The 72,089-nt window shown below is 33.9% G+C and overlaps 1 protein-coding gene across 3 annotated transcripts; it reads right to left on the reverse strand.

Moving 5' to 3' along the window:
- Positions 1-4,464: 4,464 nt before the first annotated feature.
- Positions 4,465-43,473, reverse strand: LOC145277283 (uncharacterized). 3 transcript variants are annotated; one of them, XM_080128786.1, is made up of 7 exons: positions 42,858-43,473; positions 29,834-31,278; positions 21,049-21,418; positions 20,130-20,327; positions 18,167-18,258; positions 16,809-17,004; positions 4,465-4,607 (listed from the first exon to the last, which is right to left on the reverse strand). In XM_080128786.1, exons 2-7 carry the CDS (start codon positions 31,241-31,243, stop codon positions 4,489-4,491), a joined length of 2,385 nt encoding a protein of 794 aa, XP_079984912.1. In that variant the 5' UTR covers positions 31,244-31,278; positions 42,858-43,473; the 3' UTR covers positions 4,465-4,488. The 3 variants fall into 3 exon arrangements, with proteins under 3 accessions (XP_079984912.1, XP_079984911.1, XP_079984910.1); XM_080128785.1 differs by lacking the exon at positions 42,858-43,473 and adding an exon at positions 42,640-42,800; XM_080128784.1 differs by lacking the exon at positions 42,858-43,473 and adding an exon at positions 40,698-40,797.
- Positions 43,474-72,089: the final 28,616 nt, after the last annotated feature.

The following is a 72,089-nucleotide window of genomic DNA, read 5'->3' on the forward strand; positions in this document are numbered from 1 at the left end:
GCTTTGTCTAGTGAATGGTATATACGTTGGCTAACGACTGGACTAAGTTAAATTCAGAGACCTGATTTTCTCAGAACTTGCAACATCGCAAACAAATATTTACTGATTGAGAGGAAAATCATAAATTACTGAAAGAAAAACTTTGCAATTGAATTACTAAACACTGGAATCGGTATGTCAATGCCATACAAAAGACTAAATAAAAATTTGAAGAAGGAAGTGTGGCTTTTTTTCTTTTTTTTTTCTTTTTAATATAACTGCTTTTTCACTCTAAACAAGGCACAGTGCCATGTGGATGTAAAAGGCTACTATTTGAAAACAATTTGTAGGGAGTTGAGTAGCAAGATATGTTCAAATTAAACTTCAGCGTGTCAGAACAATCAGAAGCATGGATCTGGAAGGGAATTTCAATCTAACAGTTTAAGGGAAGAAACCATTTAAGTAGAAGGCTTACCGACATCTAAGGATATCTTTGGTGTAGAGGGTGGGATTTTGCTGCTTGTTGGAGATATTTACATCGAGGAGGTTCAATGGCTTGAAGTTCATCGGAGCACTTCCATTAAAAATATTTGTAAAATAGGCACAGGGATGCAATATTTCGTCAATGGGACAGAGTTTGGTTGACAGCGCAGGGACCTATTAGGTTGGCAACTCTTTTTTTTTAACCCTGTCTAGGAGTGAGATTAGTCTTGTACGCAATCCAATTTTCTTCCTTGTTGCTTTGAAACAAGCAGATGAAAAGACCTGCAGCATTAACCCTAGTACAGGTTGAATCAGCTTCCTTTAAAGGAAAAGTTTCGAGAGAAACTTAAATTCACCCAGTCACATGTATATCCCTGTTAAGGGAGATAACGTTAGATTTTTGCAGTTCTTGCAAGCAAATGTTCTACATACAGCGCCTAGTATGCCCAAATGGTCATCCATCTGTTACTGGCAAAGCTCAATGTTGCTTAACTTCGGTAATCTAACATGAACTATTGCGTCAAATGTGATCATACCAATTTTCCAAAGCAGAGAAAATTCAGAAGCTAAAAGCTAGTGACATCAAGTGTACAACAGGCGAGACATACCATGACAGGATAATTATAAAACCATCAAACCCAATCGTTCAACAGCCCAAACTTCAAGACAAATAAAACAAGCTTTTGTAAGATGAACCACTCATATACAAATACGGAGGAATTCAAGTTTTGTCATAGTCTGAGTGAAACTCTTTCGTTTTCCAACTGACTACAATATGGTCAGCTTTAAGTTCAACATAAACAAGTTCTTGATGAGCCGTTCCTTTAAATAATCCAATTTACTAAATTTCCTTTAACAATTACTATGATCTGACTGATTGACTATTGTACACTCAACCCTTATCCTCGAATGACCTCCGGGCCTTGATAAGTGATTACTCCTTTGTAGAAAAAGAAAAAAAAAAAAAAAAAAAAGACATTTCTTCTAAGCAATTGTAAATGTTGTAGTTATTTTGAGAAATGGCCAACCTGAAATAAGAGAAATGTTGCCTGACTCAACTTTTGAGAAACAGCTTCCAACAAAAGAAGCTAAAACAACAAAGAAATAACACCAATGATTGGACTGGTTATATTCTCTCCCGTGAAAAAGTTAATACTTTGAAAACAAGGCCGATAGCCATTAATCGCATGCTCTCATGTAATGAATGAATGTAGGAGTGACATGAAATTCTTAAAGATAAACTAAAATGACCGAAAAATGGGCTGAAATGACTTAAATAAATAAAAAGTAAATGACTTAGAATAACTTTAATGAACTTAAGGATGAATTGAATGACTTTAAGAATGACTTGAATGCTTAAAAAATAACTGGAATCCTTCAAAAACAACTTGAATGATCTGGAGAATAACTTGAATGGCTTTGAGACTGACTGGTTGTAAAGTGGGTGATCATTTTACATTAAATTAATACAGAAAAGTGATCCCCCACTTTATATCACAATAAGTACAGCATGTAGTAAGAAAAGATACACTTTGATCTTGGCTAAAAGGCCATGAAAAGCTTAAAAACCTAAAAACAGCATGTATTAAGAACAGACCTTTGATCTTAACCAAAAAGGCCAAGCACAAAAGTGTTATGGACAGACGGACCGACTTATAGAGCCACTTGCACGCGACTAAAAATGATAATCAGAATAACAGCATGTTTATTGTTTGTTCAAGGATTCATGAAGACTTCATTTTGAAGCTGTCAACAATGAGAGAGAGGATCAATAGTAAACGAATGATGCTCGTAAACATTAGAAACACGAAACAAAATATGCTGAAATTACTGGTGGGATGAAAAATGATAACCAATCTGTGTACAAAATAGTGATAAGACGAAAAAAAAAATTTTTTTTTAATTTTTTTTTTTTATTAATTTTTTTTTATTCAATTTTCACCCCAAACAAGGCACAGTGCCATTTTGAAGTAGGAGGCTACTATCGGGGACATAATTTGCAGGGGCATTATGAAGGGAGATGAGTAGCAAGATGTTTGTTCACATTACACTTGAATTTCTGCATATCAGTACAGTTGGGAAAGCAGAATCCTGGAAGGGAGTTCCAAAGACTTGGAGTTCTGGGACACCTAGGGATCTCTACTGTAAAGGGGTGGAACTTAGTTGCTTGTCGGGTTTATTGGGGGTAGTCATGTCGAGGAGGTACAAGTGCTTGCAGTTTGCCAGAGCATTCATCATTAAAGTATTTGTAGAACAGGCAGAGGGATGCAACACTTAGTCGATGGAATGGAGGCTGAAGTCTAGATGACGGTTCAGGACCTAATATTTTTTCCAGATTCCAATACAATTACTGATTTTGTTTTAAATTACTGATTCTGATTCTTTTAAAATATCTTAATATGTACCTATAGAGTTTTCCTTTTGTTTTGTTTATGTTATTTTCTTTTTAGGTTATCGTGAAATCCTTGTATTATCTTTATTATATAAAAATCACTGTGTGTGTGTTTTTTTTTGTTTTTTTTTGTTTTTTTTTGGGGGGGGTGCTTCCTCATAGTTTCTGAAATAGCTGAGCCTATCTTTTGCAAATTTCACACAAATGTAATTTATATGCCTGGTAGTGTTCTTAGATATGTTTTGTACAGAAATTCATCTGATAAGTGTCGAAAAATGGAAAAAATCCGATCTTAAAAATACCCTTCTCTTATAGATAAAAAAAAAAAAAAAAAAAAAAATTTACAAGAAAATATTTTACGTTACACCAGTGTACCCTTAGTCGGTGTAACATAATATTTCCCTGTAAAAAATTGTTTTCATCTATAAGAGAGAAAAATTATTTTTAAGATCGTCAAGCCCAAATATCAGCTGATGTGATATTGTAAACAAGCAGACGGAATTTGATGAAAGAGTTAGGATTGGATGGAATAAGTTCATGGTAAGAGAAGAGTCTACCAGGAATGTGTGATGATACATGAAAGTGAAACATGACCAGCAAGGGTTGAAGATATGCACTGCATGGCAAGTAATGATATTCGAATGAGACAACGGAGTCTTAAATTCTGGTTTAGATCTGATGACCTCAGAGGAAGATTAAATGTGAATGGTCTAAGGAAATGTATAGAACATAAAATTTTGATGGCATGGTCATATTGAAAGAATGGGCAAGACTTCTTAGATCAGTAGATGTAGAACAGTTGAGGTAGGAGATCTTGTTCACAGGGGAAGGCCAAGAGATGCATAGGAAGTATTCCAGCATCTAGAGACCTCAACAGCGAGGGGGTGGGATTTTGCTGCTTGTACTTTAAAATTGATAGTGATAGTTGAGGATATGCGCTGCACGGATATAAATAATACGAGAATGATACAATGGATGTGTAATGCGAGTCTTAAAGACTGGCTTAGTTCTGATGACGCCAGAGGAAGATTAAATCTGGACAGTATGGGGAAATGTGTACAAATCAGGAGACTTTGATGGTATGGCCATACTAAAAGAATGGATGAGAGTTTTTGGATCAGCAGATGTAGAAGAGTTGCAGTAGCAGGTTCAGTTTACAGGGTAAAGCCAAGAAAAACATAGGAAGAAATGATAAAAATGCATTTGAGGGAAAGAGGGATAAATAAAAACCTGCACAAAGATAGGTTACTTTGGAAGTAAATTTTCTTAAAGTCATCTAACGTATAAAACAAGTGTTAAATTGAATATGATAAGGACAAGTATGAAGGTAATTCCTACCCGCAGAAACTGAACTGCCACCAGCAGATATTTGACGAGTGATATCTCGTGTAAAAATTGAATGTTTTACAATTATGAAATTCATTTTATGCGAACATGTTTTTTGAGTTTAAGGTAAATCATTAAAAAAATTTTTAAAAGTAAAAAAATTTCTAAAAGTAAAAAAATTAAAGCTAGAAAAAAATTCATAAAATAAAGTTTCAGAAATTGACCAAAAACTTTTCTAATAATTAAGATGAAAAAATACAATTTTCATACAAAAATGAACCAAATTTTGTAAAAAATAATTTTTATTGTTAACTTGCTTCAAGTTTCTTTTTCAAACTTCGACAACGATAACTTGTGAGTTTTCGATTAATTGCCTGTCGAAGACTGCCACGGCTCCACATTGTTGACTGATTCATCAATACCCAAGCTGAAATAATAAAAAAGAGAGATTAATTTTCATAACATTCAACAATCGCCTTTCTTAACCATTTTTTTTTTTTTCTTTAACAGTTATGCATTTGCCGACATGAAACGGTTTAGGAAAATAAATAAATATATATTAAGTTATAAATAATCATATATATATATATATATATATATATATATATATATATATATATATATATATATAAACAAATGATTAATAAAACATGTTAAAAGACATCTTGAAAAAGAGTTAAAAACATATTTAATTTTAAAAAAGGAAGCACAAGATAAGTGGATAGTCCTTAATCCGCAGAGTTTCGAAGAAATACTCTCCTTCTCATCAGAGGGCAGGAATTAGCAAAATGCGGGAATTTACTTGATTCCTCCAGCCTTGACAGACGTGTTTTAAATATTCTCTCCAGTGCTTTTTCTTTTAATGATTTGGAATTCATTCCATTTGCGATTTTTTCCAAGGAACTCTGCCTTTTGGATCATTTTGGACCATTTGGAATTCACCCATTGGATTGGAAATTTTTAATTCGACCGTTTTGGATTTTACCATTCTTGGATTTTTTACCCTTCGCCCGACTATCCATTCATGTGAAAATCTTTTTATCATTTTTCTTTTACCTCCTATTCCCCTTACCTCACCCTTTTTTTTAACCAAGTAAGATCTGTGACTCACTTGTAGTTTCATTAAATACTTTTATATGCAAAATCCGATCCCGCATTTTGCTAATTCCTGCCCTCTGATGAGAAGGAGAGTATTTCTTCGAAACTCCGCGGATTAAGGACTATCCACTTATCTTGTGCTTCCTTTTTTAAAATTAAATGTTTTTAACTCTTTTTCAAGATGTCTTTTAACATGTTTTATTAATCATTTGTTCATATTATAAGCTCTATTTCCTTTTCGGTTTTATTGAGCTTTTACATCTGGTTGAGATTACTTTATTTGTAAATATTAACTCTTTAATATTTATAATATACTTTAAGTTTACCATTTTGATTACCTTGGTAAACTTATTGTAATTTTTATAATATATACATATATATATATATATGGCAATTAAGCTACACAGAATATTCCTCGTTTCATTCTCGTGAGAATTCGTCAGGCTTATGCTGAGATATATATATATATATATTATTTACAGAAAGTTTAGATAAGTCATCGGTACCATCGGTTTCAAATATATATAAAATAAAGCTAATAAAAAAATATCTTCAACAAAGCAAATTTATCAAGCTAGAAAAGCTCAAGGTAAGAGGAGAAATTCAATATTTTATTTATATATGCATACAGACACACACACACACACACACACACAATTCTTAAGTGAAGGATTGCACTTTTGGAAAAGCAACATAATCTGATGATGTCTAGTCATTTATAACTAGTTGACTGAAATATACTCATGACCGTGTAGCGATACCTAAATGTTTATTGTATTGAGTACTCTTGTATAAACCTTGTTAAATTCTTTAGATGTTTTACCTTTGAATATTCTTAACCTGGAATAATCTATAATATAAAGCTGAATGTCTGTGTGTATGTGTGTGTGTGCGTTTATTCACGAATAGGCTCCTATATGGTTGACTATTTAAAAAAAAACTGATTTCATATAATGATAGAAGATGTATCGAGACACAGGAATGGGTATGTTTGATCTGGCAGAACAGTGGTTCATTAAAATTGTGGGGTCTGCATACACGCCTGGTCCACAAAGTATGGAAATAAAAAATTTAAAAAAAATGTTTACAAGTGTTTTTGATATAGATATACATAAAACATACTTATCAAAGTATTCTTAACTTAAATAGGGATGGTATAATAAAATTGTAGGGTCTGCGTTCGCGCCTAGCCTCCATAGAATGGAAATAGGCACAAACTTTAAGACTTTTCATATCTATCTGTGTAAGTATACTTTGATAACTGTTTCTGCTTGAAGAAATATGGTATAATAAAATTATGGGGTGTTCGTTCGCATCTGACCTCCATAGAATGGAAATATGTCACAAAGTTTAACAAGGTTTTTTAATATAGATCTACAGAATATTGTGATAAGTGTTTCAGTGTGAACAGGTATGGTATAATAAATTATGGGGTTTATCTATTTTATTTTTACTTTCATCATATTTTGCTTTGGTTTTGATACCCCCAAATTCAACCTAAATTTACAACCCTTCCTTTTCATAACCTATCATACTTTCATAAATCAGAGTCCATTTTTTGTAGGCTGTTTTTGAACCCAGTCAACGACGGGTACTTTTGCTAGTATATATGAGTTTTGTGGTTAAATTTTAAATTCTGAAAAACATATAGAGACATATATTCGATTTAAGAATTTATTGTTTGACAAAAGGAATATATAGAAGGGGTTATGTTAATTTCCTTAATCCATGGATTTTCAATAATGGCTCATACCATCAGAGGAAATGAAATGCGGTTAGCAAAATGTTTAGCTGCGAATGGACGCTAATTTTGCTTTTCAGCACAATTATTGAAAATAGTTTTTGAGTGATTGTGGATAATTATATGGAAAGATTTTACGAAAAGAGAAGTTGATACAATATATATATATATATATATATATATATATATATATATATATACACACACACACAAAGTACCTTCGATAAGTTTCCAGACTTTCTTGTACAGGCATTTAAAATAGTTGGAGACTCTTGAAAATTTAGTATATTATTGCTATATATCTTATGGGATGACTGACCAATTTTTATGATTTCAGATTCAAACGAATAGCTATAGCAGAAATTGGAATACATCCTACTAAAGCCAGATTGTCACAGCTGCTGAATTTCAGAAATACAATCTGGACATGTGGACACTTTAAAAGAACGATATGCAATAAAATTCTGTTTTAAATTTAGAAAGAATATCACAGAAACGCATGGAATGCTTCAGACTGCTTTTGGACCATCTTGCATGAATCCAGCATTAGATTTTAAGTGGCATAAGAAATTTGATGAAGGTAGGGAGTCTGTGAGGGATGATGAGAGGTGTGGGAGGAGTAAAGAAGTCAGAACACCAGAATTGATTGGCCAAATAAAGAATTTCCTGGATAAGGATCGTTGTGTGTCTATAGAGACAATAAGTGCACAGTTTGATGTTAGTGTGGGAACTGTACACACAATTATTGTTATTGACTATTTGACCAAGATAGACATCAAGACAGTTCCTCACCCTCCCTAAAGTCCAGACCTTGCTCCCTGTGACTTGATTATTCCTAAGCTCAAGGAAAACCTTTAGAGGCTGTCTGAGCGGTTTATCAAACCAAACACGCATTATTTTTGGTTCGATAAGCCACTTGGAAAGCAAATAAGTAGCAATACACATGAAAAAATTGAAATAGCTTGAAATATTTCAATATTGGTATGCATAGAAAGAGCTTGATGAGCTAAGAAAGAATCTTTTTAAATTTTTTAAATCTGATTAAAATTAAGGAAGTTATGGCTATTTTTGTGCCTCACACGTTTGGATATTTTCCCCTCTTTAAGATCATATGCGTTTCGTCACATTTTTTACACTACTTTTTCAGTAAAAATGTCATATCTTTGTTAAAACACAAGACTAAAAAATGAAATTTACTGTATAAGTGTATTTTTGTACAAGGAATCAGAATATGCAACTGAAAATCTCCCAAAGTTTATGGTTTCCAAATAATCTGCAGTAAATGTGCATAAATATGCAGCAATTCCTTAAAAATGCCATGTATCCATAAACAGAAAAGAAGTTGGAGAACTCAAAGTTGAATTGTAATGTGCTTTATGTACAAAAAACTTAAATCTAAACATAAGACCATTTAAAAATGAATATATTGCAATATTTCTTTGGTATTATTGTAGATTAACACCTTCTGTTTAACCCCACTCAACTCCTTCTGACCACCCCTCCAAAATGTGATTCTACCTTTTTAGGAAATTATGTATAAAATGCCATGAAAAACTTTAATGAAAGATAAACAAATTATTTTAGAATTGAATGTAAAATAATTTCCTATTACAGATCATTCTAGCATTTTAGGGCAGTTAACTGTTTTTTTTTCTATGGGAAAATATGCATGCTTCTTTTTTTTTTTTTTTTTTAAAGATGATTATGTGTAGTTTTAAGAGGGTTTCTATGCAATGAGAATATGTGGAGGGTTGCCATTCGGACTTTGAATTAATTGTAGGGCTAAGGAAAATTATGTGTGAACATACTGAAAACTTGACAGAGACAAAGCTAACAAAAACAATATTAGAGGGGGGAGCGGTTAGTTTCACAAAAATTTAATGTAAAATAATTCACCATTTCCTGGCCATTCTAGCATTTTAGGACAGTTAACCAATTTATTTTTATGTGTATTTTCTTTAAGGAAGGATCTATTTTTTGTTTGTTTGTTTTAGATGCTTGTATGTGGCTTACAGAGGTATTTTGTTGGAGGGGGAGGGGGGGCTTGCCACTCGAACTTAGTGTTATTGTTAGGGTTAAAGAGTGTTTTAGGAGGAGACTTGCCACACATAATTTGGATTAGAGGTGAAGTTAAGAGAGCTTTTTTTCAAAGAGAGCGTTCATCACTCATATTTACTGTTAGCGGTTCATAATTATTGGCTTTATATTATATATTTAGTTTTAATTTAATAAGAAACTGCGTTGCGAAATTTCAAAGAAAATTCCATAAATTTGTTGATTTCTATTTTCGAGGTTGAAGGTGTTAATTCCATAGGACGTTTATACTACGCTGGAGCAGGTTGTAAAAATATCTTTCGCTTAATAAGTAGAAAAAAAAATTAACGAAATAAAAAGCTTCCTAATTGTAGTTTGATGTGTTTTCTAACTGCTTTTAAAATTTCAAGAATATTGATATAGATTTTGAGGGTTTGTATTACTATACACATAGATTCGAAAAAGTTGTCAAAAAAACAAATATATAACAAATAAATATTATCAAAAGCAAGTTACTTTTCTACCTAACTGGATAATTTTTTAGTGTTTTTATTTAATGTAACATGTTTATTCAGCTTGAAAACAGTGTTTACCGATGTTTTGGAAAATTTTAAATGGCGCCCGCCGCCCGACTCTCTTGAAACGGTAAGTTTGGGGAAAAGAGTTAAAAATAAAAAAGTAGACAAAATATTGCTAGAAACTCGCTCAATATATGTTACCATGACATAGGCTGACATATATTCGGTGAGTTTTTAACAGTATTTTGTATAGTTTTTTTTTTTTTAATTTTTAACTCCTTTTCTCAAACTTACCGTGTCAAAGAGAGTCGGGCCTGGCGCCATTTTTAATTTTCCAATACATCGGTAAACACTGTACGTTTTTCGAGCTGAATAAACATGTTACATTAAATAAAAACACTAGAAAATTATCCAGTTAGGTAGAAAAGTAACTTATCTTGCCTTTGATAACATTTATTTGTTATATATTTGTTTTTTGACAACTTTTTCGAATCTATGTATAAACGAGATTTTGATACTTATTTTGATTTTGAAAAAAAACATTTGTGGCTGTTCGCAGTAAAACATTGTTTTAATTCGCTGTTCAAAACTAATTTAAAGAATAAAAGTGCATGCAAGCTATATATCTACAAAAGTTTATTTTGTTTTTTTTAACCATGTTTTTAAATTTGACGAAAAATGTGAGCAATTGCAACAGATTCATAATGCCGAATTGGTTGGGATTGTTGTTATTATACATTCTGAAAACCGAATAGTTCTAAACTAATGTTATTCTGATAACAAAATAGCTCTAATTAAACATAAGAACATTTATATTCATATTTCATTATGTTTTCATTTTGTTTCATTTTGTTTTTCTTAATTATTTTCATTATGTTTCATTTTGTTTTTCTTAATTCGTTCTTGAATAAAAATTAAAGAACGCGTGTGTGTTTATACACTGTGCTATGGCTGATTCTACAGGCTGTAGCTGCTGCTGCTGCTTCTAGTAATATTAACTTCATTTGACCAAATTCTCGAAATAGAAACAATTTTTTTTTTTCGGGTAGGTCCTTTTAAATTATCAATTACCGCGGTCCTACTCAACATAAAATAATACTTTTAATTGATAAAGATAGGAAAAAGATTGATTGACTTACTACTGGGTGTCCGAAGAATTTTTTTTTCAAAATATTCGATACTCGGCATATTAAAGTCTTATTTTTAACACGACAAAAAAAGAAATGGTCAAAAATATTTTGGACACTTGACAGTATTAAGATTAACACCTCTTCTTATTGATTCCCAAATTTCATGACGAAATTCTTCATACAATCACGGTACGGACCTTTAGAAAACAGGGGGGGGGTCATTACAAAACCTTACCGAAAACGCCATTTTATGACGTTCACATTTTTATCACTTTATTTGCTCAAAACTCTTAAAATATATAATGTACATTCATATTTATTAATTCATTTGAAAGTATATTCATTTCCGAACAAAACAGTAGTAATTTGAAGACTTGAAGTGCTTTGGTTTAAAAAATATGGCTATTTTAGTAGAACTAGCATGAAATGTGTGATTATCCAAAGCGTTTTTTCGTCCGTGTGTATTAATAAAATAAGTATTTTTTTTTTGTTTTACTTTGGAGTGTTTCCTTTTTTTTTTTTTTTGTTTCTATACCTACACTCACATTTACACCAAGCAGTTACCCCACCCGCCAAATTTTTTGTGGCAAGAGTTGTGCCATCTCCAATCACACCTTGGCCCTGTCGGTGGGTAAAAGTCCCGCAATGGGGGTCCTGGATATGACCTTAAACTATATCCAATGGTGAGGCCCCAGCTTGTGGGCTTTGGAGAGTGTGGAGCCACCCTTTAATTGCCATTGCTCCCAGGTCCACTCTGACCCAGAGTGGTAGTACCTGTTAGGGTTCCAACTATGGGTTAAATAGAAACAGACTTGAAAACAACAAATATATTCTATTAAAAATTTTTTCTTCAAAATCTTTGGATTCGGCATTAAATAACCCGAAAAGGGTTGAATGCCGTAAAACAAAAACAACCAACCAATCACACCTCTTCTGAGTAGGCGCTAAATACCAGTGGCAGATAAAGGTTTAGGATGACTGGAAACAATGCAGAGATAAGCAGAAAGCATATACGACGCCTAAAATTCCCAAATGATCATGCATCTGGTACTAGCCAGGCTCAACGTTGCTTAATTTCAGTGATCTGACGAGAACCGGTACTCATATGTAGATTTCTAGATATCGGATTCACTCCTAAACTAATGAACCAATCATTATGAATTATGACATATACATTTTAGTCTACACAATAAGTAACATGAGCATATTTTTATTTTGGTAAACTTCACAATTTAAAAAGAAAATTAAAAGCTAACGTCATACATATTGCTTATATCCGTCCTGGGACAGGTATTTTGTTAGTACTCCCATAAATTATTTTTTTGTATTGATATTCATATTAAAAACCCTTTTTTCTATTTAAAAAGAAAATACAACTTTGTTATATATGAGTCATGGAATTGCATTTACCTGGAAAAGATCTAGTGAATTTGCATATTCTTCTAAACATTCATTTTAATTAATTCCCTATAGTATTTTCAGTTTTCTTATGGGATGATCATCTTTAGTTAACTATTGTGTAATTATATTCATGCAGATATTCTACATAATTTATATTTGCGTAAAAAGGTTATAGTAAACACAAACCTCTTTCTACATTTATGTATGTGTATATAATTTGTTTAAAAAGTTTTGCCTACCAAACTCTCGTCAGTTTTTGGTTTACAGACATGAAACTTAATAAATAGGGTATTCAAACCCATGTGAAATTTTATATTTGGGTTTTAGGGGCAGGGAAAATTGGTGCAAAAGTGAAAATTAAGAGGAACTTGCCAGGTGAAGGTCAAACAACAGCATTACGAATATGCATGCATAACGTAATAGCTATTGGTTCATGTTTTCATTTTTAGCCTTGCAGCAAACATATCTTCATAGTACAGTTATTAATGTTAAAGGAAAAAGTAAATCGTAAACGTTTTGGTTTCGATTCTCAGTTTTGCCGAACAAGTCATTTTTTTTTTTAAACTAAAATCATTACTATATATTGGGTCCAATATAATATAATAAATACGAAATCTGCATTAATCAAACTCTCATATTTAAGCATATCTTACAACCGGGCAATGTTGGGCAGCCTGCTATTTATATATATATATATATATATATATATATATGTCAGTTGCATTTCAATGACCAAAGAATATGCCCAGAATTATAATTTGTATATATTTTTAAAATCTCAGCCTATACTTTTTCTTTTACTGTTTTATGTATTTTTCACAATTATGATTGTGAACATATTCTTTCCTCTGGTCATTGAAATGCAATCAACCAGTATGCATGCTCTAAAGTTAGAAAGATAGCTTCATTGAGTTTATTATTTGAAACCATTTGGACGATATTATAAAGGATATATACCTTAAAAATATGCATTTTTATATACACACACACACACACACACACACACACACACACACACACACACACTACTTGAATGCCTACGGGGGAGAACTTGAATGCCTACTAGACACTGTCCTCGAGTGTCTAAGGTCTCTCTGTACAGGGGTTTGTCAAAACAATCTGGCATGAGGACACTTTTTCCATAGAAGTAAACCCTGACCAAATATTCCAAATCACATAGTATTCGCAGCCCAAATAAGATCTCCTCACTACGGCTACCCCACAGCTTTTCCGAGCAATGGTGCACCTTCTCCAAGTGATATTACCTCAAGTAATAGAACGAAGCTGGATACTCCACCAGACTAGATAAATTCTTGTCCTGGAATCCAGTAAGACCATGAGACCAACATGAAAGATATACTACAACGTATAAAAATGGTTAATTGGGGAGAGGAAAATTATGTTCTCAATTTCTTTACTAACTCAGTGCTTGAGAGATAAAGAACTTAAATGGAACATTCGAATATCTATGTATCTCATATAGACTTCAAGTGATAGCCCCAGGTTGTGGGTCCCTTGATTTCTGAGAACCTCGACTGAAGTAAAATAAAACAAAAAGCTAATATATGTCTCTTGTACAAACTATTTTGGTTAACACTGTTTATTTAGGTAATTTTCTTTTTCACCCCAAGTAAGGCATATTGCCACTTTGATGCAAGAGGCTACTAATTAGGATGATGTCTATAGGAAACTACGTGGAGAGTTACACTGTGAGATGTTTGTTTGCATTACATTTAAACTTCTGCATGTTAGTATAGTAAGGAAAGCAAAAAAAATAGCAACGGAATCCCAAAGTCTAACCATCTGAGTAAATAGAGTAGAAGGCTTTCCTGCATCTAGTGACCTCAATAGTGAAGGGGTGGGATTTTGCTGCTTGTCAAGTTAATTATGCGTATGTAAGTTGAGGAGGCATAAGTTCTAGGAGTTCATTAGAGTGCATACCATTAAAGTTCTTGCAAAAAAACAGGCACAGGTAATATAGTTAGAATTATTTATTCTCCTTAGCTAAGAACAGAAAATTTACAAAAAGAAAAAGGAGACCTGTACAGGATTTGAACCTGTACCTGCAAAGTGAGCGACATCAACTAAAAAAAAGATGGCTTCTTTGTGTAGGCACAAGCTCAAATCATAAGAGTTATTTTTCTATTTGTGAATTTGATTTATATATATATATATATATATATATATATATATATATATATATATATATGTTTTACAATCCACAGTGATTTGGAAAAAAAAAAAAAAAAAAAAAATGGTAAAAAAAAGAAGAAAAAAAAAAAAAAAAAAAAAAGACAAATGTTGCCATAGCCAATAAAAGTTACTTTCTAAACTAACTGCATCATTTTTTGGTGTTTTTAAGTAGTTTTAAATGCTTTTATTATATCTCAAATATTAACTCCTTACGCCTTTTAAATTTCCAACTAAGATGGCTGCCGTCTTGTCCATTTTTTTTCGGCGGCCTCATTTCAGATTATTACAAAGTGGGGAGGGGGGGTCGCCATTGTAGAGTACCATCAGCACAAGGAAAGTTTTTTTTTTCAAGAGTCATTTTTATTTATGGCAGCCGCCGCCACCCCCCTTCCCCCCAAAATGTAAATTATAAATGAAAGCAAAAATAGACGGATATTTGAATCTTCTCCCCTCCCCCAAAAAAGTGAGAAAAAAAAATTGTGATAATTGAAAACTAGGTCGGTCAAGCCGAAAAACTGGAGTTACGTCCCTTTAACACAAAACGACCCGAGATAAATTTGTGATAAAGGGGCGTAACTCTTGTATCCACAATATTTCTATGCAATTTCAAAACTTATTTCGATTTTCTTTTCAATATTTAAAAAATATTTTAATGGTATTTTTATTATTATGTAAAAATAATAGTATTATTTTCATTTTATTTTTTATATTTCAACACAAATTTTTACTGGACACAAACAATACAATTTTCAAGGCTTTCAAGATATTTTCCATATTTTCAAGGATTTTTCAAGGTAATAAATAATAGAAATAAGGCCTTTCAAGGTAAAAGTCAAAAGGCAAGAACTTTTCACGTCTGAAACTTCTACATATATATATATATATATATATATATATATATATATATATATATATATATATATATATATATATGCAGAAGTTTCAGACTTGAAAAGTTCTTGCCTTTTGACTTTTACCTTGAAAGGCCTTATTTCTATTATTATTATATATGGAAGGTGGCGGTGGTCAAATGGTTAATGATGCAGACTGATAACCTGGGTGTTCTAAGTTCAAATCCTGCTTGTTCCACAAAAATCACTTATCTATGATATTGGCAACCTTCACAAGATCTTTTCCATAAGGACCCGATATCTTTGTACAAAGAATTCTGATTAGGGAAATGAATGCCAACAATAGAATTTTTGGATTCATACAATATGATAAAGGATATATTAAGAGAATTATAGACAAGACAAAATCAGATATATATTGGCGTATATCGATTTATTTATCAGTTCAATATGGAAAACATCAATGGGAATATGGGTTATGAATGCTCATTTGTGAAACAGTTGGCAAAGACATAAAAAAAAAAATCCAATGACACCCCTCCATCCCCCTACCTGTACATAGTTTACAATTTTGATCTCTTAGCAGCCCTTTTTCCGGATGAAAACAGATTTAAAAGTTTTCCACATGTCTGAATACCCTATATACCAAATTTCAAGTCGGTAAATCAAAAATTCGCTGATTATATAGATTGAGAAGTGTCCTCACACATTCTCACTTTTATAGATATATCTCTATATAAATAAAATGAACTCATTTTTTCCTGTCGGATTTTGACGTTAATAGGATTAAAAATCAAGATATTTCATGCAAATATAATATGCACAAACGGCAGAACAATATCTGAGGTGTGTTATAGGCTTATTATTTCTCAAATTTCTCGATAATCTTGGATTTCTATACTTTTTCTGCTGAGAAGTCACGGCCAAAATCGGTTAAGATCAATGGAAGTGGTAAAATATTTTCTCTCTTATAAATTCCTCCTCCCCCTGCCACCACTTAACACCGTTTGGGGATCGTTCACAAGGAACAGTTGAGAAGAGAACACCGGTTTGGCTTCGTAGTTCTTTCATGTGAAGTTATTTAAAATCACTAAACTAAGCTGCAGTGCTCTCTGGCGTAGTGGTTAGCGTGCTGGACAATTAACATTATATTTTCACGTTCGCGCCGACCTACCGTAGTCGTTTTTTTTTTTTTTTTTTTTTTTTTTCCTAAACAACTGGAATGGACTTTTCTTGGTGGCCGAACTGTTAACGTTGCAGATGGTTTTTTTTTTTTTTTCACACTTTATTTTCCTACTTTTACTCATGACTCCGGGTTTGATCCTTCCTACTTACCTACCATAACATTTTTTAAAACTCCCCCCCCCCCCGTCCCGGAAACAAACACTCGGGCAACGCCGGGTACCCCCGCTAGTAGATTAATATTTCGTAAGGGTTTACGTTTTGCTTTATTTTACAGCAATGAATAAATGAAAAAGAAAGGCAAACAAAACATAGAATTGGTTACAAAAGACAAATGGCTAAGAACATTTAAATGAAAAATGAATATAAAGAAAAGAGAAGACTTTTCAAGAACTACTTTACAGAATAAATAAATTCACAAGTAAAACTGGTTGCTTTTTTTTTTTTTTTTTTTTTTAATTCCATTCTAAATTCTCTTACCCAACATGACATCCACTGTCCTTTGATCCAGCAATTTGCCTTTGCCTGTTGGTGACAAAGTTGCCCCTTGTTCAAGGTCTTCCTTTTTAAACACAATGTTCATCAGTTTGCGTACCATTTTTTGTCCATCTGCTTTGCTGAGTACAACAGCCAAATCATCAGGATGAACATACAAACCTTGGCCAATGTCAATCATCTAAAACACATTTTATAAAAAAGGAAATTGTTAGAGAAAAACTTTTGAATAAAAAAAAAAAAAAAATTAATGAGTATTTTAAAAGGCAGATATGTATTAAAAACAAAAAAAATAGTAGGTACCTCCAACATGCGCCACAGTTTTAACCTCCGCTGTATGTAACATGATGTAACTGTAATTTAATTTATCATCATCCTAACTTTTACCATTTAAAAGAAGCTTCGGTGCTCGTTTACAATTGGGCCTATAAAAATTCTTTTTTCAAGAAAAATCTTTAAAAATCTTTATGATGTATGTACCTGTCACCACATGAAGATGTCATATTCCAAACATCACGTAAATCGATCAGGTAGTTTTTTTGTTTTTTTTTTATAAGAAAATAAAATATTATGAGACATTTTATCGGAGAAAAACTTGACGCCATGTTTATTTTGAATGATACGCTGCTAGCGACACCTCTTGGGAATCATGGAAATGTAGGAACAACAAGGGCAGACAATCAACTTTTCACCCTCTAGAAAAAATCCTTTAAAATTAACACATAACTTTTTGGGGATGCTGAAAATGAAAATAACGTTTACGATTCCAGCAAACTAGTAGTTTCCAAGATATGAAGAAATGTTACTTTTAAAAAGTGGGGGATCACTTTTCTATAATAATTTAATGTATAATAAGCACCCATTTTATGGTCATATGTTTGTGTAAGAAAAAAAAGGGGAGGTGGTGGTTTACCTATTTTTTTTTTTTTTTATGTTTGAGTGTCTTGCCCTAACCCAAAAATGTAAACACAGACTTTTTTGTTAGAGGGGGGGGGGGGGTCAACGTGTGGATGCTCGTTTCACATAAAATTGTGTTCACTGTACGTTGCCTCCCCCTCCACCCCCAAACAGGTGAATTTCCATTAATTGCTTAAGAATGATTTTCTTTATAAAAATAAAACTACTTGATCAATTTATGTGGTTTTTGGAATACGATATTTTCACTTTGTCATGTACATCATATTGATCTTTCTTTATTTTTGCTTTCTCACATAGGGGGAATCCTGGACAAGAACTGTTAATTTCTAAAAGCTATTTTACATGCATGTGAAACAGATGTTAAACCGAACATGATGTGTATATATGAAGATTGTATTTCAAAAACACATAATAACAAGACTCACTTTGTATTTTTCAACAACATTCTTGCTAAGACCAAATCCTGCTCGGGGTCTTCCGAATTCATAAGTTATAGGAGAACCACAATGAGGAGGTTCTGTGAAAGAAAAAGAAAATCATTTAGCAGAAAAACTTGATAAAACATGAAGTCATCAGAAATAACAAATAACTTAATACAAGCAGGACCTGTGGAAATTCCACAGCGGACTCTTTCATATGTAATATGTTGATGTTAACATTCTGTGGATGTTCAGCGTAAATGGAGATGCCCTGATATTTATGTAGCTCTTTTGTTAAAACTGTAAAAGTATTTATCTAAGCTGGGAGGGATGCCCGGTGTAGCCCGGTCGTAAAATACACTTAAATATGATATTTTAATTTATGCATATTTTGTATATATTATTACAGAGTCAATTTTTATCGATTCTTATATATATTATAAAGCTGTGATTTCAAAAATCAAAAAAAATATATTCACATGACTTGGGTGCATCAGCTGGAATTGAAACCGAAACCAAAACTTATGAAGAAAAAAAAAAAGCAACTATATGTATAGATATATATATCTAACTTGAGTTCCTTCAGCTATAATTGAAACCGAAACCAAAACTTATAAAAAATCTTTGGTAAAATTATTTATAAAAAAAAAAAAAGATGACTCAAGTGCCATTAGCTATAATCAAAACTGAAGCCAAAAATCTTGGTAGAATTATTTATTAAAAGAAATAGAAGGTCATAACAATTAAATGACAATCATTTTGAAGAAAAAAGATGTAAAGGTGACACATAAAATAACACGGTATCACATTAATATATAGACAATAAATCAAATCTTCATTTGCTTTCAAAATTTTAAATATTCAACCATTTTAACCTCGGCTTGTTTGACAGGTAAGTGCTTCAGCAGAATAGTGGGAAACAAATGCATTTCAAGTAAAAACACTATTACATACTCATGTGTCATATTGAAATTAGTATAAACTCCAAAACATTACATAAAAATGTTCCGATAAATCAATTCTGAACAAGAAACATTATTGGTTCTAAATTGGGAAATACTCAAACAAACATAACAAAAAATAATATTAATTAATTAAACATTTTATTTTATTTTTTTCAGAGTTACAGTTTGATCTTTGTCTTTAGGTAAGAATCAAACTGTAGTAACTGTTTCAGTCAAACTCAGGAGGCCATCCTCTAAGGTTATGGAAAGGGAGAGAAAGGTTATGGTTGTCATGATCATCTTCACCAGAAAATACCAACAGGTCTGATTATAGTTAATTTTACGACCATTCAAAGTAGGGAGCCCCCCAACCCCGCAACAAACTGACCTTGTGTCTAACTTTGCTGCTGTAGGAAGTATGCAAACAAACTCCTCTATTAGTATTAGTGATAGGACGATTCCACAACCTCCGATCCCAATACAATTACTGATTCCAATTTAAAAAAAAACAAATTTTTTTTTTTTTTTTAAAATTAAAAAAAAAAAAAAAAAAAAAAAAAAAAAAAAAAAATCACTAAATATTGTTATAGACCTTTTTTTTCTTTAGGTAACCATAAGAATATGTGATAAAAGTCATATTTCACGAACATAAAAAATACACTTGTGCGGTTGATCTATCGATTTAGTTTCTGTTTGTAGATCAGAATCAATCAATATTTACCATTATATCTTTACTAGTAGTAATGGAATACTAAGTTTTAAACAAAAACAAACCAAATAATAAACAATTACAAGAATCGCTTTTGGTATTGGAAAGTAGGCACAATTTTTTTCTGATGCCTTAAAAAGTCTTGATCTTCTTGATTCATGATCCCGATTAATCATTCCAACACTAATTAGTATATAACTGAACATAGCCAATCCAATGAGATGTTTTGAACCCACATTGATTCCATTCAGCATGTAAATCTGGTATGGAATATATCAAAGAGTTGATACAAGATATAGATTTTTTTTTTTTTTACCTGATGACTGGGACGTGTTGATCTCAACTATGGTTTGCCTTTGTAACTGTTGTTGTGGCGGTGGAGGTGGAGGTTGAGGTATTTGCTGTTGCATGACTTGCAGAATCTGCTGTTCTAGTTGTTTGATCCGTTGTAAATATTGTTGGCAATCACCGGATCGGGAGTGAAGCGCTTCATTTAACGTTGAGATTTGAGTTGCTAAGAGAGAAGAAAAAAAAAAATACAAGAAGAAATTTTCAGTGATTTTTTATTTTATTTTTTTAGATCGCTTCAACATTTAAAGGTTTATTAAAAGATTTTTATTAAATAGAATGAACTTGTTCACATCTTTGAAAACTTGGTAAAGTTACTTTAAAAATATTAGAAAACCAAATAATGAGATTCATATACATATATATATATATATATATATATATATATATATATATATAGATATGAGAGAGAGAGAGAGAGAGAGAGAGAGAGAAAGAGTACTTTGTTATTAGATCAAAATTTGAAAATCAGAATATTGAATTTTAAGTAAAACTAATGATATTTACTTTGTCATGTCACAGTAATAAACCTATCAAAAACTTATAAAAACGATAAGGTAGAAAATTATAATTATGAATGAAAATAGTTTTCGAAGACAATTGGTCAAAATTGAGTTTTGCTTAAAAAAAAGAAGAAGGTAATTATTTCCTGCAATCTTAAGCCAATTTAGTAAAACTTAATTTTCATGAATGATTTCAAAAACAATTTTCATTAATAATTAATTTTCTACCTCATCATTTTTCATAATTTTTGGATACGTTCATTACTGTGACATGGAAATATTAAGTAGATACTATTTGTTTTACCAAACAATGCTGTATAAATACAATTTGTCAAAACAATTGCAATTTATAAATAACAATCGATGCAATTTTACGTTTCTTACCAGATTCCTTGAGTTGTTGTTCCAATTGTTGTATCCGGCTGCTGTGTATCTCGCAGTCGGCCTCTTTGGTTGCCAATTTACTCACTGTATCGGTGATCATTTTCTTCCAGATATCACACTCGTGACATCTTCTTGGGGATGTGACTGTCATTGGATTGTGATTTGTTCCTCGGTTGCTAAAACTGGTGTTTTTGGTTGAAAGCTGGAAATCTGAATTGGCTATTGCTGTCCTTTGCAGGGGAGAAAATCCAAGATTCCCCGTATTCGTACTAGTGGCAAGTTGGTAATCAGCAGTTGTAGGAACTCGTGTCATTTGGTAAGGAGCGTTTCTCAGCCGCCTTTCACTGTTGGCACTCAATCGAGATGCATTCTAAAATAATAATAAATAAAATTAAAGATTTTTAAGTGATAATCTCAAAGAAATTTCCACTTTTTTGTCTTATTTTTTTTTAAATACAAAATGGCAGTTTGGTTGTTTTGTTTTATGGCATATCAATCCTTTTTGGAGATAGCTTTTTGGTAAAAGTTTTTATGCTTCAAATTGTTTATATCTTCAAAGATTTATTCATGGTGCTTAGTTGGGTTGTTTTGTTTTATGGCATATCAATCTTTTTCATGTCATTTAATACCAAATCCAGTCATTTTTTAAAAAAGTTTTCACACTTCAAGTTCTTTACATCTTCAAATATTTATTCATGTTTAGTTTGGTTGTTTTGTAAAGAAAAATTGTTTTTGGCTTTAAATAACATGATTGCGTTTTGCAACAGGGAAGGAAAAAAAAAAACAAAAAAAAAAAACAATAGCATCAATGTATGGTGCATTTAAGTCAGGAAGCCAATATGGTCCTGGGTATATAACTTTAAAAGACATCCAGTAGTGTGGCCTCATTTGGAGACTGTGGTGATTATGGAGTTACTTAGTTACCATTGCTCCCAGGTGAATGTGGAGTTGCCCCTCAGTTACCTTTGCTCCACATTGGACTGGAGTGGTAATACCTGTTAGGATATCTAGTTATACCAGATCAGAGTGTCTGAAAATACTGGCTTCCTGACCAAAAATTCAAACATGACAGGCGACTGGGGACTGTCTGAATTTAATATTCTCTTGACATTCCTCCTTTAGAGGAAGCTGGTTCAACTCACCTAGGGTCAATGCTGTACAACAACAAGCAGGAAATTGATATCTTCAGACAGCTTGATCTGGTAGCACCATATACCATATTTTAAGCAAAATCTCAGAAAATAAAAAAACTGGCTAATCCATAGATTCAAGACATATGTACCTTCATTAAAGATTAAACATTTTTATGCGACAATATAGCGGGAGTGGGCTAAAGGTTTACATAGTTTTGTGACATGTTTGAGTTTAGGGGTATTAAACATGCAACATATTAAAATAAATAAATAAATAAAAAAAAAAATAAAATAAAACTCAGAGTTAAAAGAAAAAATAAGTATTTATTTAACATAAAAACAAAGAAAAATATTTACAAATGATCGAAGGGAGATAAGCAAGTTCTTAATTCAGTCTACATCTTTTACACCTCAAATTAAAAAAACTAAAGTTCAAATTAAAAAAACACAACTTCAAATTAAAAAACACAACTTCAAATTAAAAAAACTAAACTTCAAATTAAAATACACAACTTCAAATTAAAAAAATCCAAGTTCAAATTAAATTAAAATTTTATTACATGATAGATAAACCATTTATTCTCCAACAGGGAGGTCCTCTTCCCTGAGACATCTAGCGTGATGGCGTTGAACCCGATTACAGAATGCCTGAGACATGGCAGGAGTTACCACTTGGTAGGCTCGGTCGATGGCGGTCTCCACAAGACGAAGACGGTGCTCCACTTTTGTGATATCTTCCGGTTGTGGCACATGTATAACGCTCGGTAGATCCCTCTTGATGACGGCTTTGATGGCTGACCAGGCCATTTCGATGGGGTTGAGAGCCGGGCTGTATGGAGGCAAGCGAATAAACTCCACTTCTGCAAAAGCTGCCTGGTCGTGTAGTTGTTCCACTCGGGAATGGCACGGGGCGTTGTCAATTACCAAGGCTACCTGTCCGGCATCATATCCCATTGCGAAGACAGAATTGAGTAGTTCTGCAACCCATTGGTTGACATCCGGGTGCTTGTAGGCGCCACGCCTGCGGGTGAAGTTGATGAGTCCCTGTTGACTAATACCAGCAACCATGTGAATATTTGGACCTTTCGAGCCTGGAACATGTAGCACCACTCTCTGGCCCCTCGCGGATCGTCCAACGGTCCGAGTACAAAATAAGTTCACGTTTGACTCATCCAAATACACCACATGTTTACCAGCTCCCAATGCGGCCATAACCCTTTCTACATAGATACGACGTTTTACCTTATTCTCCGGAGTGTTGACATTCTCGGCTTGCTTGTGAACCCGTTTTACAGTGAAGAGTCTACCATCGAGATGGTTATTTATGGTAGTAACGCTGATTGGGGGGTTGATTCCATGCATCTCCGAAATCTTCAAGGCCAACTCCTTGAGAGTGATGGTAGGATCTTCTCCGATTATATCAAGCATGTTGTTGACCATGTCCGGATTCACTTTCCCATGTAGCCTTCCACCCCGCGGCTTATCCTCCACGTCTTGCCCCTTGGCCTGTTTATTCACCCAGGCGTACGCGGTGTTCCTATTTATCCCACAGTTCTCTGCGACAGTTGTCCAGTCCCTGCTATTTCGAGCGGCTTCCAGAATCCGACGCTTAGGAGAATTTCGATTGCGTTTGTACTGACCACGTACTGTGCCTCTCTTGACTCCTCTACTTGATCGCACAACTACCGGAGATCCATTGTTATTTTCCATATTTTAAATTATTGTAATGTTAATTGTTAGAAACTTTTCTTTTTTTATTGTTGCGAGCAACTACAAGTAATAGTGGGTAATTTGCATAAGTGATGTTATGCAAATTACCTTACAAAGTTTGAGTATGAATAATTCTAACATAATGTCACGTGCTTTTAAATTGAACTTGGGTTTATTTAATTTGATGTTGTCTTTTTTTAATTTGAAGTTATGTTTTTTAATTTGAAGTTTAGTTTTTTTATTTGAAGTTGTGCTTTTTTAATTTGAGGTGTAAAAGGTGTAGTTCATGTTTAGAAGAAAGACAGAGTTCTTGAGAATTAATAACAGTATTTCTTTGGTTAGAGAGAAGGTCAGAAAATCTTTATAACTAGCATGGGTGTCTGGAGGTGTGTGTTGAGCAAAAAAAAAAAAAAAAGTGGTAGTAAGAAGGCAGGCTCAAACCCGTACCGCGAAGGAGGAAAAGAACAAGAAAAAAAACGTAACATCTTTGCTGTTACGACCACTGCGAAACCGGAAGTGATGCAGCTTTAAATTAAGGCTAGACAATCAAAAAAAGGGGATGACTTTCGAAAATATCGGCAAAAAAAGCGACCCTCCCCCTGTAGAAAAGTGCCCAGTTGAGGGTGAAGAAATTAATGTTTTTAGCCAATTTTTCAGTATTTGTCGTCGGAAGGGCCGAGCTTCAAAACGATACTGATCTTGTGAAAATCCGTCACCTGTCGAAAATTTTAGGCAGACATGCAAACATACATACATACATTTATATCTTGGTAGCTCAAATTTTCAACCCCAAAAAACGATTAAAAAGCTTGCCCTATCTCTGAACACCCTTTATGTAAAATTTCAAATGTTTAAAACAGAAATTGTCTGAGTAATTTGGTAGAGACTGCAGAGGTCAAATTTTTTTATAACTTTGACCACTATTATGCCCCCTTAACATTTATTGTTTTGGGCTCAACTCAAGTTATTAAGTTAGATTCATGTCTAAGGAACCTTTATCTAAAATTTCAATTTTTTAGACCCAAAATTGGTGGAGGAGTTTGGTAGAGCTCTCAAAGGTCGAATCATTGAACTTTAACTCCTTAACAGCCAAATTTCTGGCCGAAAACGGATTACAAAGATTTTCCCAAATCTCCATACCCTGTATGTCAAATTTCGAGTGTGTATACTGAAAATTGACAGAGTTATTGTGTAGGGAAATGCACACAGACAGACACTTTCACTTTTATAGATATATAGATTACCAAATGTGTCCAGTTTTTCTTTGAGGGTGTTTGTAATGGAGTCTTTTTATAAGATTCCTTTCAATCGGATTTGGATCTGAAGAAATATTGATCCAAGTTAATCTAGTAAGAGTCTGACGACCTAGAGCGGCGTAATGATTCAAACTGACTAACTGAAGAGTTGACGCTATCAGCATTTTTTTTTATAGTTTTGGTGAATGGAAAGCTCCAGAAATGCTTCAAATGGAACACCACAACTTAGAACATTCCAGAAGCTCTTGAAAAAGAACCTTTTTATATACTAATTTTAATTAATTAATAGTAATAATTATACATTTTTAATATTATTATAAGAAATTGTAATATCTCAATACTTTTATGAGGAAAAAATCTGCCCATGATAGTCTTCTACTACAATTAAATTTGACTTGCCTGTTTCAGAAGGCATTTTAAATCAAATCACACTTTTTCTTTCCACTCATCTTCACCCCAAACAAAGTACATTGCCACTTGGATGTAAGGAGCTACTAATTGCGACCATGTCTATAAAAGATTAAGATGTTGGTTTACGTTGCATTGGAACTTCTGCATATCAGTACAGTTTGGGAAGCAGGTAGCAGGAAGGGAATTCCAATATCTAGCCGTTCTAGGGAAGAAGCTATTAGAGTAGAATACTTTCTGACATTTAGGGACCTTAAAAGTGAAGGGGTGTAATTTTGTTGCTAAGCGGGTTTGTCAGGAGTATGTAGTCGAGGGGGCACAAGTACAATGAGTTCAGAGCACATTCCATTGAAATACTTGTAAAACAGGCACAGGGATGCAATATTGCGGGAATGGGACAGGGGTTGGAGCTTAGTTGACAAAGTGGGACCTATTAGATTGCAGACCCTTTTCTGAACCCTATCCAAGAGGGAGAGACTGGTGGTAGATGCACCAGCCCAGATGTGGCAACAATACTCCATGCATGTTCGAATGGTGGCCTTGTAGAGGTACAGGATACTCTCAGGTGTGAGCAGTTTTCTAGCACAACAGAGGGAGCCCACCTTCCTTGCAGCAGCCTTCACAATGTCCTCAATGCTTTTGTTCCAGTTCATATTTCCCATGAACTTTTATTGTAATGGGAACAATGGCACTTAATGACTTTCTCAACATTACTTGCATTTAGTGAGGGGGGGGGGGGTGCTCAGTCATAAAATACACTTACACACATATATATTTTAATTCATGCAGATTCTGTATTATTACAGAGCCAATTCTCTGAAGCTTGTTAAAACATGGTGCTTCCAAGAAGAGAGCCATTCATTTCAATTGGGGTCAGAGCGGTAATGATGAAAAGAGAGAAGCTTAGTTTTAGATGCATTAAAATTAACCAGACCTCCCCCCGCCCTCCCAATTGCACCACTTGCTCAAGATCAGAAGAGAGAGAATCAGAGAGATCTTAGTCATTTCCAGCCTTTAAAGTGTTGCCATAGATGGTAGTGTTGTTTGCATAAGTGTCTACAAATGATCTAAGTGGAGACAGAATGGAGGATGAGCAGTTCTGGGCAAATTGTAAGAAAAAGGTTGAGGAGACTTGCAGACTGTCCAGTGTCGGGCACACGGGTAGATTTGTGAACAATCTATATTAGGTCATAAGCAATGGAGAAATCATAATATAGAGTACTTCAGATTGCTTTTGGATCATCTTGCATGAATCGAGCATCAGTTTTTGAGTGGCATAAGAGATTCAAGAAAGGCAGAGAGTCTGTGAGGGATGATGTGAGGTGTGGAAGGAGTAAAGAAATCAGAACATGATTGTTGATTGGCCAAATAAAGGATTTCATGTATAAGGACCATCGTGTGCCTATAGAGACAATGTGCACAGTTTGATGTCAGTGTGGGAACTGTACACACAATTATTCACAAGGAACTGAAGATGCAGAAGATTTGTGCAGAGTTTGTCTCAAGGGTGCTCAGAGAAGATCAGAAAAAAAGATATTGTCATGACAGCAGGGAGGAGATAATTGAGCTAATCAATTCAGATCCCACAGTTCTTGATGCTCTGGTGACCTGCGATGAATGCTGGATCTACTGTTATGACTTAGAGACCAAGAGACAGTTCCCAGTGGAAGCATGCTGGCTCTCCCAAACAAAGCAAATCCACCCAGAAACTTATGATGATCCTTTTTTTTGGACATCATGAGCATGACCTACATGCACTGGGTTCCCACTGGACAGACAGTCAACAAGGAATACTATGTTGAGGTTTTAAGGAAGTTCAGGAAGAGATTCTGTCAGAAAAGACCAGCACTCTTCAAATTGAGTCAGTGGCATTTCTACCATGACAATGCACCAGTCCATAACTCCATCCTTGTCACAGATTATTTGATCAAGATTGGCATCAAAACAAGTTCCTCACCCTCCCTAGAGCCCAGACCTTGCTCCCTGCGACTTTTAGTTATTCCCTAAGCTCAAGGAAAACCTTAGAGGTTGTCATTATGAGACAATTGAGGAAATGAAAGGGTCATTGACATGCTCACACAAGAGGACTTCCATGGGGGTTTCCAGAAGTTGTTGGAATGGTACAAGTGCATTGCAGCCAGAGGAGATTACTTTGAAAGAGACTAGAGTTTCACGTGTTTACTATCAATAAAAGTGCCCATATGAAAACGTCTGGAAACTTATTGAAGGCACCTCATAGTTTTTTTTTTATAATCTTATAAAATCCAAAAAATTGTGTTGTTGAATTTTGACTGCTAAAAATAACGAAATAATTAAAATAATATACAGCAAAAGTGCAAATTTTTTTTTTTAATCTAAAATCAGTTAATTGTTCAATTTTAATTAAATGTTTACTATTCATTTATAAATTATTTCTTCAATAACTTTTAAGAAATACTAATAAAAAATTTTCTTTTTAAATAAAAGCTGAGGAAAAATCCTTCCCAACACCTTGGAAAACCTCATTAGTTTGCTCAGTATTTAAAAATATTGGAGATTGGTCTTCTACATCTTAATACAAACCAATTAGTCTTTGGTGTGTCATGAGTAGGGTTATGACAACAGCATATTCTTTTCATTGTTTTGACTCACAAATGTGCATCTGTTAATATCTTATATGCTTTTAGATAGAGTGATGTGGTTCTCAGTTGATTAACTGTGTTGGATATAGACTCGAGAGTCAAAACAATGAAAAGAATATTCTGTTGTCATAATCCTAGTCATGAGTAAGTTACTTGAATCTGTGTTAAATAGAGAAATTATCAACCACCTCAGCAAAAACAACATACTTAGTGACAAGCAATATGGTTTTCAGCCAGTGAGATCTACAACTGATGTACTGACTGTAATTTCGTATAGAATCAATGAATCTATTGAGGGGGGGGGGTCCTCTCAAGAGCAATAGCTCTTAACATATCAAAGACATTTAATAGGGATTTGGCATAAAGGTCTACTTCACGAGATTTCCAGCTATGGAATATCTGGAAATGTCTTCTCAACCATCGAATCTTTTCTCTGATAGGTTTTTACAAGTAGCTACTGATGGGCATAAGTCCAAAACTCAAAGTATCAATGCTGGTGTGCTTCAAAGATCCATCCTGGGTCAAACTCTTATCTTCATGAATGATTTCCCAAATCACATTCTAAGTTCATTCGTCGACATATATGCAGACGATACTACAACCTATGGAAATACTTCAAAAGCCAACAATGACCAAGACCTCTCCAAGTCTCTTTCTTCAGACCTTGAGCACGTGGTGCAATGGGGTAAAAGGTGGCTGGTTAATTTTAATGCATCAAAAACCAAGCTTCTATCTTTTCACCATAAATGCTCTGATCCCCACTTGGCTCCAGTTGACATGAATGGCTCTCATCTCAAGTTTCCTGCTTTCCTGACCTAAAATAGAAGACTTACATCAAATCTGCTGCCAAGGTCGCTGGAAAAATGGTTGCATCATTCTACAGCTCCAAAAGATATCTCACTCCGAACAATCCCCTACTTGTATAAGAGTCAGATACATCATAAAATGGAATAATGATGCCACATCTGGGCAAGAGCTACTCAGAGCACCCTAACCTGCCTTGATAGAGTTCAAAACCAGATTTGAAACCTAGTAGATGATGCCCTTTTCTTTTCCCTGCAACCTCTTTCCCACAGAAGAGATGTTGCAAGCTTGTCTCTGCTCTATCATTATTTTCATGGAAAGTGCTTGTCTAAGCTTCAATGTACACACCCCCCTTGCCAAACCTTAAAAAAACTCATCTAGCTACAACCACTATCAACAATTTCCCCTACTCTATCTGTGCCTAAATCTAAATGCAAATTTCATACTGTCGTAGAACTGTCCGCATGTGGAATACTGTTCTGCTGACCTGCTTTCCAGCTGCATCTTATCATAAAGGTCTGTACAAAATTTCAGCCAGATCAGCCCAGTAGTTTGAGAAAAAGTGAAGTGGACAGATAGACTAAGTGGACTTCTGTATGAATCAGCAAATTAGGACTTGCTGACTTGCCAGATTTGGGCGGTAGCATTAGTTTCCCCTGTTACTCTTTAAAATCATTACTCTCAGTAAGGCCCATGAGAAAGTTGGCAATGTCTCCAAATGATGTAATCAATCAAACATGGTACGTCGAGCCGATGCCAGAACGCAGGTATCCACTGCACTACTGCCAAACTAGTGGGACAGAAACAGATTTCAAAATTTAGTACAAGAAATAAGTAAAGAAATTGGTTTTACCTTTATGGCAGGTCGTACACTGTTGAGGTCTGTTGGCATACTACCAGTACGGAAAGAGCAAGGTCCATCAGTCAGAATCATAGGACTAATTTCCGACTGGTCATTATTCAGTGTGGGTTGCACGCGGACACACAAAACAGGGAACGGTCGACCGTCCTCGTTAGTATCATTATGAGAAGAGTCTGTGTACATCACATTTGTTGATGACGAGGACGTATCGATAGTGTGGTTTAATCCAGTTGTATTTCTTTTGCTCCGGGACTTAGTTGTACTCATTTCTAATTCCTGGGTTGACTTTTTAGAAAAAGGATTCGATCGTATTTCATTTGCAAGCGATATTTGCGTTGAATTCATTTTATCAGCAGCAGCAGAACGGTTAAAGATATCTGAGTAGTGGTTGATGTCCATGTTGATATTACAAGCTTCGACTTCGTTTCCATGTGGCACCAAATCTGAAGCAAGGTTAACGCTAATAATTCCGTTATGTGCTTTTTCCGACGAAAAGTCTGGAGAAATCTCCATGCAAACGTTTTGGTTATTAGAATAATTCTCGAGATCTCGGTTCAGCTCAATTATATCTGGTTTTACATCCTCGGGTGAATTATTATTGTCATTTGACAAATGGTTTTTATATGAACTCTCCGACTTATTGTTCGTACCAGAATTCTGCGTTCTTGTATTCCCCATATTTTTTTTTCTTGCCTCTCCGATAATGTTTATACTACCCATGTTTTCTTGATGACCCAAAATATTAAGCGCCTGCGATAAGTTTTCTGTGTCGCTAGAATCCATCTGCTCCTGTTTATCATCTTTACGTATGTTTGCTTTGCGACACTGTGCACATCTGTAAGGATAACCCGGATGGATTATAGCTCTGTGCTGACAAAGTTCGATAACATCTGTGAACGTCTCCAGACACACTTCGCAAGTAAATGGCTTCATGCCGGGTTTCGCATTCACAAAGTTCTCTATGAGAAAATGGTCTTCACAAGACTCGCATTTCATAAGAGTGTCGGCCATTTTTTCATGGATTATCTTATGGCCCTTTAAATTATTTTCAAAGTCAAACGATTCTTCGCAATACGGACACTTGAAAGGTTTTGCGTCGGGATGAGTGTTGACATGCTCAGTGAATCCGGCCACATTATCAAATTTTTCCTCGCAATAGGGACAGTTAAACGGCTTGCTGTTTGAATGGACTTTGTGTATTGTGATGTGATTGATGTAGTGGTTAATTTTGAACAGCTTGACGTCGCATTCGTCACAATGGAACGGCTTTGTGTTTGGATGGTCTGCGACGTGCGGCTCTAAATTGCAGAACTGTTGCTGACAATAGAAACATTTACTGAACGGACTCTCCTCCAGGTTAACCGTTTCTGTGAGAATGCTCGTTGTATAAGAGTCTTGCATTGTGTATAAATTTTGAGACAGGATTAGTCAAAAACCTAGAAAAGATGTGAACAAAAACAATTAAAGAAAAGAGAAATCATTTTGTTTTTACATTATCTTGGTTCGTGTCCAGAATTACCTCTAAATAAACAAAGAAAAATATGTATGATGTACACACTTGTAATAAAACGAAAATATCATATTCCAAAAATCACATAAATTGATCAAGTAGTTTTATTTTTAAACAAGAAAATTAAGTTTTATGAGCATCTGAGGAATGTGATGCCCAATATTTTGAAAAAAAAAAAAAAAAAAAAAAAAAAAAAAAATGGTGCTTCTATATTATAATAATGAAAAAAATATTGAATTTCAAGTGAAACAAATGGTACCTACATAATTGTCATGTTGCGAATAGTAATATATCCAAAAATTACGAAAAATGATAAGGTAGAAAAATAATTATTAATGAAAAAAAAAAAAAATGTAAATGAAGCAAATCACTGTTACACTTACTAAATAAAGAAATAAGTTGACAGGGGAGATAACTAAGTTCTGTTGCTTACATCACGTAATAAACATAAAATGTCAGACAAATTTTATTCCTCATCTAAATTTTATCTAAAACCGTTTTTCATTAATAATTATTTTTCTACCTTATTGTTTTCCACGATTTTTGGATATGTTACTATTTTCAACATGACAATTACGTAGGTACCACTTGTTTTACTTGAAATTTAATATTTTTTCGTAATCATAATGTAGAAGCATCCAAAAAATCTTAAAAGGAAGGTAACTCAATAATTCAAACTAGATTTATGCTGTAATGCTTAGGAATTTCCATCAAGACCTTAAAAATGATTTTCTTTATGAAAAGAAGACTACTCGACCAATTTCCGCGATTTTTGGAAGATGATATTTTTATTTTGTGACGGGTATGTAGATTATGCAGATTTTTCTTTATTTTTGCTTTTTAATATAGGAGGAATTCTAGACAAGAACCCTTTTTCTTGTTTTACTATTTTTATTTAATCAAGTAATAGTTAATAACAACAAAAAAATAAAAATATTCATTAAAAATTAAATAAAATGTAAATGAAATCAGTTTGGCAGCAATTTTTTTTTTTTGTTTTTTTTTCAAAAATACTTTATTAAATAAAACTAGTGGAACCTATGGAAATTCTACAGTTGTATTCTTCAGCTATTGTATATTGCTACCGTGCTTAAAGGGAACTATTTTCTAAACCCTCTCAAGAGTTTGTGACATATTTCTCAATCTACAAAAATCCGGTATAAATGCAGATTCTAGTCCCTTTCTCATAAATACTCTGATTAATATAGGGGTTTGTGATATATTTCCATTATATGGACATCCAGTGTGAATGGAGACCCCACAATATTATCGTACCATCTTTGGATAGAACAGATACTTCAGTTTGATCCTAGTCCAAGAGCCAGGAAATTATATTTATAATATTTTAGTTGGAGATTCACTAACACAAATATGACATCAGATTAAATTTAAATAATTACTTTTTTGAATTGCAAATTGGGTGATCAAGTGAGCCCATCCCTTAAAAAATGGTGAAGGGTGATAACGTATATGCAAACATGAAATTGCTTTAGCATATTATTATATAAATAAACATTCTGTACCGGTTCTTGTCCAGAATCCCCCTATATCAAAACATTAAAGAAAGAAAGAAAAAAAATAAAGAAAAATCTGTATGATATACATACCTGTGAGAAAATGAAAATATCATATTCCAAAAATTATGTAAATTGATCCAGTAGTTATATTTTTATAAAGAAAATCATCTTTAAATGGTTAATGGGAATGTGTAGTCATTACAGTATATAAATCTAGTAAGTATGAATTATTGTGGAGTTATCTTTTTTTTTTTTTTTCAGATTTTTTTTCCCCCAAAATGGCAGGCATCACAGTCACTCCTCCAATACTGATAAAATTTTATGGTTTTTTTTTTTTAATTTAAAAATAAAACTACTTTATAATTTATGTTTTTTGGGAACATGATATTTTCGTTTCATCATGGGTACATACATCATACATATTTTTCTTATTTTTTTAATAAAGGGGCATTTCTGGACAAGACCTCTTTCTCTAGTTGGTCATTCTCTTCAAAATTCTAACACATTTATGGAAGCTATAAGCTAAAAAAACTTTTCAAAAATTCATATCATTTTGAGCCTTTCCCACTTTTCAAACTTTCAATTAACTTTATTCATATTTTGCAAGAATTATAAATATACTAGCTGTTTACACCTGGCATTGCCAGGTCTAAACATATTAGCAGGCAGATGCTTGATAGACTCTTAGAATGTTCTGCTGATTAATAATGGCAGAAGTTCCCTGAACTTACTTCATCTACTCTAACTTTTGCAATCACACTAGCTGTTTTCTTTGTTCCAATGATATCCCCATCCAAATATACTTTCTTCATCTCTGAATTCTTACCAATCCCCGAATTGGCTATTTCTCAACTTACCACTTCTTGCACACAAAATGGTTGTCCTCATTCAACCTCTACTACCTACAGTATTATATTTGACAACTTTGTTCAGCATTAAATTACCGATAGATGCATGATATGCCATAAAACAAAACAAGCCTTTCTCAACTCACCAATAATTCCACTGAACTTATTGTGTATTTAATGCTTAGACAATGACCACAAAAAGAGTTGACCCCAACTCTTTCTCCTGACCAAGCAGGAGAACTTTCCTGGGTGCTTCTGTTTTAGAGGTGGATTATCTAAAGGAGATAACTCCTATTGACTAAGAAAAAAAAAAAAAAAAAAAAAAAGCATATTTTGGGAATAAATAATGCAAGGCTTCAATTAATATGAAAATGGCATATACGAAAATGCCACAGTCATCCAGGAGACCGATTTTGTCAATCCTGGTGATGACAATATACACATGTAAACCACTGAAAGTAAGAGAAAAGATATGCTTTACACATTTATTAACATTGAAATTTCTATGTTTTGAATTATTAAAAAAAATAGGAGCCATTAAATAATAATTAACGATGAAATTTATATATTTTGATTAATTATGATTAACTAAAATAAAAAACAAAACAAATTTGTTATTTTAAAATAAAGTTTTTTGGTCCAATACCAAAAGATATCTGGAAATTGTAGAGATGTTTCACATTTATCTCATGAAGTTTCTTTGGTGGAAAATGGAAAAGGGAGAAGTATTCCCTCACATAATCTTTGCGATAATATGCAATATAACTTTTTTTTATTATTAATTAACACAAGTTTTTTTTTTTTTTTTTTGTAGTTTTGACATTGTTTCAGTTTATTTGTGCGTGTGGGTTTCCTATGGACTCAAAAATGGCTGGGCTGATGTTTATGAAATTTCACACAAAGATACTTTATGTGCCCGGCAGTGTTCTTAGGTTTTCTATCAGAGCATCTTCAATAAATATCGACCATCAAAATAATCCGATAACCCCCCCCCCCTAAAAACCAGCGATTTTAACCAAAGTTAACACCTTACACAGCCCAACATCACAAGTGCATTTGAGAAGTTTTATTACCACACAAGCCGAAAGGCCAGACATATAAAATCAATAGGTTTTTTTTATCTGACAGGGGGGGGGGGTGTTCAGATGGTTTCTGTTTAAAGCAAAATTGAAGCATGATACTTGACTTTCATTTTAAATTTTCATTCAATCCATTATATACAAAATAATTTTATAAAATCAACAGTAGGTTCTCTACAGTGCAATGTAGACTACAATATATTGTGAATTAAGTCGCTGTGAGAGGCACGTAAAGCTTCTTCCCAGTGAACCACGATGGGTCTCCAACTAATCGATTTGATTGAAAAATGGGTGATTTCACGAATTTCGATGACAATAAAAATTTGGGATCATTGATCATCATTTGATCCTGAACAACGTCGGGTCTCTCTGCTAGTCCACAGTAAGATGAAGTGTTTGAAGTATCATGGTTGAGGATTCTCTATCAATGATATTAGTAGTGTAGTGGTGCCAGTAAAGGATCACCAACTAGGCATGGGTGACCTGATTGTAATTTATTGCTGGTACTCAAACGAGTGTCTAGGTCAAGTGCAGTTAACCTAGATAAAGTCAATTGAAACTACCGTAAACTTCCTGGCTAACAGAACAAAAGACTGTTAGATTTTTTACAAAAAACTTCACCTTTCATCCGCCTACCACCTCTCCTTGTACATAGGGCAAAGGTCATTAACCAATTTGATTAATACACTATAATGAATACACGGAAATGAAAACAACATCTATTTACTAATACACAAAATACAAACATATTCATCTCGCCAAAGTTTACCAAAGAAGACAACATGAGCATCAAGATAGCTATTTGCACTCTGTGCACACATATTCAAGTCTCATATTCAAGCAGGCAAAAGGGTTATTGTGATTTGTGAAATCAGTTTTTTTCTTTTAATAAGATATCAAGATCTGCTTCAAAGTTGCTGCATCCGACAAAATAAAAAAAAAAAAAAAAAAAAAAGTTTGCAAATATTTAGCAGTTAATCTTGTTTGATATATCTATTAGATGCTTTTAATTATGTCTAATTACGGAGAGACTAGTGGTTGATGCACCAGTACATATATACCAACAATATTCCATGCATGGATGGATGATAGATTTTTAGAGATACAGGATACTGTTAGGCATGGGTGTTTTTCTTGCACGGTAGAGGGAGCCCAATTTTTTCAGCAACTTCTACAAGGTCTTCTATAAACTTGTTCCAAGTCATCTTACCTACGAATGTTAGACTGAGGAGTTTGAATGATGAACTCTCAGCTAGAGAGTCATTATCCATGGGAATCAGTGGCTGGAAAAGTTCTTTGTAATTATTGAAGGAAAGGAGTTCTGTCTTAGTAGCATTAGCTATTCCACTAAAGATTGGAGATCATTTTCTAAGGTTTCAGACATTCTATTCGATATGTGTCCATTCGTTTTTCTCCACATATCTGGTATAGATTATGGTGTCATTAGCAAATATACCCATCTCTAATACAATTTCATCAGGGAAGTCGTTTATGAATATCAGGAACAATAAATGCCCGAGAATTGACCCCCTGGGGCACACCCACATTAATGTTATCTCTTTTGGTCTTTGGATGTACAACTATCAAGAACAACCTGAATTGTTCTCTTGTCTAACAAGGATGTGATTATATTAAGTATTTGTCCAATAATACTGCATGATGTATTTTCATGAAAAGACCTTCATGCCAGACATTATCAAATGCTTTGGATAGATCAAGGGATATCACCCTAGCTTCCCCCACCTTGTTTATTCCATGGTATATGTGTTCAGAGATGATTGTTAAAATGTCCGCAGTAGAACAGGTTTGCCTAAATCTATACTGTTGGTCAGAAAGTCTGGCATTTATATGGTGGTGGACTTTTTTTTCTTTTTTTTTTTTACATAGGCATCACCACTTATCAAGGCCCAGAGACCACTCGAGGATAAGGGTTAAGAGTGTACAGTAGTACATTGAACAATATAGTAATCATTAGTAATGGAAATTCGGTAAATTTGTTAAGTGGAACGGCTCAAGAACTTGTTTACGTTGGACTTGAAGACAATCAGATTGTAGTCAGCTGGAAAGTAGGAAAACGAAAGACAGTTCCACAGGCGTGCAGTTCTAAGAAAGAAGCTTTGTTCATGGAATCTACGTTTAGGTTTAGGCATAATAAAGAGTGGGGGTAATTATTGATAGTGTTTTCAGCTAGACGAGTGTTTCTTGTGAAAGTTTGGCGAGGGGGGACCATAGATTGAAGCTCAGTCGAGCACTTGCCATGAAAATAACGATAAAGCAGAGACAAACTGGCAACATCTCTTCTGTGAGATAGAGGTTGCAGGGAAGAGAAAAGGACATCTCCTACGAGGCTAGAAGTCTATTTTGAACTCTATCAAGGTAGGACAAGTCTTTTCTAGCAGCTCCTGCCCAAATGTAGCAACAGTATTCCATTCTTGGACGTACCTAGCTCTTGGTGCTTGCGTGATTAATAACCCAAAGATTTTAGTAACAAGGAGGAGGAAAATAATGAGGCAATAAATGAGAGTCGGTTATTTCACCAGAATTCTTGAATACTGGAACTACAGAGGGAATTTTTCATCTATCAGGGAAGCAAAATTCACCAAAGCAAACAGGGGCTGGTTTAGCACAGCATTTCTTTATTACCATAGCAAGGATAAAATCAAGCCCACATGCCTTTCAGACGTAAAGGTTTTTTTATGATATCACAGACACAGCATGGATTTGTGGCACGTTCAAAAACTGATGTTACAGGTCATGTTTGGTGATCTTTGCTATAGAAGAATAAACCAGTGACTTGTACAGTTGTCACATGTTGTATTTATTTGTCGGCACTGCAGTCACCCGATTGGTTTTGGTTGTTTTGTTTTATGGCACATCAACCCTTTTTGGGTTATTTAATGCCGAATACTGTAATTTTTGAAAAAAAAAAAAAAAAAAAATGTATGTCTCAAGTTCTTTATCTTCAAATATTTATTCATGAAGTTTGGTTTGGGTGTTTTGTGGAGAAAAATTGGACGCAGTATGGAATACGAACCCCCAACAGACTTCAATGTGAAAAGCAAACAAAAGGACACATATCTATCGACAGAGCTCCTTTCCTTCAATAATTATAAAGAACCTTTGCAGCTACTGATTGCCATGGATAATGGCACTTAACTTGACCCTTGCCTCTGTAAACAACAACAGTGCATTTGGAATATATTTACACAGCTTTAAAGTTTTGATTGATATTTTTATTAAAAATAATAAAAACGAAGGTACTTGTTTAGTTTAATCAAGACATTAAAAAATGAAAATATTGAAAAAAAAAGTTATATTGTACATACCCGTTATGGAAAAACAATTTATGAGACCAAGCAAAAGGAAGCAAGGTTTCGATTTTTAGACCACAAGGAAGGAAGAGAAGCTATTATTTAACATAGGGAGGAGGGGTGTCGGTGCTTTAGACCATTATTTCCCCATGGCGACCCCTCTCTTCCTTGTGGTGAAAAACTTCAAACATGGCTACCTTTAGCTTTCTGTCATAAATAATTGTTTTTCTGCTGTAAAAAAAAATCTATTTCATCAAATTAAGTGAAATTTTTTTTTGGAGAATTACATTCCATAACATGTAAAATATAACTTTTCAATATTTCTAATTTTTAATGTCTGGATTAACCTATACAAGTACCGAAACGAGTTATTTATTTGTGACCAAGATTGATTTTTATGTAGAGTACATTTGTATATTTATAAAACTTAAATAACAATTCAAATTTTAAAGTTGTGTAAATATATTAGAAAAAAAAAAAAAAAACCCAATGATATCTGTGAATTGTGTGTATTTTCTTTCATGGATTGTTTTTTTAGGGGGGGGGGGGGTAGTTGCACGTGAATGTGAGGATATAAGTATGTAACTTTATGATTATGAGTGTTTAATAATTTTGTATTTGGTTTAATGTTCACAAAACTATTGTTTCGTGTAGAGAGAGCAGCCGCATTTGTAAAGGTCTGACATGTTCGTTTTTTGTAAGAATGTGTTTATTCAGGAATAATAGATTATGTTATCAGCCAATGATAATAGCTGGAATGTTAGGGAGAAATTATTTGAATCGAGAAGTGGAAAGGTAATTGTATGCCTATGAATGTAGGATCCAGTTAAGAAGGGTGTCAGGGCAATATAGTTATAATGTGTATATATCTTCCCGGTCTTGATTGGGAGTGTGGGAGGCCTTTAGATTTAGTGGGAAAAATAGAAACTACTTCCTCTAAAAATATTGGCGATCGTGATGATGTTTCTACTAGGATATAATGTAGGATACAAATAAATGTGTAGAAAACGGTGTTTTAAAGTTACAAGATGGTGTATTTAGACATAATAAATTTGTATGTGGCATCTGTTATTGCAAACCTACATTAATTTGGTCCAGAGGGGAATTTCTGTAATTAGTTTATGCAGATAATTTTGAACAACTTTAGTCATCTTGAAGAAAACTATAGCTGCCGCATCACATTACTACGTGAAACAATGCAGAAAAGTATCTTTTCAGTATCATGAAAACTAGTTGCCAACCTCAATTTTAAATGTGATATTGGTTTCCAGCACACCTGAAAACTCCAAGAAAACAAGTTTTTTTAAAGTAGGTGTGTGTTGGTCTGCTAGGCCACAATTACCACCGTGGTGTAAGGGGATTTAAGGAAATCTCGTCGGTCAATTGATTAATCTCCTGACATGTCGGTAAAGAAATGGGCAGTAAGTCAGGTAGCAATGAAGCAGAACGTTATAAACAGAAAGCGGGCCCATTTCGTAAAAGTCATTAATTTTTTTTTTTTTTTTTTTCCTGCTAAGATGATACTTAAGTCTAATCTATGATAATCGTCGGAAAAGAGTTTTAAAAAGAGTGAAAAAAAAAAAAAAAAAAAAAATTTTAAGTGAGATGAACACGAACACCTATTTTGGGGTGGGCACTCAAGTACAGGTCTGCCTGGAACTCTCCTAAAATAAAAATTTGCTTGTGGATGTTAAACTGCACTAGTGGGTTTTTTTTTCTTTCTTTTAAATACAAATTAATTTCTTATTTTACTAAAATAAGATTTAAGTAAAAAATATCCCGAAACTGATTTCACTCTAAATAAATTTGATAATAAAATAGGAATTAATCGCATTATCATAACTAAATTAAAACTCGTACTTCTACAGAATTTGAACCCAAGTTTGTTTGGGTTTTTTTTTTTTTTTTTTTGTTTTTTTTTGTAACCCTAAACCAAGTTTAAAGTTTAGTTTTGCAAAAAGTCGGTTCAAGCACCTTAAAATTGTATTTATTCAGCAAATATAGGATTTTTTTTTAAATGTTAGTAAAAAAAAGTTTGAGATAAATGGTTTTTGGTAATGAAGAAGAACCGAAAATAATGAAATTCAGAAAAAGCAAATGTAGCATTTTTGTTTACAGAAATTAAATCGGAAAAAATTAAGGGAAAACAATGAACGAGACAGGTTTTAAAAGCAAATAAATTTAAACGGCAACATTTTACGACGAGAATAAAAATAAAATACACGAAGCAGAAACGTAAACGATGCCGAAAACCAAAATCTCAGAGATCCACGTATCATTTTGCATTTATTCTAAAGTTTTAATATATATTTGCTTTTTTATAAACTTCAACATTATGATGTGATATATTTATATGAAAACAGAAAAAAACAATGCTTCAAGAAGTTAAGATGACCAATGTCCAAGAACCTAGAAGAATGTGTAACATGAAAAATGAACTAGTGGACATTTCCAAATAATGTACATTAAAAAAATAAATAAAAAGAACAAAACCAAGAAACGCGAAAATTTCGTAGTCTTTTGCCAGATAAGGTGATTAAACGATCATAAAAAGACTGCATTTGAATGTAGGTTTACTTTTTTTACTTACATGAATTGTCAATAAATGAGTCTTACAAGTAAAACACGAGTTAGCGATCAGAACATAAAAATCTGTTATGGTATGGATGGACATACGGACAATTTTAAGATTAAAATTTAAATTAGTCTTAAGTTTTTAAAATATGATTCTTTAAATAACTAATTCTTTCGATAAATAGTTCTGACCCCCCCCCTTTTTTTTCTCTCGGTTTAGTAAAGATTAGATTTCGAACTACGTTTCTCTGTTTATTTAATTATTGCACTAACTGCCATCCATAAGTTGGGATCTTGCGTTTCATCAGGTTATCTTCCTGTGGCATTTTGTTCATCTAAATGTCTAAATGCAGAACAAAAATGCATGCAACAATATTTCCTATTAAAAAAAAAAAATAATAAAATGGTGCAGTCTAAATTATAGAAAAGATTACATGCCCATAAATATCCTAAGTAATTCATTATAACAAACTGAAAAATAAAATTTAAATTAATAAAAAATTTTTTTAATGTTTGTTTAATGTTCAAAAACAATATAGTCGAAAAAAATAAATCTTTAAACAATAATCGATTGGAAAATCAATTTTTGAAAATATGAAAAAGAAATATCGAAATTACAACATTAAACAATTAGTTTTATAGGAAGACGATTTTATTTTTATTATTTTTACTAGTACTTGTGCAGTTTACGAACCGGACAGGATTGGCGTTTAGGTAATGAAATGATTAACCTCGAACCCAAAACAACCAAACCAAAAGCGAATATCGAGTCACCGGTTTGTATCCCTGGAAACTGAGCATTTTTATTTACATTGTAAACATATAGAACTTTTATAATTTAAAAAAAAAAAAATTAAATAATATGAATAGAATTGTTCTGGTACTTTTGCAGAATTGTTTTGCAACTATTCTGTACTTTCACCTAACAATTTAATTTTTTTTTTTTTTACAAAACAATTGAAAAAGAGAAACTGAAAATTGATACACTGTAGGGACAGGGTAGGGTTAATTTTAATATACACGGTCGATTAATTAATCACGTGGTCAATTATTCGACTTATATAATTAATCACGTGAATTCACCTAACAATTTACTAAAACAAAATATCACTTAAATTGAATTTAAAAAAATATTGCGGTACAATAAGTGCATTAATATGAAAAAATTTAATTAAAAAAAATTCCGTGCCTAACAATTTAATAAAAAAGTCAAATAATTGACCACGTGATTAATTAATGGACCTGAACAAAATTAACCCTACCTACACGTGTATCAATTTTTCAGTTTCTCTTTTTCAATTGTTTTTGTAAAAAATGAAATTGTTAGGTGAAAGTACAGATTAGTTGCAAAACAACTCTGCAAATGTACCAGAACAATTCTATTCGTATTATTTAAAAAAAAATTTAATTATAAAAAGTTCTATATGTTTACAATGTAAATAAAAATGTTCACTGTTTCCAGGGATACAAATCGGTGACTCGATATTTGTGTCCCTTTCGCTTTGAGTTGTTTTGGGTTCGAGGTTAATCACCACCTAAACTCCAGTTCGGTAAACCGAACAATTTAATTAAAAAGATGCCGTAAAAAATTAATTTAACTGAAAAATGCTATCAAAAAAAAAAAAAAAAAAAAAAAAAAAAAAAGACAGTCGATCAACTACCGTTTTACAAATTTGAATGAAAATGAAAACGTATGCAATATGTTAAGGCTATAAAAATCAAGATAAATACATTTGATGTAGTTTTTAATTGTTTTGTTTCTATTTATTTTATGGAAAAAAAAAAAAAGATCCCTAAAGTAACAATTTTCACGTTTGCGAATCAAGTGGCAATGAAATATATATATATATATATATATAATATATGCATTTAGATAAAGTACAATAAAGTTCGCGAAAACTTAAATACAATGCAAAACACGCAAGCAAAATTACGCTTATAACAAAACAACAACAAACCTGTTCCAGTCCAGCTGAGATGAAAGGAATTTAAATCAACCATTACCGCGGGAAGTTGATTTATCAAATTACTTCCTTCACCTCCACGCAAAGGTAAAACGATGCGAAGTTATTTTGCCTACTGTTGCGGTAAATAAATTGGTTATTGTTTAGAATTCAACCTAATTAAAGAAAAGAAAAGAAAAGAAAGAAACTACAGAAAAATATGAAGCACGTACCTGTCAAGGAACCGAAATGTCATATTCCAAAAATTACGTAAATTGATCAAGTAGTTTTATTTTTATATCATTTTGAAACGAACCGGCGCGAACCGCGTTAGCATTACAAGGCTAATCTCACAAGTTTGAGCTATTGTATTTTATTTAAATATTTTATTTAACTAAGAAATCCACATTTTATAACTAAAAAAGGCGTAATGTTTTACTCATCCATGATTTATAGGACACAACTCAATTCTAACTATGGAAATCAAAATAAACGGTTTCTTTCCAACTCCTAAAAAAAACTTTATAATGACGACTTTTAAAGGTTTTCGGTGGTGCTGAAAACGAATATAACATTTAAATTTGGGGCAGATAAGTAGTTTTCATTATATGAGAAATTACTTTTTCAAAACGTGGGGGAAATCACTTTCCTATATATGTTGTTCCACAACACCACCTCCGCCCCTCCACGCCCTCAATGTAAACATAATTTTTCTGAAATATTAAACTGCAGAAGCACATGTTAACAACTATACAAGTTCTATAATGAAATAAGAACAAAAAAAAAAAAAAAAAAAGAAAAGTATGTTTTTATAAACCGCTCCGCTCGTGTAAACTTACTGGCAGCATTATTAGCGTCCTTTCGGTGGTGCTGAAAACGAATATCACAGTTAAATTTGTTTTACGATATAAAGAAATTACTAGGTGGCCAGAAAGTGGATGCTCATTTTACGTCAAATTTATATAGGAGAGTGCCCCTACTTTTTGGAAAAATAATTTCTTCATATCATGAAAACTACTTATCTGCCCCAAATTTAAATTTTTTCAGCACCTCCGCAAACCTAAATATAAGATTTTTGGGGAGTTGGAAAGAAACTTGACATTGACCAAATAAATTTTATAATACAATTTCGTATTAAAATCTCTTAAAATCGTTTTTAAAAAAAAATGTGTGCAGCTAAACATATTTATCGAGACTTCCAAGATATGATCTCATGTCGGACATTTTTTTTTGGTCTCCCTAACACTCGACACTACTACTTTTTTTTTTAGTTGAATAAGCGCTTTAAAATAAGTTAAAACACTAAAAACTTATCCAGCTAAGTAGAAACAAACACCAAGAAAAATCGATATCTTCTGTTTTATAACAGTAAAGAAGTAAAAAATATTTTTTTAAATATTTGGGGAGAGGTGAAGTCTTTTTTAAAGTAAAATCTCCTCCAAGAACGGTGATAAAATGTGTTTTCAATCGATGTTTATTCAATTACAGCCCAGTTTTCCTACCTAGCAAAAATGGACGCATCTTCCATGGACGAAACAAAACAGCGAGAAGTAAATTGAACGGCATAGTAATTAATTTTTCCAACCGAACAAGTACTTTTGGGTATGTTTTTCAATCCATAGCAATTCAAAAAAGGTGGTCCATAGGGGCGCATCACAGATTTTAGCCCCTCTCCCTCTGTGAGAAATTTCCAGTTACATGCCATGATTCATTGTTTTAGGCCGCCTACGCACAATTTTAGTAGCCAGCTGTGATTGGTTTATTTGTATGAGCCATGTTAATTACTTGGCGCCTTTTTTGTAATCATTCTTTTCCTTTCAGTCTACGATAAAATGCTCGGCAGGAAAGACTCACCAAAGGGCGGCTCCAAGAAGAAGGCCTTATCGAGAATGGAGCAGCTACATTTCTTCACGTTATGTCATCTAAATGTTTGGTGAAAAAAAGGACTTGAAATCTCTAAAAGCAGAGACACCTTTAATTGTGCTGAAGATATCCTAATTAAAGGGTCCTGGATATGACCTTAAACTACATCCGATGGTGAGGTCCAGCTTACGGGCTTGGGGAGTGTGGAGCCACCTCTTAATTGCCATTGCTCCCAGGTCCACCCTGACCCGGAGTGGTAGTACCTGTTAGGGTCCCAACTATGGGTTAAATAGAAACAGATTTTAAAAAGGAAAAGAAACAACAAAAAAGAAAGAAAAAGAAAACAAATATATTCTATTAAATTATTTATTTATCTATTTATTTTTTTTTTTTGCCCTGTCGGTAGGGCATGAGAACAAACCGACTGCCCCCCTGCAGAGGGTAAAAATCTCTCAATGGGCAACCAGATAGCCGTGGGTTGCTACCCGTAATGTCTTAGGACGTGATCCTGGTGATTGAGCGAACCTAAACCAGGATACATAGAAGTTTAGGCACCGCAACACATTACTTTGACCCTTACTTCGATTAGACGGGCAGTCGGAGAGGCCCGATCTGACCAATCGGCCAGTCACGCCAAGCCGCACCATATATTGCCCATTCCAAAAACTCACTACTAACACAACACATCCCCCCTCTCCCACAAATAACCCTACTCCCTAATATATGATGGAAAGCGGTGGCTGAGGGTCAATCGATTAGGTGTGAATATCGATGACGAGGCTGTAAACCCCTCAGGATTGCTACAGATTCCATAGCAATATCAAGAGAGAACAGATAATCATTATGATACCACCAAAGTCGGTTATATCATCATTGTATCCCTGTGGAGGCTGGGCGAATGGGTTTCCCCCCAGGCTCTTCCCAAATAGGACTCCGAGGTGGGTGGGGAACAAAGATGACGAAAAAAGAAAACAAAATATATGGCTTATTCCTCCCAAAAACCACCCAACCACCCAAAGAGAACCCACTCTGATGTCTCTGACATCAGTAGCTCTGAGGAAGAGACGATAAAACCAAGGAAGTCAACATTCGTAGTAATAGAATCAATGAAGGAAACTCCTTTGAGCAAACTATCACCTTTTAAAATTGAAAAAATCTTAAAACTTTAAAACCAAAGTCTATTAAAAAACAATTTAACGGCAGCCTACTAATAGAAACCCATAACGATTAACAAACTAAAGAAATATTGAAACTAAAATTATTTGAAAACATCAAAGTCAAATGCTACAGACATCCAACCCTAAATACCTGCAAAGGAGTAGTGAAAAGCCACGAACTTGCACTTTGTCCCTTGGAGGAAATCAAGACAAACTTACAGAAACAGAATGTGTTAGATGTTCGTAGAGTTCAAATAAAAAAAAAACAATGAGAAAATCGATACCAATACATATATACTAACTTTTGATTCCCTCACCATACCCAAAGAAGTGAAAGTTGGATATATGAAAATAAATGTAGAAATTTATATTCCAAACCCCCTCCAATGCTTCAAGTGCCAGAAGTTTGGACACCATCAAGATCGGTGCACACGATTACCAGTGTGTGGAAGATGTGGAGAAAGCGGCCCACACATTGACTGCAGAAAAGATTTCAAGTGTGCCAACTGCCTTGGAAATCATGGCGCTGGCTCTAGATATTGTGAAATATGGAAAAGAGAAAAAGAAGTGACCAAACTAAAACATATAAAGAATATATCCAACCCAGAGGCCAGGAAAATCATTGAAACTAAAACATATGCAGATGCAACTAAAAAAATAATCCAATCAACAATCAAAATGGTCATATACATGTAACGGATACAACTGACAAGAAAATTGATGTCTTAAGCAAACTAATAAAGGAAATGAAAGAACTATTAGAAGAAATGAGGAAAATGAATAGTGCAATGTCTGCAACCAATCCAAGGATAATATTAAGTAAAGACACTACTGAACCACAAAAAGAAACAAAACCACAAACCATTTCTACAAAAACAACCGAACAACCATCAAACACATCACAAGCCAGAAAAGAATCAAAAATCCCCCCAGACAAAAAAAAAACAAAAAAAAAACAGGAAAAGAAAGATCCCGATCTATATCTCGAACAGGGACTCCGACAGAAAAAAGATTTGAGGGATTGAAGACGATGGAAGTTGAACACAATTCCAAATGATGAACAAAATATTACAATGGAATATCAGAGGGATAAAAGCAAACCAAAATGAACTCACATTATTAATAATAAATATGAGCCCAGCACTTGTCTGTCTACAGGAGACCTTTCTGAAAGAAAATAATACCATCAACATAAAACACTACACATCTTACAACTACATAAATAAAGATATGGACAGAGCTTCTGGAGGCACATCAATACTCGTGAAGAAAGAAGTCCCTCAAAGACAAATAAATATAAACACAAACTTGCAAGCAATTGCAGTTTCAGTGCTCAATCTACATCCCTCCAAAAGATACAATCAACGAAACTGAGATAACTCAATTAATAAAACAACTCCCTAAACCCTTTTTTCTACTAGGAGATCTCAACAGTCACAATGTAATATGGGGAAGTAAAGAAACAAATAAAAAAGGAAAAGAAATAGAAAACATAATAAATAAAAATAATCTATGCCTCCTTAATAATCAAAACTACACCTATATGTACCCAGCAACAGGTACTTTCACCGCCATTGACCTTACCTTATGTGATCCTTCGATATATATGGACTATGATTGGAAAGTACACAATGACACCTGTGGGATAGATCATTTCCCAATCATCCTGGAAAGTCTAAGTACTAGTACTGAACAAAAAACACCCAAATGGAACCTACATAAAGCGGATTGGGAAGACTTCCAGGAACAGTGCAAAAACCAATTAATTATCGAAAAGAAAGATGAAGATGACCATTTGAATTACTTCATTAAAACACTTACAAACATGGCAAATAATACCATACCGAAAACAACCAAAACCAACAATCACAACAAACTTTGGTTCACAAAAGAATGCAGAAAAGCCATCAGAGCTCGACGAGCTGCCTTGAGAAAATTCGAAAAGTACCCAACAAGCGAAAATCTGGATTTCTTCAAAAACAACAGAGCAAAAGCCAGACGAATCATAAAGAAATCCAAAAGAACAACATGGAGAAATTATATATCCAAAATTAATGTGAATACCAAGGCAAAAACAGTTTGAAACATGATGAGGAAAATAGAAGGAAAGTGTAGTAGTACACCAATATCCCACATCTCTAAAGGCAACAAAATATACACCGATCAAAAAGACATTTCCAATAACCTGGCAGATAATTTATCAAAAATTTCATCATGTGACAGACAAACAGAGAAATTCAAAAAGATTAGAGAAAAGGAAGAGAAGAAGAAAATTCTATTTAAATCACAAAATACCGAAAAATACAACCAACCTCTTACCTTGCCTGAATTAAAAGAATCGCTAACCAAATCCCATGACACAGCTACAGGGCCTGATGAAATTCCATATGAAATCCTCAAAAATCTTCCAGAAACCTCAATGAAATACCTACTTGAAATTTTCAATATTATATGGTCCAGTGGAAATGTACCTGAGACCTGGAAAGAGGCCACAATAATACCAATCCCCAAATCTGAAAACTCAAACATCCAATCCCAATCAAGTAACGTCTCAGATCCATTGAATTTCAGGCCAATAGCTCTAACAAGCTGCATTTGTAAGACCATGGAAAGGATTATAAACAAAAGACTAATCTGGTTCCTGGAAACAGAGAATCTTATTACAGAATTTCAAACAGGATTCAGGAAAAACCGAAGTTCAATAGACCACATAGTCAGACTTGAAACCTTCATCAGAGAAGCCTTTGTAAGGAAGGAACATTTAACAGCAGTGTTTTTTGACATGGAAAAAGCCTACGATACTGTGTGGAAGTACGGTGTTACAAGGGATCTGAAGGCGCTTGGACTAAAAGGCAGAATGCCAATTTTTATTGAAAATTTTTAAAAAAATAGACGGTTCAGAATAAAGGTTGGCACAGCTCGGACTTGAAGGAACAAGAGAATGGAGTACCTCAAGGGAGTATACAGTCAGTGACCCTGTTCAGTATCCGAATTAACAACATTGTAAAAAACCTTAACCCTGGGGTAGATTGCTCCCTATATGTGGATGACTTCCTAATATGCTGTAGGTCTAGATATATATCTATAATAGAAAGGAAGCTTCAATTGTGCTTAAACAAAGTAATGATGGACGGAAGAGAATGGATTTAGATTCTCCAAAAGAAAAACGAAATGCATACATTTCTGCAAACTAAAGAACATGCATAATGATCCTGTCCTAACCATGGAAGGAATGCCCATACCCGTTACTGACCAGTACAAATTCTTAGGGATTTTATTTGACAAAAAGTTAACATTCATCCCACACATAAACTATCTGAAAAAAAAAATGTAACAAAGCTGTAAATCTTTTGAGAGTGGTAGCACATACCGATTGGGGTGCAGACAGGGAAACACTCCTTAAACTTTACAGAGCACTAGTCTGCTCAAAGCTAGACTACGGTTGTTTCATACATGGATCAACCCGAACATCATATATAAAAAGCCTAGACCCTATTCACCATACTGGCCTAAGATTGGCCCTAGGAGCATACAGAACTTCCCCCGTGAACAGTCTATACATGGAAGCACATGAACCCCCACTAGATCTAAGACGAGAAAAGTTAGCCCTTCAATATTTACTCAAACTGAAGTCTTGCCCAAACAGCCCTGCATACCAATGTACCTTCTATCCTAAATATGAAGAACTCTTCAACATGAGAGGAAAAACTATCAAAACTTTCGGGCTTCGAATGAAGGAAAGCATTGAAGAATCGAAAATTCCAATCTCCAGCATTCACAACTTCATACTACCTAAAACACCCCCATGGACCATGAAACAAGTAGAAATAAAACTGAACCTAAACAAAAAGTCCAAATCTACCACAAACCCTATTGAATACCACGACGAACTTCAACATTTAAAATGACAATATTCAGACTACACCTTTATCTACACAGACGGGTCTAAAAGCAACAATCACACTGGATGTGCAGCAACGTACGATAAAACCACAATGAAGAGAAATCTTCAAAATGAAGCATCTATATTCACTGCAGAGACTATAGCTATCGATCTAGCACTCAACATAATTTCAGAGGAAACCACTAAAAACTTCATCATTCTCACAGATTCTCTATCAGTCCTATTATCTATACAAAATCAAAAACAAGAAAATCCACTAACAACAAAATTAATAGAAAAAATCAATATCCTTTCAACTACTAAAAACATTATTCTTGTCTGGATCCCCAGAAAGGCAATGACAGGGCAGATACAGCTGCAAAAAGATCTTCTCACCTTCCAACTGACAATTTTAAGATTCCACATACTGATCTTAGACCCCAGATAAAAGCATACATACAGGAAAAATGCCAACTGCGGTGGAGTCAGCAAGAGGGCAGCAAATTATACTCAATCAAACCTGAACTTAAGGAACGATGTCTGGACATCAAGAGATCACGCCGAGAAGATGTGATACTGACTCGACTGCGCATAGGACACACCAACTTTACTCATTCTTATATACTAAATGGAGAATTGGCGCCAGAGTGCATCCCATGTCAGGAGACACTCACAGTAAAACATATCCTAGTTGGGTGTGATGACCTCGCCCCAACTAGAAAATTACATTATACAGAAAGCAATATGGAGGACCTTTTTGAAAAGGTCAACTCAACAAATATTCTAGCATACCTAAGGAAAGTAAATTTATATAAGAAAATTTAAGGAAATTTAAAGTCACCCAAATATGCATCCATGTATAAATACAACATTTAATTTCTTAGTTCAATTTTATAAAAAAAGGGAGGAAAGGCTGAAAAAGTCCCCCCCCCCCACAAAAAAAATAGTTTAAAAAAAAAAAAAGGACTCCGGCATTAAATGACCACATAGGTTGATATGCCGTAAAACCAATCAATCAATCAATCAATCAATCAATCAACCTAATTAAAGGATGGCCTCTTTTGAACATTTTCATCATGTTTATATCAACTAAATATTTGAACTTTTCTCAATTCAATTAGAGTCCCAAAGGACTCGATTTATGCCTAATTAAAGGCACCAGAACTCTTGCCGAGAACACCATGAATTATCATGGATCCTTTCAAAGGAAAAACGAACTATCACTCCACCAGAAGGAGTTAACTACCGGCTCCCTATTTGGGAGGCAAAACTAGCCCACCGTTTTGTAAGGACTGTACCAGAACCAATAACTTTTCTTTGCTGTTGTAATCTGTGGATTTATTTTGCCTCTGCCAAGGAGTATTGAGTTTGTGAGATTAATTTTCTCACACCTCATATGTAACCCGATGTAGCTGTAATTTAATATTATCATCCTAACTTTTGTACCATTTAAAAGAATTTTTTTTACATTTTACAGCATAGGAAAATAATGAAAATGCGAGACTAAAATCGTGTTTACATTATCGATACCTTAAAACAACGGTCCATATGTAGTGATCATTATGAAGCCGTAAAGATAGACATGTTAAAAAAAATTAGCAAAAACTCATCTGTTGGTCAGATTTTCATAAAATTTTCGATACTTATTCATTTTTAATTTAATTCATATATTAAAATTGGGTTTCGTTAAATATATGAGGAAAAAAAAACAAAATAAACTTGGATCCATAAAAAATTGCAACATTTTAAAAAGCTAGAGTGTTTAAATAATTAAAAAAATATTTATTATAAATAATTAGTTGGTTTCCTGTTTTAAAGGTGTTGGTAAATAGGAAATCAAAATGTAAAAATACGTTTTAAAGCCATCCAATGCAAAGAATAAACAATTTAAAATAATGTTTATACATATATTTCGGCAAAGAAACTCACCTCTATCAAATTTTTTTTCTTTTACGCCTCGTGGTAATACTGTTAGACAGATAGGACAAGTCCATTTAGCTTTTGTTCAATGGTATTTGTTTTGTTTTATCGTCCAGGTGAAGCGAGGTGCTCGCTGGGCAAAGCAACAAACAGCTCACTTAAAATTGATTTTTCAAAAACATTAATAAGAAAACAAATATTTAGAAAAATTAATTAAAAACAAATAATCAGACTTGGCTTGTTATAAGAGGTGTAAATTTATTTGCCCTGGTGTATCACACTCATGTTTATTTTGAGTCCGAAAAAAAAAGAAGAAGAAATCCTTCCTGACTGGTCAAATGTTTTTGGCGTTAAGTTGGAAAGAAACGATAAATTAATTTTCTTTAGAAAAGCCGTTCGGGTAAGGAGCGGAGTGAATAGATAAGAAGAATGTTTTCCTTTTCTTTTTGTGGTTTCACCATTGGAACCGGCACAGGGTGTGTCACGCACGAGCGGCAGAGCGTGGCAGTAACGCGTCTTACTCCTCTGGTGTTCGCGAGCAAAAAGAGAGCGAGAGACTCCTCGAATTTAGCGCCACGGCTTTTTTTTTGTCTTTTTCTTGGAGCTCTCCGGAAACGGTGAATGTTCAATGTCACTGTCAAAATTAGTTCCGGGGTAGACGCTACACAGGAATGCACTTGGCGTGTGCTAAAGGAATAATTGGTTGGTTTACTGTTTTAAATTGTTTATTCCTTGTATTGGATGGCTTCAAAACGTATCTATTGACCAACGCTTTTAAAATAGGAAACCAACCAATTATTCCTTTAGCACACGCCAAGTGTATTCCTGGACAAAAAAAAAAAAAAAACAACAACTAAATGGACTTGTCCCATAACGATTCCACCATTAGGCGTAGGAGAAAAAATATCTTAGTAAGGGTGAGTTTCTTCATTGAAATATATCGATAAACATTATTTTAAATTGTTTATTCTTTACATGAATTCGTGTGAGGTATAGCTCAGTTGTGGAGCATTGGACTACAGATCGAATGATCCCCTGTTCAAGGCCGGGTGTAGATCACCATTTTTAAAAATTTCTTTCTTATTAATGAGTTCAGCTTACAATAAAAGAAGAGGTACCATTTAAAATCGCTGCAAATCATTTTTTTCTTCGCATATTTTAAAACTAAACATTAATCAGAAGTGACTTTTCCAGAGAATTTATCTTCAAGCCCAAATATCAGCTGAAATGATAGTGTAAACAAACACAAATGGAATTTGATGAACAACATAATCATTATTATTTAAAAAAAATTTTTTTTTGCATATTAGTCCATCGGCTAAATTATTCCTCGTAGTATATAATATACAATAGAGGATTGCTTCTATAATAATGTATAAGCAATCTGCATAAATTAAAATATCATGTTAAAGCATATTGTACAACTGGGCAACGCTGGGCGACCAGCTAGTATATATATATATATAATAAAATACGCATCAGGTGCGCTTGAAAGCCAAATTACAAAGTAATATTACAAAAATAAACAAATATTTTGCTTGTTTAAAATTTATAAGCAAAATATATTTTGGAATCAAACTCCATCCTCAGTATTTTATTTTATTTGTTTCTTTTTTCCTCTTCTTCTTCTTTCTTGGCATGTTGTAAAGATGGGGAAAGAAAAATCAGTAGTAAAGATTTGCGCGTTGTCTCTCAGCGGGTTAGGGTTGTATTTTGAAATGCAGGGAACGGTGCATTGGCTACGTGAGATTAATGTCACGTGTACGAGTTCCGTTATAAAAGTTTATTTTCGTAATATTATGTTGTAATTTGGCTTTTAAGCGCACCTGATGCGTATTTTATTTTATTCAAATTAAATCAATGCTTCTATGACGGAACTCACACCCCTGGCATATAAATTTCTGTGGAAATATTTTTTGTTCACTTATATTTCTTTTTTATATATATATCAGTCCTTATTTAAGAAGCTCAATGTAATTACAGAGCATATAAAGAATAAATGACAGTATATATATTATATATATATATATAATATATATATATAATATATATATATATATAAATATATATATATAATATATATATATAATATATATAAATATATATATATAATATATATATATAATATATATATATAATATATATAATATATATATATAAATATATATATAATATATATATATAATATATATATATAATATATATATATAATATATATATAATATATATATATATATATAATATATATATATATATAGTCTCATTAAATTAATAAACTACAAAATACAACTATACAAAATACATCGGACTGTAACTGTAGAAGAAAAAATAAATGTCCCCTACAAGGCTTATGTAAAATTAAAAATGTTATCTATAGCTGCACAGTATCAAAAACTCCAAATCTACATGAACCTATTAACAGCCATAACTCAACTACCAGATTAAATAATAACACCAACTTAAACCAATCTAACGATCAATTACAAATCAACCCACCATATAATAATCCAACAACAGACCTAACGGAAAATAATCACAATAAGCAAGAGGTAATATATTTTGGTTCCACATCTGGCCTAATAAAGCATAGAATTTCAACGCACAAACATTCTTTTAAAAATAACTCTTTGTCAAACCAAACTACTCTATCCAACTACATTTGGCAACTAAAAAACAGCAATATTTCTTTCAACTTAAAATGGCGAATAATTGAGACTTGCAAATCATATAAACCAGGAGATAAATTTTGTGCACTATGTACAAAAGAGACCCTAAAAATTTTAAAATATGAAGATATAAAAAATACAACCACACTATTAAATTCAAGACAGGAGCTTATATTTACATGCAGTCATAAACGTTGGTTTAAATTTAATAAATATAAACCACCTTAAATCATTAAAAATTACTTATTAGTAAAAATAGATTACAATTTTTTCTTTTTTTTTAATAAATTAAGTTAGACTAATTATCTCCCTTACACCCTTCAAATAAGTAAAGTAAAGAAAACATGACAATTATCTCCCCTTACAATATGTAATTGTACAAGCAACATTCTAAATATAAACCGTAGCGTCTTTAAATCAAAAATACGCTAACGGAAATAATTTATTGCACGGGCGTCCCCCCCCCTTTTAAAATTCATCATTCAATAAGATAAAAAGCTATAGCAAACATCTAAATGAGTATTTTAACCATAGTTCCTGATTTCAAAAAGCGAAAAATTAAAAGGTAAATATCTCTATATATTTTTAAAGCAAAATTATAATGTAAATTCAAATCTATATTTTTCTCTATTTATTTCTATCTCTAACCCATATTAATTTTCTTATAAATTCTAAATCCAGACCTTTTATTTCCATTTTTTCAGATTCATCTGCCTCACTTTTAATGCTAGGTTTATTTATGGTGTCTTTTAAATTCAATAAAAACCCTTCAAAATTTGCTGACGAGGAGACCTTGCTTATTAAAAAACTATATGTAATTATTGTACGTAACTTGATGTATACCACAATAAAAACCATTGTTTTTCGAAACGATCGTACAGATAATTGATTTTGTTGTTATTCCTTCTTATGAAATGGATTTTTAATTTAATTATAATTTGATTTTTAAATTTTAAATTATCAATCACATTACTTAATATATATATATATATATATATATATATATATATATATATATATATATATATATATATATATTTGGTATAAGCGTCTCTTACCTACAGGGGACTGGGGAGTAACCATTTATCAAGGTTTGAAGGCCACTCCAAGATAACAGGTTAATATATAATGAGAATATTCTTGTATGAATTTAAACATATTTATGCATCAAATTGAGATACATGATAAAAATTGAGATTTTCCAGTAATGTGCTTTAAAGAAAATTTTGAGGAATTTTTCTTGCATCATTTCTCATTTCTAACTAAAAAAATCATGATGCTCATTTTAATCGCCAGAAATTTTCCACTTAAAATTATATATAACAACTATGTTTTTATAGGAACGTAAACATTAGGGTAGCAAGACGTGGATGCAATACACTGGTTGAGATTTTTAGTAGTCTGCTTTAAATTGACATATTGGGACTTTTCTGGCATTATTTTTCATTTCTAAAGCCTATCATGATGCTTATTTCAATCACTAGAAATTTTGCTATTTAAAATTATATCAACAGGGAGAACCGACGTTGCCCAAGATTGAATGATGATCAACGAATGTTTCCCACTCCTATATTTTTATTGTTATCAAAATCGGTGAAATCCCCCATTTTTCAATTGAATCAATTGATTATCTGCTCTGGTTGGGACCCATCATGGTGTAGCGAGAGGAAGCTTCTTAGTGATTTAATCCATAATACATTATAGTCTACATTGCACTGTAGAGAACCTACTGTTGATTTTATAAAATTATTTTTTTATATATAATTACTTGAATTAAATTTTTAAATGCAAAACTCAAGTCTCCTGTGCTTTAAATAGAAACATGGATTTCAAACACAACCCTGTCTTATCAAAGTACCAACTGTTGGTTTTATGAAATTATTTTTACATAGTCATTTGAATTAAAGTTGAACATACAAAAATTAAGTATCATGGTTCAATTGTGCTCTAAAGAGAAACTATCATTTCGAACACGCCTCTACAGTTGATTTTATTGGCTGGGGTTCTTTGCTTGTGCAGTGATAAAACTTCTCAAACGCACTTGTGATGTTAGGTTGTATAAAAGTATTAATTTTGATTAAAATTGGACTTCATTCTTTAATCGGATTTTTCTGATTATCGATTTTTGATACTTATCAGACACATTCCAAGTCAAAACCTACGTAAGACCGCTCCCAGGCACCTTGGTGTGAAATTTTAAAAAAATCGATCCAGCCCCTTCTGAGTCTATGGGGAACGAACTCACACACACACAGATACACACACGCGCACACACACAGATACACACGCGCACACACACACACACACAAAATTCCTTTTATATATATATTTATAGTCATTTACATACAGTACTGTTTCGTTGTATCACAGCTCATCAGTGCAGCTAGACAAGCAACTACCTCAAGCCAGGATCGAAACTCGACCGCCCAAATGACAGTCAGTGCTTCTAACGTTACACTATTCGGCTGCTGCTATGTCAGGCAGTGAATTAACAATGTTTTGAGATTGTCCAAATGCCTAAGCTCAATTTTTTTTATACAAAGAGCATCGCTTAATACACTAATAGCAGTTTGTATATCACTTCCCAATATGCTCAACCCAAGATAGGGAGCATTAAAGTCATCCACAAACAGTACTGTTTCACTGTATCACAGCTCATCAGTGTGGCTAAACATGTGTAAAATATTGCTCTCTCTCTCTCTCTCTCTCTATATATATATATATATATATATATATATATATATATATATATAATATGAAGCTGTGTGTGTGTGTGTGTGTGTGTGTCTGGTCATGAATAGGCTCCTATATGGTTGACTATTTTAAAAAACTGATTACATATAATGATAGAAGATGTATTGAGACACAGGAATGGGTATGTTGGATCTGGCAGAACAGTGGTTCATTAAAATTGTGGGGTCTGTGTTCACGCCTGGTTCACAAAGTATGGAAATAAAAAATTAAAAAAAAAGTTTACAAGTGTTTTTGATATAGATGTACATAAGAATACTTTGATAAGTATGTTTTAACTTAAATAGGGATGGTATAATAAAATTGTAGGGTCTGCGTTCGCGCCTGGCCTCCATAGAATGGAAATAGGCACAAACTTTAATCAAGACTTTTCATATTTATCTGCGTAAGTATACTTTGATAATTATGTTTCAGTTTGAAGAAATATGGTATAATAAAATTATGGGGTGTTCGTTCACACCTGACCTCCATAGAATGGAAATATGTCACAAAGTTTAACAAGGTTTTTTAATATAGATCCACAGAATATTGTGATAAGTGTTTCAGTGTGAACAGGTATGGTATAATAAATTATGGGGGTTATCTATTTTATTTTTACTTTCATCATATTTTGCTTTGATTTTGATACCCCCAAATTCGAAGCTATCTCTTTACAACCCTTCCTTTTCATAACCTATCATCTATAAATATAAAAGCGAAAATGTATGTATGTATGTTCGCTTTTCCTCGATGTCCACGAAAGGCTTCTTTCAAACAAGCGCTTGCTCGCTTCACAACTTTTTAAAACTTTTTATATCATCTATAAATTGTAATATCTACAAATTACTCACGGAGCTCGCCTCTCTATTTAATTTTATTCACTTTCAAACGTTAATTATTCCACATTTCCCACATCGGCACGCGTTACATTCACTTTTCGGTATAAAAAAAGCGAACCTCGACTCTAATCATAGGCCCAGAGCCAGTTTGTTCAATGTCAACTTCGTCATATCAGACTGTAGAGAGCGGGTTTTTAAAAACAAACAAACCCATTTATTCAAAACTGTCCCGCACAAAATAACTGCTGAATACCTATCGCAGTCACGTCAATCAAAAACGCGCACATGTTTTTTTTAAAACACTTCACTATTTTCCAACTGCGCGTCGTCAACGCTTCGGCTTTTTTTCACATACCCCGAAAAACACCCGGGCAACGCCGGGTACCCCTCACTAGTACTTTCATAAATCAGAGTCCATTTTCTGTAGGCTGTTTTTGAACCCAGTCAACGACGGGTATTTTGCTAGTATATATATATATATATATATATATATATATATATATATATATATATATATTACATGCATTGACCTCTTAGTTGGTGGAGGATGTGTACCGTAATATTTTGGGAAATAATCCTTTATCAGACATGTGTTTTCCTTTAAAACATAAATATTCTGGCTATTGCAAAATTTCCCATTTCTACAGAAATTGGAAATTGTTTGTTTTTTTATTTTGAATGCATTATATCATGTAAATTTAATAATTTAATAACTAAATTTTAGTATGAATATAAAACTATTTAGCAAAACGGAGACGCATTTGTAAACATGCACTGTGCAACATGTTTTGCTGATGCATATGAATAGCAATTGTTGAAGTGATAGATGCTTGGCCAAGGGAAGGGGTGGAATGGGTGAAGAGAACTGAAAATATTTCTGGCCAAAGTCTGACCACCCTGGAGATAGTTTATTTGTTTGAAAAAATAAGTACCTCATTGAATGAAAATGTCATGCTGGGATTGGCCTTTGTGGAACCCTCATGAATGAAAAACAGCTAGATGTTATTTTTGGCGGATGTTTCCAGTGGTCAACTTCTGGATGTTTGAACAAGGATCACTAAAAAAAGGCCAGAATTGGTCAGTTGTGAAAAGACTTCAGAAGATGAGAAAGAGAGGTGTTCATAGCCGGGCTTTCCAGAGGAGGAAGATGAGGAGGAGGAAGAATAAGAGTAAGGGTTGGTGTTAGTTTTCTTGAGAGCTGCTGAGCAGTTTGACTGGTGGAACTCACCAGACAAGTTGGGCCCTTTGAGGCTCTCAAGTCTTCATTCGTCAAGCAAAAGAAAAAAAGTAAGAAAGAAATTATTAAAAACTAGCAGATTTCATGTTTATTATTATAGAGCCAATTCTGTATTGATTATTATATTGTACCCAATATAGGAGGTGCATTCAATAAGTTTCCAGACTTTTTTACAGGCGTTTAGAATTGTTGTAAACTCTTGAAAATTCAGTATGTTATAGCTACATATCTTATGAGATGACTGGCGAATTTTTATGATTTCAGGTCCAAATAAACAGCTACAGCAGGAATTGGAATACACCCTACTAAAGCCTGATTATCACAGCTGGTGAATTAAAAAAAATGCAATCTGAACGTGAGGACACTTTAGAAGAATGATATGCAATAAAATTCTGTTTTAAACGTGGAAAAAATGCCACAGAAACGTATGGAATGCTTCAGACTGCTTTTGGACCATCTAACATGAATCAAGCATCAGTTTTTGAGTGGCATAGATTCAAGGAAGGCAGGTCTGTGAAGGATGATGAGAGGTATGGGAAGAGTAAGGAAGTCAGAACACCAGAGTTGATTGACGAAATAAAGAATTTCATGGATATGGACCGTCGTGTGTCTTTAGAGACAATAAGTGCACAGTTTGATGTCAGTGTGGGAACTATACACACAATTATTCCCTAAGCTCAAGGAAAACCTTAGAGGCTATCGTTAATTGAGATAAAAGAGGTCGTGATGAGAGTCATTGGCATGCTCACACATGAGGACTTCCATGGAGCTTTCCAGAAGTTGTTGGAATGGTACAACAAGTGCATTACAGTCGGAGGAGATTACTTCATAGGGGACTGGAGTTTCATGTGTATATTATCAATAAAAGTGCCCATACGAAAAAGTCTGGAAATTTCTTTGAAGGCACTTCGTATAGTAGTAATTTCAAAAGTAAAAACAATATAACTTGGGTGCCATCAGCTAGAATGAAACCGAAACATAGCGCTTCAACCTTGGTCATTACCATTTGAACTATCGTCAGACAGCTAGGAAATAATTAAAAAATGAATTGAGATGATGTATAAATGTGCATTTGCATATGCGTACAAGAGCACTTTAAGTCAAATTATGTCTGCCAAGTTCCAATTTTTTTTCAATTTTGACCCTTTAGCAACTATTTTTACTGGCTTAAAATCGAATTTGTTCCAGATGTCCAAATCCCCTACATATCAAATTTCAAGTCTGTAGACAAAAAATTGACAGAGAAGTTTGGTAAAGACCGTTCCTCACACAGACAGACAGGCAGACACACAGACAAGGTCACTTTTATATATATACAACAATGGTCTACAAAAAAAAAATGCAATCATTTGACCCACCTTGCATTGCTCTGCGAGATTGCAGCCCAGAGAAGATGCACTCTGAAAAAAATGAAGACAGACACACAGACATAGTGAGTTTTATATATAATATTGATGCGTCTTGACAGAGAAAATGTTATGCTAAAAGTCCAAAAGTCAAGACAAGGAAAAAGTTATCATGAGTCTGTAGGATCTCTCATAGAAATAGCAATAATAAACACAGAGAGTCAATCTGGAAATCATTCGATATTTGTTTGTCTTAAATACTTGGTATTGATTGGATCAGAATGAACTATCTCGATTTGTTGTGTATATCAAGTTTTAGCTAATCAGAAACAATCTCTTTGGGAGTCGGGCATCTGTTGATAAAATCTATATAAAGAACCACATATATGGTAGGCACTGGCAGACACAAACTTTTACTCAATTGTATAAAAGTGATAATAAATTAAGAACATACGTATTTAATTATTGGAATTCTTTTGAGATGAGTAATGTGTATATTTTATTTATTTGTTTGTGGACTATTATCCTCATCTTTAAAATTATTGTTTCATGACGTTTCAGCCAACTATTCCTCTGGCATTTGTTGTAATTACTGAAGATACAATTAAAAATTCAGCATTCCTATCCCGTCACGGTAAACAACCCGACGAAGGTCAGAGGAATAGTTGGCCGAAACGTCATGAAGCAACACCTATAAAGATGAGGATAATAGTCCACAAATAAATAAATAAAATATATAAATTACTCATCTTAAAAAGAATTCCAATAATTAAATAATAAATACCATTTGGTATGAACCCGACAATGGAAGATCAGATAACAAAAATACAAACAAACTTGGATTTATAAGACCAAAAAATTAAATCTTGATCACCCTTCGGGGCCTATGGCACAGTGGATAGAGACGTTGAATCTCTACAGTTCCAGGTGAGCATTAGCTGAAGATAGCGGTTTCAATCCTACCCAAAGCTGGCCAGAGTATTAGTTGGCCAAAATGTAGTGAGACAACGACAACTCTGGAAGGCAGTAATTACTGAAGATACAGTTGGAGATTCAGCATTCCAATCCCGTCATGGTTAACCACCTGACGAAGACCAGAACAATAGTTAGCCGAAACGTTGTGAAAGAGCAACTATAAAGAGGATAATAGTCTGCAAATAAATAAATAAAATATAAAATATATGTTATCTTATAGTGGATTAGGTACTTATACAGAATTTTAACCAAACTATTTATTTTTAACCCTAACCCTATCCTAAATTTTAGGTTTAGTTCAACAAAAAGTCAGTTTGGTTAGATTCAAATTCTGTAGAAGCGCCGTGGATTATATTTCTAAATTTAGCAGGATCAGTATTTAGGAAGTATCACGCTTTTGAAAGTCAGAGTAATTGTATTGAGTTTGATTTATTTCTCTGTATTAGAAATGAGAGCCGTGATGTCATTTTCAATATGCGGAGAGGAGATGGGAGGGGGGTTTAAAAAGTTATTGGTAATATAAAAAGTAATAAGTGTTGTGTTATGCATTACAGATTGGTGTCTTTTTGGCGGGTTCACGGTTGGTTTCAACTTTCGATTTATTTATTTCCTGTTTAGAGAAAACATCAAACAGAACTATTAAACAATTAGTTATAAGAATATCAGGGGAAAGAAAGTCATTTGATTGAGTTCGCTGTATCTGAAAGTATCTGACTGGAATTGAATATTGAATAAGAAAGGGGTCACCATCTTCCACCTTCCACAGGAAGCAACATTATCCCCACTAAGATATAAAAAAAAAAAAAAAAACTTTATTCACCGGGAACATTGGAATATAAAGAGAGTTTCTTTGTGGGCTGGCTTTTGTTGATAACAGAATGTGGTATCCTGGAGTTTCATCTTGCCTATTTGCATCGAGCAAAAGACGAGAACAGAATAGAACACCTTGTTGTGATAAAATCTACTGGAAACTGAATAAAGTTTCGCTTGTGGGGAGGGGTCATCAGGCCTGCAGTTACATAAATCCAGATAATATTGTACATGTGGCAGGCCCAGTCACAACTACATAACACAAGTTTCCTGTTCAGATATCATTGTACATATGCCAAACCAATTCACAGCTACATAACACAAGTTCTATAAGTCCAGATTTCATTGCACATATACCAGGCCCAGTCACACAAGATATTTCATCTACATAAATAGACTTTGTAGTCTCGTAGGAGATGTCCTTTTCTCTTCTCTGCAACCTCTATCTCACAGAAGAGATGTTGCGAGTTTGTCTCTGCTTATATCGTTATTTTCATGCCCCCCCCTCGCCAAACTTTCACGAGAAACACTCGTCTAGCTGAAAACACTATCAATAATTACTCCCACTCTTTATCTATGCCTAAATCTAAATATATATTCCATGAACAAAGCTTCTTTCTTAGAACTGAACGCCTGTGGAATTGTCTTCCGTTTTCCTGCTTTCCAGCTGACTACAATATGGTTGTCTTCAAGTCCAACGTAAACAAGTTCTTGATGAGCCGTTCCACTTAAATTAACAAATTTACCGAATTTCCATTACTAACGATTACTATATAGTTCAGTTGACTACTGTACACTCTTAGCCCTTATCCTCGAGTGGTCTCTGGGCCTTGATAAGTGGTTATGCCTATGTAAAAAGAATAAATAAATAAATAAAAAATAGGTCTATCATGCAACTGCTACTGTAATAAATGTAGTTCATTATGTAGATTGTTTTTAACTACGGAGTCACCACTTATCAAGGTCCAAGGGCCACTCTTAGATAAAAGTAAAATGAGTTGAGACACTGATTCTTCGTAATCATGCTGGTTATTGGTCAGAATTTGATTATTTAAGAGAACATCTCAACAAAAATTTGCTTACATTGGATTTGAAAACGACCATGTTGTAATCAACTAGGAAGCAGGCCCATGGCACCATGTTCCACAGATGAGCAGTTCTAGCAAAGAAACTTTTTCTCATGAACATTTTGTTTAGTTTTAGGAGGAGGGGGAGGAGGAGGAGAGAAAGAGAGAGGGGGATGGAAACTACTGACATTAATTGTAGTTATACAAGTTTTGTCGTGAATGTTTTAGATTGAAGCTCAGTCGAGCATCTGCCATGAAAATAATGATAGAGTAGAGAAAGACTGGCAACGTCCCTTATGTGTAAATAAGGGTAGTAGGGAAAAGCAAGACAAAAATAAAATTAAAAAAAAAAATGAATGATTTTTTTTATGTTGTTGTTTGTTGTGATTAAATAGGAGGAAAAAGTTTATTTACTGGTGGATTTTGTAATCTATAAATATAAAAGCGAAAATGTATGTATGTGTGTATGTGTGTTCGCTTTTTCTGTATGTCTACAAAAGGCTTTTTTCGGAGAAACGGTCGGTCGGTTCACAACTTCTTAAAACTTTTTATATCACATATAAATCGTAATATCTCAGAGTTAACAACGGAGCTCGCCTGCCTATTTAATTTGCTCGACTTCGGGAAGATAAATATTCAACATTTGTCGCTCGCCGCATGTGAGTTAGTCTTTTTCCTATAACATCTTGGGAAAATAAAAATAAAAAAAAGCGTTCTCACAGTAAATGAAATACTATCCCGCAGTCAAACTTGACCTTATTAAGTCATTAAAACGTACACCTGCCAAATCCAAGTAATTAAATAAATTCAAACATGTTTCTGTTAGCATCTCGCGGTGGCGCAATGGTTAACGTCACACGTTTTTTTTTTTTCACACTTTAATTTACAACTTTGCCTCAAGGGTTCGGGTTCGATCCTCATACTCACCTACCAAAACATTTTTTTTTATTTTACCCCCCCCTCCCCCAGAGTTTTGATTTACCCAAAACCACACACACCTCCAAACACCCGGGTAACGCCGGGTACCCCTTGCTAGTTCAGGATAAAACCGAAAGTCCCTCCTCCCCAAATGTTATTTATAGAGAAAATACAAAAGAAGCTCTCCCATTGGATATTTATATAACGGTTACACCATTAAAAACAGTAACTGCCAAATAAATTTTTCAAATAGAAATAAAAATAAAAATGGTTCAATGGAGGCACAACCACAATGACAAATTCTTTTTGTAATTTAGCGACATTGGACAAACTCAAATTCGCTTATAAATTATTTCTTTATAAATTAAAGCTAAAGAGTGGAACGATAAAATTGTCATCCTAGAAAAAAGGACATGATTCCATTTTCGTTTGATGCAAACCGGTTTTCTTTTTTTGTTGCTAACCATCTTCTAGTTGGCCAGTTGTGTACAAATCCTAAGAGCGATAGGAGTCTTCTATCATGTCTGAAAGTGACACAATGTTCAATGAACGAGATCAGAGATGTGCCACTGTACAACTCATGCTCTCTACAAATCCAAGTTATGACAACGGTACCATTGCCAGCACCCTCAAAATGCGTCACTAGATTGCCACGAATAACAGGAATGTTCTTAGGGTGATAAAAACAAAGTTTCCAGCCACAGTTATGGTCTTTGGTGTGGTTTCAGATGAGGCTCACATCCTCGAAGTCGGCTTGAAAGTCAACACCAAAGTGCATCTGGATGTGCTGAAATGTGTGGTGATGTCCTTGTGCAATCAGATGGCTGCTGGAAGACCCTGGGTGTGGCAGCAGGACTCTGTGCTGACCCACAAATCCAAAGAGACCCAAGCTTGGCTTCAGAAGGAGTGCTACGACTTTGTACACTTCTCTCAATGGACCCCATCCTCTGCCGACCTGAACCCGTTGGTCTACTTTGTTTGGTCATACGTCAAGAACATCACCAACATGACCTTCCACAATACCAAAACCAGCCTGATATCGCCATCTGCCGAGTGTTCACTGAGCTTCTGTCGGCACTTGTGGAAAAGGCATCCTTCCAGTTCTGGACCCGTATCAAGGTGGTGATTGAGGCTGAAGGCAGCTACACTGAATAGATGTCAGCTCTACTACATAATCAAGTTACATGAATTGATTTTTTAAAAAATAAGTTTGAAAGTAAAGCTGTAGCAGTTTTTTCTTTAGGGCAACAAATTTATCGTCCCCCCTCCTATATTTGATCAATTTACGTAATTTTTGGTGTATGATATTTTCATTTCATCATGCATACATACATCATACAGATTTTTCTTTATTTTTGTTTTTTCATAGAGAGGAATTTTGGATAAGCACCAAAGTATGGCCTACTCGGTTAAAGTCGAAAACTGGAAAGGTTGTAACCTCGATTTTTTTTTTTTCAATCACATGATGACTTTATCAAATATCACATATCAGAGCAAGTTATCGCCCTCAGTTTTAGTTTTGTGGAATAATTTTTCTTTTTAATATTAAAATGTTATTGCACATTTTATATTTTTTTAAATATTGTGGATTAATAATGTATTTATCAAAGTGCTTGTGAGACAATGGCGCTCTGCACCTAGTCTGGGGCACTACAATGTCTGCTGTAACTGCATAGTTCAATTTCAATAACAAAACGAAAAAAAATGCCTTTTGTTTGACACTTAGAGCTTGTGGTTATGGAGATAGAGAGACAGAGTGGTGGGTTGTGACGACAAAAATATGCAGAAAACACTTTGTTGACAAGCAGACTTTCTCTCAATAACTACTCCATTTGATCCAAACAACTTGTTTTATCATTGCATAATTCCCGGTATTGGCTAGGTTCATTATCCAACATCAAACCCAGTATTCCCTGGCTCCATTATCCAACATCAAACCCAATATTCAAATGCAGAATCGCCTTGCTTTAGTATCCAACATCAAACCAGCTATTGCTCAGCTCTATTATCCAACATCAAATACAATATTGCCAGCTCCATTATCCAAAATCAAGCACAGTATTGTATGGCTCTATTAGCCAACATCAAACCTGACATAGGCCGGTTCCATTATCTAACATCAAACCTGGTATTGCCCGGCTCCAACATCAAACCTGATATTACCTGGCTTCATTATCCAACATCAAATTAGGTATTGCTCGGTTCCATTAATCAACATCACACTCGCTACTGCCCGGTTCAATTATCCAACAACAAAAAAAAAAAAACAATATTGCTCTGATCCATTATTAAACATCAAACCCAATATTGCCCAGCTCCATCATCCAACATCAAACCTGGTATTGCCCGACACTGTTATCCAGCATCAAACTCGGTATCGTCTAGCTCCATTATCCAATATTAAACTCAATATTCCTGGCTTCATTATCCAACAAATTAAATGAATTGGACTGCATAAAAAAGTGGGAAACTATTGTAAGACCATATGCTTCAAAGATACACAAAGAAAAAGAAAATCCATGCATGGTTTACATTTGTGTATTTTTAATCTTGCAAATGGATGTATTTCTTCCGGTGTCTCTGCAGGTTTACTGCAGGCATCCTCGTGGGTAACTTTGTGGCGACAGCTGAATGTTATTCATCTGGCTAGCTGTTATCTGTCAGCCGTAAATTCTTGGGGCAGGCATATTCAATAAAAGAACCGAGCCATATTGTTCTAGATATTGCATTTAATAGAAATCCTGTTTCTAAAGGTAATAAGACCTTTTAATGCATTGAGGAAAAAAAAAATAGAATATAAAAGAAAAATGAAAGCCTCGCTTTAATTAAAAAAACAAAAACAAAGCTAAACACATTTTGGTATCAGTTCCATAGCACTAGGGGAACTGGTTCTTTAATCCCAGTGAATCGAGGCTTCTCACGCAGGCAGTTGAAGTTTTATTGTGTAGACAACATGCGATGGCAATTCATTTCCCCTTTTTTTCTTTCGTTATTGACTTCTTTTTTCTTTTTATTATTATTACCATTACTATTACTACTACTACTACTACTACTACTCCTACTATTTGTTATGGTATTATCCTTATTTAGGTACTCAATGGACTCTTCCAATAAGTATGTACCATATATTTAATATATGGCGCAATCACGTTGACACACCGGTTCTCACCAGATCACCAAAGTTAAACAACGTTGAGCCTGATGGGTGACCATTTGGGTAGGCGAGACGCTGCATTAACTGCGAGGTAAAATACCAGGTTGAGAAACTGATGCAATCTATCCTTCTCTCAAGGGTAGATGGGACTCTTTTAAGCCGTGGTAGGCACCCCATCTAATGATGGTGTCACGATAAAAAATACCCTTGATAGCCCTGCCAAAGCATTATGGTATTATTACCATACATTAACATGGGTACTAATTAGAGGTCACCATTTCAGTAGGCTCCCACTTCGGGACGCCTCCGATAACAGGGAGAACTGGAGCGCTGAAATAGAAAGAAATACTGGTAAAAGAAGACATTGTCTTCTTATAAAAATGAGGACGTGTAACGCGACTTTGTTATGAATTCATGAGGTTTTATATATCCAATATATATGTGTGTTTTCCGAAACTCGGGTTACAAAGAAAAACAGTGCATTTTGTAAAGTCTGTATTAATGTTCAATGCTCCTCTTGGCTACCTAACGGGAGCTGAGGAGTGAGGCGTGTGTTCTGTCTCTAGTCGCCGCGGAAGTAAGGACGTTTCCTTCACTCGAATGTCCCACGTAAACCGTTCTCGCTTTTCATTGGCTGGAACCTCTGATGACATATAAGAAGAAAGGAAAGAAAAGAGAAAAGAGTAGGGAGAAAGAGAGAACTAAGGTGAGAATACAGCCTAGTTTTGTAGTAGTAGCAGCTCGCTACAGCATCAAGTATTCAGCTACCGACAAGATTTGAATTACACTACAAACTCGTGTAGTGAGTTCAATCTCGGCTACAGCCATGCTGGATGGATTGGTATATTTCGGCATATAGGGCGAACGTCAGATAAGACGAAGTACAAAATTGGAGTAAATTTTAATAAATTTATCAAATATCGGTTCTATAAGACGACTGATAAATCACGAAACCATGTTTTTCTTAGCCTAGGCTAGAGATTGCAACACCCGGTATCTTATGAAATATTGGTTTTTAAAGATGATTTTTTTAACTTTAAGGGTTGTCTTATATGCCGAAATATGCGTTAATTGTTGTGACCCTAAAGGGTCACAAAGAAAGACACGGACATGGATATGGATTAAGAAAAAATATTTGTATTGGAAACGAAACAGAATATATAGAGAGCAACAATTGTAGCACTTACCGTCAAGATGGCATACGACAAAGTACACACACACACACACCGCAAAAGTTGGTACCTTTCAGTCTATTTATACAATTTGTAAAGGTTTATATCTTGTGCATGGGTGAATCTCCACAACAGTAATATTTTGATTGGGTCGAATAGCTGAGCTACTTGCTGACAAAATGCATATCAGTCGAGGATCTATCATCAACAACCACTCTGACAGAGACTGGGTCATATTGATGACCTTTTTATCTCTTGGGCTGTCATATTAGTCCTGGGTATTCCTAGGAGATCTACCCTCATAGTCCTTGCTGTCCCTCTTTGGGAAGGAATTAGTTTGTCACTTATTGCTTTAAGGGTACTGAGGAGGGCATGTTGACAGAGATTGCCCAGCCAATTTTTAAGAGGCCAGAGTGATCTCTTTTGATAACATTTGCAAATTAATTTGCATTATTGCAACAGATTTTTACCATTGATGACTCGTTCCTTGTGACCATTGGTCTTCACTGTAATTTGAGTGGCAATAAGCCTCCCTAAGGTCCCAGTCCTCTTCGTACTCATCCAGTGGAGGTCTGGTTAGTGCTTTTTCTCTTTCGTCTTTCCATTCTTCTTGACCGTCTTCGATTTCTTGGTATGGTATCAGTTGATGCTGTAACTTAATTTTTGGAGAAGGAACTTACAATTATACTGTTTCCGTTTTCTTGATTTCATGTTGCGTTTCTTTGTGCTTTACCTCTGTAGCAGTTTCTATATGTCTAGCTTGTGCCTGTAGTGCATGTGTATTAATCTATTCCTTAATATTTCAGCCGTTTTAATTATTGTTATCCATTGAATCATCTCAGTCATCCCTCTGATTCCAATCTCTCCCATTCTTTTTTCAAAGTTTTTTGGGATTGTTCTTAATGCTCCTATTATTAGTATTGTCATCTATAATATAAATCTCACCTGTCTGTTTAAATGTATGTATGTATGTATGTATGTATGTATGTGGCAAGCACCCTCAACACAAGCCTAGGAAGAGGTTCAGGGAGTCTACAAAGAATAATTTAAAAGTCTTACAAATCGACATCGACACATGGGAAGACCTTACTCTGCAAAGGCCGCAGTGGCAAAGGCTTGTATGTGAAAGTTGTGATGCTCTAGAGAAAAAAAAGTGGGCCCACAGCAATCTGAAGTAAGAGCTTCGCAAAGGTTTAATTGATGGTCTTAACCATGCTACACAGAGATGGAAATGCGACACTTGTGAACGAGTGAACAAAAGCTGGCTACGTCAACCACCTTAAGTCGCACAAAACTCCTGTTCAGGTCAACTTTGCACCTATTAGTCCGAATCAAACGATCTGTTTAACATGCAGCAAAGTTTGCAAGTTTACTGCTGGTTTGAAGAGACATGTGATTGTTCATAGGAATACCCTTCAACCTCCAGAGAAAGTCAACTCGATGGAACTTGCTCAATTTATATGTCACATCTGCTTCAAGATTTGCAAATCTGCGGCAGGAGTGCAGAGTCATCTGAGATGGCATGGACGACAAAATTGGGAGAACTCAATATGATGGCGATCATCTGGAAAGATGCAGCAATCATCATGTATGTGTGTGTGTATGTATGCCTAAAACTTTTGACAGAGGCGACGGCTTTTCACGAGATCAGTACTGTTTGGAAGCTCCACCCTTCAGACAACAAATATCAAAAAATTGGCTAAAAACATTAATTCCTTCAGCCTCAACTGGTCACTTTTCTACAGGGAGGGTTTTTTTTTTTTTTTACTCAACATACACCTCCAGACACCCGGGCAACGCCAGGCACCCAGGCTAGTCTTATATAAAAAGATATTTTTTCCCCCAATTTTTTTTTTTAAACATAGATGCTGGAAAGCCTTTTACTCTAATAGTTTATTTCTTTGTACTGCTAGACATTGTAATTCCCTCCCTGTTTCTTGTTTCCTTGACTGTAGTAAACGGCAGAAGTTTAAATGTAATGTGAACAGACATCTCTCTGCTAAACTCGCTTGCATGTAATGTAAACAAACATCTCATTGCTCAACTCCTCACAGTCCCCTGTTAGACATGATCCCAAATAATAGCCCCTTACGTTTCAAGAGCCAATGTACCTTGGTTTGGGTGAAAAAGAGTAAATAATCTCTTCCTGATGTCTTCAATGTCAGCATCACTTTGTGACAGTCTCTTTGTTAAGTAATAAAGGATCCCGTGTTTCAATGTCGAGGTCCGCAGATGCTGGACAGACTTCTACTCTAATAGTTTTCCCCTTTGACTGCTAGACTTTGGAATTCCCTCCTTTTTTCCTGCTTCCCTCACTGTACACTGTACTAACTTGCTGAAGTTTAAATGTAATGTAGAACAGATATCTCGTTGCTCAACTCCTCACAGTCCTCTGTTAGACACAATCCCAAATAGCAGCGCCTTACATTCCAGTTGCAATATGCCTTATTTCGAGTATAATAATAATAATAATAATAATGATAATAATAATAATGAGTGCCACTCAAATTCCAGCATAAACCAATGGCCATTACCAGCGAGAAATCAATGGTAAGCGGCTGTTGCGATGATGCAAATTCATTTGCAAATGCTATCGAAGGAGGCGGAGAGGTCTGGACATCTGGGGAGACTTGTTGTCACTCAGCTTCCAGAGAATACCACAGGTTTCCAATCAGATCGTTTGTTGACTTGTGTGAAAGCTCCATGTGAGCCAATAATGATAATAATAATAACATTGTGGAACTTATCTCATTTTGAAATATTAGCTTTTATAGCTTGGATTATAAAAGAGGAGATAATCCATATTCACAAGAACTACTTTTAAAAATGGAGAATATTGCACTAATAGTAAATATTACATTTCCAACAAATAAAACCGTAACTCTGAGATCTTCATTCTGAAGTCCTACTAGCTGAACTATTTAGACTTTTTTTTATAAATAGAGCTTAAAACATTACCCGAACAAAATAATTAAAGCTTTAGCATAACATAGATTTATGATGTATGTCATGCTTCAAAACATGAATTCAAACATAAGCGATAATAAAAATAGATAAATAAATGAATGGGTAAACATTATCAATAGTGTTGGGAATTATTTTAATAGACCAAAACAATTTGTTTGGCTTTAACTATGTATTGTATGCAATTCTTTGACAATTATATAACTTACCCAGACTAGAAAAACATTTTTACCAGTAAAGTGAATTTAAAAAAATGTTTTAAATTAGTTTAATTATTTTTTAAGAAATTAACATTATAAACCTTCTGAACCAGCAAGTTTTAATTCTAAAAATCAGTGGGTTATCTAAAAAAAAAAAAAAAAAAAAAAAGAAGATGTTTTGGTGGTGTGACGTTCTTCCTGTTGTCAAAATTATGCTCTGAGATAAAACCGACGTTATTTTGAACTCTACTCATTTAGAGTGCTATTATAATTGCATTTAAAAAAATATGCTGAACTTCTTGTACAAATGACTTTCTCTCTATTTTTACTATATCCGTTCACATGATCTTGCCGTTTACCCCTTTTCCTTTCTTTCCTATTTAAATACATTCTTTTTTTTTTCTATTTATATGCAATATATGTTTATGAGAAATTTGGAGTTGAACAAATTAACGCACGAATTTGTCAAAGTTTTGTGATAACAGTTTATAGACTGGGAATGCTAATTTCAAAGAGAAAATAGTCAGCAGACGTCTCGTTTGGTTTTTCTTAGCTAAATATTTT

Source organism: Euprymna scolopes, chromosome 1 (genome assembly GCF_053919585.1).
Source record: "Euprymna scolopes isolate OS-2025 chromosome 1, ASM5391958v1, whole genome shotgun sequence".
Taxonomy (NCBI): domain Eukaryota; kingdom Metazoa; phylum Mollusca; class Cephalopoda; order Sepiida; family Sepiolidae; genus Euprymna; species Euprymna scolopes.

What these genes read in the sequence shown, in the direction of transcription:
- LOC145277283 (XM_080128786.1), bottom strand. Translation starts at nt 31,243, where the DNA reads ATGCAAGACTCTTATACAACGAGCATTCTCACAGAAACGGTTAACCTG. An exon ending in GTGTACGACCTGCCATAAAG is followed by an intron (nt 21,419 to 29,833) that starts GTAAAACCAATT and finishes TTATTATTTTAG; the next exon opens with AATGCATCTCGATTGAGTGC. An exon ending in GACAGTGGATGTCATGTTGG is followed by an intron (nt 4,608 to 16,808) that starts GTAAGAGAATTT and finishes TTATTATTTCAG; the next exon opens with CTTGGGTATTGATGAATCAG.